Source organism: Schistocerca americana, chromosome 1 (genome assembly GCF_021461395.2).
Source record: "Schistocerca americana isolate TAMUIC-IGC-003095 chromosome 1, iqSchAmer2.1, whole genome shotgun sequence".
Classification (NCBI taxonomy): Eukaryota; Metazoa; Arthropoda; class Insecta; order Orthoptera; family Acrididae; genus Schistocerca; species Schistocerca americana.
In genome coordinates this window covers 1089003221-1089075309 of record NC_060119.1, presented here as the reverse complement: position 1 = coordinate 1089075309, position 72089 = coordinate 1089003221, and the positions used below count along the sequence as shown (strand labels likewise).

At 41.3% G+C, this 72089-nt stretch overlaps 1 protein-coding gene across 1 annotated transcript; it reads left to right on the top strand.

Annotated features, from left to right (window-relative positions):
- The first annotated feature begins 23562 nt into the window (after positions 1 to 23562).
- On the top strand, positions 23563 to 46577 carry LOC124550437. Its single transcript, XM_047125312.1, has 4 exons — positions 23563 to 23692; positions 28986 to 29045; positions 38549 to 38744; positions 46158 to 46577. The coding sequence occupies exons 1-4, from the start codon at positions 23623 to 23625 to the stop codon at positions 46171 to 46173; spliced, it is 342 nt and encodes a 113-aa protein (XP_046981268.1). The 5' UTR covers positions 23563 to 23622; the 3' UTR covers positions 46174 to 46577.
- Positions 46578 to 72089: the final 25512 nt, after the last annotated feature.

The window sequence follows — 72089 nt, the reverse complement described above, 5'->3', positions numbered from 1 at the left end:
CTTGTGGAGTACTACTACACGGTGTCGAATCTGTATCAGACAGGATTGACGGATGACATCTGAAAAGTTCGGAGAAGGGCAACTAGTTTTGTATTATCACGAAATAGGAGGGGGCAGAGGGCCACGAATATGATGCAGGGTCTGGGGTGCAATGATTGAAACAAAGGAATTTTTCGACGAGATTTCAATCACCAATGTTCTCCGTCTGTTGCTAAAATATTTGGTTGGTGCCCACCTACATAGGAAGAAACGATGACTGTAGTAAAATACGAGAAGTCAGAGCACGTACGGAGTAGAACAGTAGAGAGATAGCTTGAAGGTGATTTGATGAACCCTCCGCCAGCCACTTACTTGTAAGTTGATGAGTAGTCGAACAGATGTAGGTGTAGACGTAAGTGTAGGGATAACAATCGTAGCTAATGGCTAGTTTCGATAATGCCAAGCAGATAGGGCACAAAGTGTAGTGATAATCGTGACCGCAAATGTTAAACGTTTTGTGGAACACTAATCAGAACCAAAATAAATTAAGCTAGGTGTTCCTCAGGGTAGCACATTAGAACCGATACTGTTCCTCGTTCAGGGTGTCCGAGGAGAAATGGCAAGTGTTAAAGAATGTGAGAGGTATCATCATTCAAAGCAAAAAAAGTCAAGTAAACATGGGCTCTAAAATGCATACCTTCAGAGCTATGAGCACGTCATCGTCGATACTGTGAGACAAATATCATTTACTGCAACATCTTTGCTTTCCATATTTTGAGAAGTGGTGCTATGACCCAAAACAAGAAATATATACCAGTAAACATGGGCTATAAAATGCATACCTTCATTGCTATCTGCACTGGTTCAAAGAAGAAATGTGGTTCGTGGTATTGAAGATGAACAAGTGCTGATGATGTACTTTTTAGGCCCCAAGTTTACTGGAAACTTTTTCTTGTTTTCGTCTATATTACCACCTCTTAAAATATGGAAAGCAAAGAGCTTGCAGCAGAAGAGTTGGTTTCAGAGGTCTGGAGGTAAAGAAGCGCTCATAGCTCTTTAGGTATGCATTTTAGAGACCATTTTTATTACACTTTCCTGCGTCGAATAATAGTTTCTGTAATATCACTCAATACTGACCATTCCTTATTGGACACCTTGCACAAATCAATAACTCCCCCAATAGTGTTAGTCACAGGAAAAGTGATTTTATCAAATTAAACATAGATGGCACCTCCATGGACTGAGTGCTAAACACAAAATTTGTAGAAATGAATATTGATTCTCAACTGAAGTGGTGTGAACACACTACGGAAGCTTACAAACAGAGTACTACGAGCATGTTAGGCCCTTTCATTCTTGTTATTACTGTGTAATAGCCAATATTCATACTATTGATACGTACACTCAGTTCTTAGGAAAGGAATTCTTTTCTGGGAAGTAAACGCACAAAACATGAGTAGAGTTTCCAAGCTACAGAAAAGACCCATATGAATAATAACGAAAAAATAATTACGTTAATCGTGTGTCTACAAAAAAAAACTGAACATACTAGTAAAGCTAGAAGATACCTCTGCCTCTTCCCAGTAATGATTGAATGTTATAACGTGTTTACACTCAATATGAAATATTGTTGCATTACAAAAATTGCTCCAATGCTGTCCTCAACTGGATTCACTTTTAACTAAACGCTGGTGTGAGAGGGGTGTATAAATTTAGTGCGTACTGAATGTGTAATGCCTACAAACGTTTACACTAAGTGCCGTAACAGCTGTTTTTTTACTGTACTTTATTTATTTATTGCATCTCTATAAGCTCCGTAGTTAAGAAACGCCAAACACGCACTTGAGACTACGAAAAACTGTGTTATGTGCATTTCACTACAAAATATTTTAGACGAAAATCGTTCGTCAGCGCTTGATTTCTAAAATTTTAGGTGCCGGAACGCACCTCCTAACAATACAACGTCTCTAGACTGCCTCCTCCAGCCACAGAAATCACAAATTTCGATTTTTTAAAACTTGCTAAAACGTCAATGAGAAATCGTTTTTCTACAGAGTACTGTTCTCAAATTCAGGTTTTTAAAACGTTATCTTGTATGCAAGACAATAAAACCACAAGATTTAATACAATGCCGCTATCTACCTACCGCAACTTGGGAACGAAACTCATCTTGGCTACACTGTAGATCTCTGATGTTGCTAAAAGTCATAAACAAAAGACAGTCGACAAGAAGATCGATATGTACCGATAAGAAATCCGGAAGGAAACTCATCACAGCTTCGGAACGGAGCTCGACTTACCACACACATACACACACACACACACACACACACACACACACACACACGCAAACACACACACAATACCACGCCAAACACCCCACCCATCCCCATCCCATCACATTGGTCACCAATTGTCCCGTTCACTGCCGCCGGTGCAGTGGAAAATTAATAGGTACACTATGTGATCAAAAGTATCCGGACACCTGGCTGGAAATGACTTACAAGTTCGTGGCGCCCTCCATCGGTAACACTGTTATTCAGTACGGTATTGGCCCACCTTGAGGACAGCTTCCACTCTCGCAGGCATACGTTCAGTCAGGTGTTGGAAGGTTTCTTGGGGAATAGCAGCCCATTCTTCACGGAATGTTGCACTGAGGAGAGGTATCGCTGTCGGTCGGTGAGGCTAGGCACGAAGTCACCTTTCCAAAACATCCCGAAGGTGTTCTATAGGATTCAGGTCAGGACTCTGTACAGGCCAGTCCATTACAGGAATGTTACTGTCTTGTAATCACTCCGCCATAGGGCATGCATTATGAACAGGTGTTCGATCGTGTTGAAAAATGCAGTCGCCATCCCCGAATTGCTCTTCAGCACTGGGAAGCAAGAGGGCGCTTAAGACATCATGTAGGCCTGTGCTGTGATAGTACCACGGTAAACAACAAGAGGTTATGTTCTAGCCCCTTCGATGAGAAACACGACCACACGATAACACCACCGCGGAGAACTACACACGTGATATTCCGGCTTCTAGATCATGTGGGACAGGACTTTACACGTGCTGCCGTGTCAAAGGTGTATCGTGAGTATCTACATTGGGGGATAACCGCTGCCACAAAAGTCAACGACCATGACAGGGGGCCACCATTGACATTCTTGGATTGCAACTGCGGATAGACAGGCCAGTGTGCAGCAGATCACTCGCTCGTTCATTGATGGTCAACAAAATACGGCGAGGAACCATACCAACTGAGATCACTGCCAATCACTCCGCTCACCATATACGATGTTCACTCACAATAATGTGATCACACCCGATTTTGGAAGTCAACATGCAACACTCCCTCACAAAGCGGTCGTTGTAGTAACGCGGAAAAGGAGCGATTTATCTGACTTTCGAAAGGGCATGATCATTGGCTTCCGAGCCAGGGCTGGAAGCGTTTCTGAAATAATTAAGTTTGTAAACTGGTTACTTGCCGCCGTGGTTAAAATATACTCTGTACGGCAAAATGATAGTATCCAAAACCGGTGCCGAGGCAACTGATGCATCACGGGCCACAGATGATGGACGTGAATGACTGATGTGGAGTTGTGTACGGCCGAATGGACATGCAACTGTCAAGCAACAGACCGCCTACGTGAACCAAGGGGCTACCAACAGTGTCTCCTCAACTACCGTCCAGCGATCGCTGGTTCATGCATCCATGCTGACTGCGGTTCATAGGCGACGAAGGATGGAATTTGCGCACCAGTTTCCGGGAAATGGACGTCCACTGAGTGACGACAGGTCGCCTATTCAGATTAAGCACGTTTTATACTCCATCGGATAGAAGGCCGTTGATGTGTAGACACCTCAAATAATCGTCGTAAGGTTGGAGCGCGGAGAATTGAGCGCTACTGCCTGGGGAGTATTTCTCGTGGCATTGCATGGTTGACCTCGTCATTCTGGAAGACACACTGATCAACACAACTATGCATCTATAGTCCACCCTGTCCACCCGTGTATGCAGTTTGTTTTCTCCTCTGCACGATGACAGCTATCAGCAGTACAATGCAACGTGTCACACAGCTCGCCGTGTTTGTGGATGCATCAGCATGAGTTTACCGTACTTTCCTGGACACCAGACTCCCTGGATTTAAGCCCAATCGAGAATCTATGGGACCACATGGATCTGACTCTTCGCGCCATGCAGCCTCAACGTAAAAACCTGGCGCAGTTGGCCACAGCACTGAAGTCATCATTACTCCACATCCCTGCGGGTATCTTCCAGAATCTAAATGACTCTCTCGCAGCGGTCCACGCCGCAAAAGGTGGTTAGTCAGGCTTTCGTCAGATGATGACATTAATGTGACTGATCAGTGTGTCTCAACCACGACGCTACGTCACAGTCTTACGTCGCAGAGTTATATTTACAGCTTTCCGAAACCAGTCGCATCGACAAAGTTCAAACCCATCGTACAATTTACATTAGATGAATATGTGCCAAGCAATATCGTAAGAGATGGAAAAGAGCAACCGTGGTACAAAAACCGAGTTAGAAAACTGCTACGGAAGCAAGGAGAACTTCACAGGAAACATAAACATAACGAAAGCCTTGCAGACAAACAAAAATTATGGGAAGCGATATGTAGTGTGAGAAGGGCTATGCGAGAGGCGTTCAATGAATTCGAAAGTAAAGTTCTAAGAAATTTTGGTCTTATGTCAAAGCGGTAGGTGCATCAAAACAAAATGTCCAGACACTCTCTGACCAAAATGGTACTGAAACAGAGGATGACAGGCTAAAGGCCGGAATGCTAAATGCCTTTTTCCAAATCTGTTTCACAGAGGAAGACTGCACTGTAGTTCCTTCTCTAGATTGTCGCACAGATGACAAAATGGTAGATATCGAAATAGAAGACAGAGGGATAGAAAAGCAATTAAAATCGCTCAAAAGAGGAAAGGCCGCTGGACCCGATGGGATACCAGTTCGATTTTACACAGAGTACACGAAGGAACTTGCCCTCCTCCTTGCAGCGGTGTATCGTAGGTGGTAGAAGAGCGTAGCGTTCCCAAAGATTGGAAAAGGGTACAGGTCATATAAAGGCACATTTGCATGCCGAGCGTGAGTTTCCTCGGAAACGCGAGATATTAATTAAATAAATAATCAGTGACAAATAAATAAAGCCTATGGCACACAACTGCAGCGCTGTGTCGCTGATAAAACAAAAGTACATTTACGTTACTCGTATGTTTGATTAAGAAGGAAGAGCTCTCGTTGAAGTGGTGCAAGAAGCACGTATTTTAGTTTATTGTCTGGCACACCGCCATATTTCATGATATAGAAAATTACTGCGAGTTGCAACCATACTAGGCACTCGATTCTGTAAAGAATTTATATTTATAAAAGTAAGTAGGATTATGAACTGTAGGCTTATTCATTGAATATATCTGATTTAACTAACTGTGTAATTTTTTGTTTATTAGACAATCACCTCTGTACGACGTTTTGGCATGGCTGGCAAATTATTGTAATATTGAGATTTAGTTTATGAGTCCGCACCTACCGCAGCAGTCTTTGGAAACGATTTAATTACGAAGTCCGATTATTTCAGTTTTATTTCACGGTCAAGTACGAGTAACATTGCCTTTACGAAAAAGCCATTGTCAAGCGTCTGATACCGAATAATCAAAACCTGACGACTCATAGGAGAGCCAATCATACAGATAAAAATAATTAATATTTTATTTATTTTATTTTATTTATTTTATATTGGCGACTGCGTGTCGGACTTGTTATTTTGTCATTTGTTACATTGTTCTCTTTGTTTCATGTGAAAAAATCAACCTTCTGGTCCTGGACTTGACTATATGAGAAATAAAAAAATCAGAAGATATTTGCCAATTATAAAATTTTGCGGGAAGACGCAAAGAAGCTTCCAGCAAAATAAGGTAAGACGCAGCATCTTTGCATTAGCAGGCTTGACCAGACGTATAATTCAGTGTATTAGCTTTTCAGTAAAATTCTGTAGTGTTTCTTTTCCGCATAACAGTTTCAGTGATAAATTCCATTCTCAGTATTTTTCCTTAAACAATAACGTATGCAACAATATCAATACACGAGTGTACAATATGGCCGACTTCTGTACGATATCATGTAACATGGCCAGCAGCCATTACCAATAATCTCAAATTCAGTTTATATTTTTAAATTAACAGACAGCCATTGTTGCTACGACCGATTCATACTCAACTGTATTTTATTTTAAAATCAGTGTCAAATATTTTCTTGAAACATATATCACGTGTGGCATGGTAATAACTAGAAAACAATACGCAAAAATGGAACAGCAAAGACGTACTATTCAGACGCAATCCGACTCGGACGAGAGACAAATGTTAGAAAATGACTTTACGACAGCAACCGGTAGTGACGATTCATCAAACATTGACGCGAGTGTTGACGAAAATTTTTGACAATAGGCCTTCCACCACAAAAATTTCAAAGTCTCAATCAGAGCCCATGTTAATGCATGACGTCACGTCTAATGACGCGGCGGGGGCAGAGACCTTGCAAACGGTAAACATTGCCGACATGTTACAAATGCTAATGAAGCAAAACGCCGAAAACATGGCAACCTTACAGATGCAAAATGAACAGTTAAAGACACAAAATGACGGAATCAAATCTGATCTCATAGCACTCAAGACAGCTAATGACACTTTATGTAAGCGTGTGGAACTTATAGACGCCACACTGACCAAACAGATGACTGAACTCAGTACGAAATTTTCCAAGCTTAATACGAGACAAGAAAAGACTACAAATGACGTAGCACTTTTACAGACACAATTAAAAAACCTTAATGTCACGTGTGAAGCTCTTACTGAACAAATTCAAACATATCCTTCAGTACACGACAACCTTGAAAAACGAATTACTGACGTGCAGAATAAATTTGACGATGTTGAACAACACCTGACTGACATCTTACAATCTGATGCCACAGCTCATTTTCAAAATATTAATAAAGAATTTCATGATTGGGTAGAGAACAAAGACAAACATTTTGATAGATGCATACGTGAAAATTTACCAACAATTGTGCACGACTCCGTAGCGGAATACATCACTAATAACAAACAGCTGATTAGTGACGCAGTACAATCCGTCACTGCACCCATGAGACAATTCACCGATCAACCACAGTCTGAATGTAACGAAAATATCAGTCAAAATGTACAGTTCAGAAATCAATATACATTCGAGTATGACACACACATACCGCACACGACAAACGCACAAGAACAAAACACACCACGACTACAACACATACCACGATGTGCAAACACAAACACAAGCTATTATCATGGTAAACCACAGCAACATTATCGTAATTACTCGCCAGCTGAGCATTGCAGTAATTACAGTGGTACAAATCCATATCATAATGCAAAGGAAGAAGAAAGCTTAATGAAACACAGGCAATTTCAGATTTTTATCCCAGAAAAACGTACCATTCATCCGGTGATTTTTCTCAAATCTTTTAGTAACGCATTTCCACGCACTTGGAGTGACCGGAAAAAGATTTCATATATTGTCGGTTACATCCAAGGCGATGCAGCTGTCTGGGCATACAGTCAAGCTGACGTATGTACCACGTACAGTGAGTTTGAGCGTGCTTTTCTGAACAAATTCTGGTCGCAATCCGTCCAGGAGCGACTCAGAAGACAAATCTTAGAACCTGAAACTTTTAACAGTAAAAATGGTAACTTACGCAGATATTTTGAAAAATACTTGAACATGGGACATTTTTTAGACGAACCAGTCGCAACACGTGATATACTCCGAGCGTTGAAGGCCAAAATGCCTTTCAACATTAAGGAAAAACTTCTACATATCCCAGATGACGATTCAGATTATTTTTTAACAGCTTTAGATTCGGTTGACATGTTACTTGAAGATCAGCGCTTCGCGCGGCAAAACAGCAGCCACAATGTTTACACTAGTGGTATGCAAAACATGCAGGCTTGCCAACACAATTCTGGCGCGCCCACAGTTGGATACGCGGTACGACAAAAACAGCAAACTCACATGCCGTCTCAGTACGGAAATCAAAATCAACACGCGTATTCCAATACAAACAATAGTTACAACAGTAATAACATATCATGCGGCAATCCATACAAAAGGCACCGCGGTAATAACTACAACGGTAACAACGGATACAAAGGTAATAACAAAAACACAAACAGAAATAGAAATAATAATAACTACGAGCCAAGACAGCATCAAGGTTGGACTCGTAACGATCAGTACTTTCATTCAAACTCTGCTTTACCACAGCAGCCACCAGGTCAAAATTGGAGCATACCTTACGACCGACAGGTAAGTTATAATGCGCAACAGCAACAACAACCGCAAAAGTTTGGAGATCATAATAGGCAATATCCGAATGTGAATATAATAGAAATGACACCTGATGCACAACCTCAATCTGTGTCAGTACCTAGTACAAATGCTAATCCAACAAACTAGAAACAGTCACTACTTTGCCCCAGGTCGTGGCTGAAGAATCCTTGGGGGGCGGCTTCAATGTTAATCAGTTATTTGACACCACACTTGAACAACAGAATAATGATATGCCGAGTAATTCTAAACAAAAACTACCTGTTTTATTTATAAGATACAACCACAATAACAATATATCAGATGAACTTTTACAAGACAGTACACAATGTCGTTTAAACACAAATGAAATTGTTTTAGCATCCACTACTGGTGTAGTAGGTGGGATTCCAACTACTATTATCCTAGATACAGGTGCAGCTGTGAGCGTTTTATCTTTTAATTTTTATAAAAATATGTGTGAATTGGAACCTGTGCCTGAGTTTCCTGCCCAAAACTGTAAAATAACTACTGCACTAGGTAATAAGTCATGTAGGGTTACGAAGCAAGTTTTTGTAAACGTTAAAATAGGTAATGGAACCGTACAATGGCCATTCCTGGTTGTACAAAACCTTGTGACTAATTGCATATTAGGAATAGATATTATGAGCGAGAAGGACTGCATTATAGACTTCTCCAAAGGTAAATGTATTTTAAATGATAAAAGCAGGGTAATTATTATTGATTTGGACAGGAGAACTCTAAAGCATGACAAACACTGTACTGGGTACAAGGTTCAGTTAGTACTTAACAAAGACATTCAACACATGCAAACACACTCATCTGACGCAGAGCTAATGGACTTGAAAACATTGCTTGATCATAAGATAAGTGAAGCTACAGCTCTCAGTGTACATGAACGTATAAAACTACAGGAAGTGTTATCCAAATATTTACAAGTTTTTACCAAACGATTAGGTGTTATCAACACGTATGTGTACAAGATTGAAGTTAAGCCTCACAAGATCTTCTACCATAAGACATATAACGTACCGTTATCTCAACGACCTGCTGTGTGGAAAGAATTAAAACAAATGTTAGACTGGAAGGTCATTGAACCATCCACCTCACCTTATTGTAGTCCTCTACTTGTTGTCAAAAAATCAAATGGAAGCATTAGGTTAGTGTTAGACGCACGAGCTATTAATGAAATAATTTTACCGGTTCACACAAAACCTGAAAATTTAGAAGAGCAATTACAGAAATTTTTAGATGCAAAATATTTTTCCACAATAGATCTCGCTAATTCGTTTTGGCAGGTGGGTATCACTCCTGATTCTCGGAAATATACTGCATTTATGTTCAGGGGGCGAACCTATCAGTTTTGTGTTCTACCCTTCGGACTGAATGTCAGCTCTGGGGTATTCATTACAGCCCTGGATACCGTGCTTGGCGACGATTTAGTTGAGACAGTCACACACTATGTAGATGATATACTGTTAGCTACACAATCCTGGAATGAACACGTTGACACACTTCAAAGAATTTTAGAAAAATTTGCACAAGCTGGAGTCAAAGCCAATCTTAGAAAATCAAAATTTGGTTGCAGTGAGATAAAGTATTTAGGACATATCATTAATTCACAGGGCATACGTCCGGATCCCAGTAAATTAGATGCTATCAGAAACTTTCCTAGCCCTCGAACTAAAAAGCAGTTAAAATCATTCCTTGGGCTATGTTCATTTTTCAGACGTTTTTTGCCACAACCACTTTTGAACAGTAAACATCTGCTAAATCTACTCAGAAAGAATCAAGTTTGGATCTGGTCGGAACAGTGCCAGAATGACTTTAATACAATTAAACATGCTTTAGTGAATGCTAACATATTGAGCCATCCAGATTTCAATTTAGATTTTTGTATGACTTGTGACGCTTCACGTACTGGCTTGGGCTGTTGCTTATTTCAAGTTGTAAAGAATAAAGAGGAGGAACAGATAAGAATTATTGGGTTTGCGAGTCGCACTCTAACTGAATGTGAGCGTACATACTCCACTACTGAGTTAGAAACACTTTCCATAGTATGGGCATTCAAGAAATTCAATTATTATTTATTTGGAAAACATACGGTAATTTACACCGATCACCAGGCCCTGACATTTTTGTTAACTTGTAAACTTGTACATCCTAGACTATCACGATGGGCAGTTACACTTCAGAACTACTCTTTTGAAATTAAGTACATAAGAGGTAAGGACAACACCATTGCAGACACTTTGTCTAGACTTCCACAAGGTATGAATGATACCAACAGTGACTTAGAAAATATAAATGACTACAGGATTCTCTTAATGCAAGACAAGCAGTATCACCAATATTATATTGATATGTGCAGAAACATGGCTGAATTACAAAAATCTGATCCTCACTGGTATAAAATAATAACATTACTGGTAGAAAAACACAATCATCCTTTGACTAAGTATTACAAGTTACACAATGATGTGCTATTTTACCGCCGACATCCAAATGCTACTAACTGGTGTGTATGCATTCCCAAAGAGTCTGAACGTAATTTAATTTGGCACACACACTTAGTATGGGGTCATTATGGGACGAAAAAGTGTTTGGCAAAGCTCAGTACATACTGTTATTTTAGCAATATGAGAAGAAAAATTTACAGGGAACTAAAAACATGTGTCATATGTCAAAAATCAAAACCTCAGAATTTATCCACAAAAACAGATTTACATTCCATTTTACCTAGTAAACCCCTGGAAATTCTGTGTACTGACATTAGTGGACCGCATCCAGCAAGCTCTGGAGGCGTCAAATATATCTTAGCTTTTTACGATATATTTTCTAAACATGTAAAACTTTATGCTTTAAAATCCGCCACTGCAAGTGCTATAATACGAAGATTCTCAAGTGATTACCTGACGCACGTGGGAAAACCTAAAGCAATTCTATCAGATAATGCAGCATACTATTCTGGGTACAAATGGAGAAATTTCTTGAAGGACAATAACATTAAAAGTATATTTATTTCGAGGTTTAGTCCACAATGTAACGCGACTGAGAGACTTTTCCGAGAATTAAATCGATTCATGAGGACCTATATTTCATCAAAACATACTAATTGGGTGTCTTTTCGAAGACGTACACAATAACTTAAATATTTACGATACGAATTACACACCTAACGAGATCATGTTCAATTGCAAACAGAACGATCAGTGGATAGAACCATTACCTAAGTTGCCAGACAAGGAAATCACACCTGAACAGAAAATAAAAGAAGTATTGACTACGCTGACACATCACGCACAGATACGAAACAAACATCACAGAAACTTAATAAAAGAAAACAAAAATTCGAGGTAGGAATGCTTGTACTACTTCGTACTCATCATAAATCTGTTGCACTCAAACGACGCAACGCTAAGTGGCGTCTGCTATATGAAGGACCTTATATAATTGTTAACATACCGCACCCTGGTGCGTATCTGTTACAACATCGTAGAACTAACAAAATTATTGGGCTATACGCACACCGAGATCTTAGAGCATTTCAGGCTGAATAATGTAAAAGTCATACCCATCAAAATATTGCTAAGCAACTCGAAAAACTCTGTTGCTACAACACAGATAATAAGTAGTATAGAAATTTTCATTTCAGCGTTCCAGTGACGCAGTTGAAGACAGAAGAACTTTTCTTTCAACGCCGCGGCTCCACCGAGAAGACTGAATATTAAAGTAAAATTTATGATTACGTAGCAGTGAATGATATATAAATTTTTCACGGAACATTTGTGACTGTAGGTACCACTGACCTGGTATGACACCTGACGAACTGACAGACGTCATCTGTGAAGCGATCTTTTACTTCGAGAAATAGATTAGACGCACATCTCTCAACACGAAAAGCATCTATCAGTAGTCAAGGCCACACAGACACTATACACACACGCACAAAAACGCGAGGAATCGAACATTTTCTCTCTCTTACTATTTTGAATATTTATTGAGTAGTGAAAACGCCTGGTCTTGCCTACTGATGTAATGAATGTTGTGTCTAACCTATCTTAATTTCAGTTGACATCACAAAAAAAAAAACATCGATAAAATCCCAGCAAAACCGTTAAAGAGGACGTAAATATCTGCAATCCATGTAATCAAATGTGACACAATGTAATAATTTATAGCTATGCAATAATGATGAAAACATGTTTATGTGTAACTGTATTATGTTTATGCTAAGAAAATATGTGACGTGTGTATGTATTATTACTTATTTTTTTAACTGATGTATCATGTAAAAATTTGAACAAAACGAGTGCCAAAAAGACATTGCATAGTGAACCTCTGTTCACGGACATTAACGAACATTTAGGTGAGCTATATTCAGCAAAAAACTGAAAATGTGAAGTGAATAATTCGTGCATCGTCTAGTGACATTACTACAGTACCCAACTTCAAGATGTTAACTGGATTAAATGGACACAAAGTGCCTGTCCAGAAAACAACACGACGGGTGGAAGAGTTTTGGTTGGAACTTCAGGGAATGAAATGTTCTCGAAATGTGACGGACACTCTTACCTGGACTGTCCAAGGATCGACGCCAGCTATGTGCCGTCCGAAGTTCTGCAACCAAGCTTCCACGGAATATCGAAAACGAACTGCATATGGACTAATTACTCGACGGGTCACGTCTGATCTGTAATAAACAATGCTTTTTGTCACAACGAACTGCATCACAACGACTATAATGGAAATAGGAAATGGACACGCTTATGTATTAATCACGTTGTTATACAACGATGTTACTGTGATCAAAAAACTTTACCACGACGATACTAACCTGTAAAAAATTATTGCGCAGCAGATGAATATGAACTGTGATAACGACACCATGTGTATAGGTCAACGCACCTGAAACAACAGAACATTTTTCGTTGAAGCATTTCATTGCAATGCTATGTAACTAAGAACATTCAACAATCTAAAGTTGTATTGTATTATAACAAATATTGTAATTTTAAAACTAAGTTACCTGTCATAGAATGTAGTCTTCATATGTAATCTTGGTGGAATATTTTCTTTGTGCAACGACTAAGAAATGCGCGCGCACACGAACAATATGAACTGCAATACTGTGCCGCGTGATCTAAATTTACGAAATAACGGCAGTGCCGTAGTTACACAGACGCTTCTGCGCATGCGCGCACTCTGTTTTGCCAACATAAGAACTTTTTCGGCGCACGCGCGTCATTCAAATTTTGTATATAATATACAGTATAATGTAAGTCATGTAAATAGTTGTAGATAACTTAGATTTTCTTGTGCCTTTAGGTGAATTGCTCGCCTGCAGGTGTGTCCTTTCGCCTCGCAATTCAGGGGGCAATATAAAGGCACATTTGCATGCCGAGCGTGAGTTTCCTCGGAAACGCGAGATATTAATTAAATAAATAATCAGTGACAAATAAATAAAGCCTATGGCACACAACTGCAGCGCTGTGTCGCTGATAAAACAAAAGTACATTTACGTTACTCGTATGTTTGATTAAGAAGGAAGAGCTCTCGTTGAAGTGGTGCAAGAAGCACGTATTTTAGTTTATTGTCTGGCACACCGCCATATTTCATGATATAGAAAATTACTGCGAGTTGCAACCATACTAGGCACTCGATTCTGTAAAGAATTTATATTTATAAAAGTGAGTAGGATTATGAACTGTAGGCTTATTCATTGAATATATCTGATTTAACTAACTGTGTAATTTTTTGTTTAGTAGACAATCACCTCTGTACGACGTTTTGGCATGGCTGGCAAATTATTGTAATATTGAGATTTAGTTTATGAGTCCGCACCTACCGCAGCAGTCTTTGGAAACGATTTAATTACGAAGTCCGATTATTTCAGTTTTATTTCACGGTCAAGTACGAGTAACATTGCCTTTACGAAAAAGCCATTGTCAAGCGTCTGATACCGAATAATCAAAACCTGACGACTCATAGGAGAGCCAATCATACAGATAAAAATAATTAATATTTTATTTTATTTTATTTTATTTATTTTATAGTCATCCCCGCTTTCAAGAACGGACGTCGAATACATGTGCAGAACTATAGACCTATATCTCTAACGTCGATCAGTTATAGAATTTTGGAACACGTGTTATGTTCGAGTATAATGACTTTTCTGGAGACTAGAAATCTACTCTGTAGGAATCATCATGGGTTTCGAAAAAGACGATCGTGTGAAATCCAGCTCGCGCTATTCGTCCACGAGACTCACAGGGCCATTGACACGGGTTCCCAGGTAGATGCCGTGTTTCTTGACATCCGCAAGGCGTTTGATACAGTTCCCCACAGTCATTTAATGAACAAAGTAAGAGCATATGGACTATCAGACCAATTGTGTGATTGAACTGAAGAGTTCCTAGATAACAGAACGCAACATGTCATTCTCAATGGAGAGAAGACTTTCTAAGTAAGAGTGATTTCAGGTGTGTCGTAAGACCGTTGCTATTCACAATATACATAAATGACCTTGTGGATAACATTGGAAGCTCACTGAGGCTTTTTGTGGATGATGCTGTAGTATATCGAGAGGTTGTAGCAGTGGGAAACTGTACTGAAATGCAGGAGGATCTGCAACGAATTGACGCACGGTGCAGGGAATGGCAATTGAATCTCAATGTAGACAAGTGTAATGTGCTGCGAATACATAGAAAAAAAGATTTTTTATCATTGAGCTACAATATAGCAGGTCAGCAACTGGAAGCAGTTAATTCCATAAATTATCTGGGAGTAGGCATTAGGAGTGATTTAAAATGGAATGATCATATAAAGTTGATCGTTGGGAAAGCAGATGCCAGACTGAGATTCATCGGAAGAATCGTAAGGAAATGCAATCCGAAAACAAAGGAAGTAGGTTACAGAACACTTGTTCGTCCATTGCTTGAATGTTGCTCACCAGTGTGGGACCTGTACCAGATAGGGTTGATAGAAGAGATAGAGAAGATCCAACGGAGAGCAGCGCGCTTCGTTACAGGATCATTTAGTAATCGCGAAAGCGTTACGGAGATGATAGATAAACTCCAGTGGAAGACTCTGCAGGAGAGACGCTCAGTAGCTCTGTATGGGCTTTTGTTGAAGTTTCGAGAACATACCTTCACCGAGGAGTCAAGCAGTATATTGCTCCCTTCTACGTATATCTCGCGAAGAGACCATGAGTATAAAATCAGAGAGATTAGAGCCCACTCAGAGGCATACCGACAATCTTACTTTTCACGAACATTACGAGACTGGAATAGAAGGGAGAATCGATAGAGGTACTCAAAGTACCCTCCGCCACACACCGTCAGGTGGCTTGCGGAGTACGGATGTAGATGTAGATGTAGATCGATAATTAGATACTGGAAAATGTTCAGCCATACGGTATCCTATGTAGCCTGTCTATGGTAGACTGGTCTCTGTGACGATAGTAACTGTACATGTGACCCTAAATCGCGTCTTTTTCGAAAAGATCGAATGGGGTATGATTAGTGCTGTATATCAAAGGTGAGAATTTCGTGAGCATCGTTGTGTTTTATATGTTATCACGTCTGATACAATTCGAAATAAAAGATTTAGGCCAAGGAATCGAGATCCAAAATTTCAAAGACACTAAGAAAGAAAGCCAGACAAGGATTTGGAAACCGACTGGGTAGTTGTTGTTACAGTTGTATCTTACGTCTTACTAATCGGCCTATCCTGCCTGCGATATAAAATATGACCGTGGATCGCGTGTATTTTTTCTAATTGGATAAGGCTATCTTTCCCGAGCAAGTGATGCCGATAAGTAGGAGGAAAGTATACAACCGATCTATCTGATGGAAAGTCTACTAAAAATAAAAAGTAATTAAACCGAACAGGGCTATAATTTTGAAAATGAAAGTTATTGTGTGCATTCACTCACGAACAACAGTGGACAGAGAAGGGGTATCACTGATTGTGAATCCAAAAGTTACAGTAATGAACGAAAAGGAAATAATTAACTGTCGCCAGCCCACTAGGGCAATTTACATCCAAAACCTTGTACAAGATGATGAGAAAGAAAAACATGTATTATTAAACACTGGCGTGGCAACTGAAAGTTGTCACGTGTTTTGACACTAACGTGAGTATGTAATCATACAGAAAACTGAGAATCCACTCTTACGTTATGTTTGGCATTAAATTTTGGAAAGATTAATCGAGTAATGATTTGAAAATATGTAATTAAACTGTATGTTAGTACTGAACTTCGTTATGTAAACAATGACTTTCAGTGACCTCAACATAACGTCATCAAAGAAATTTAGAAAAAAAAGGAAGCACTTTTTACTTTTCCGTTACTTATTTTGCAAATTGGATTTCTTATTATTGTCTGAACAACTGAGCCTTTTTTACTGACTTGAACAGAATTAAACACTAGAATACATACCAAACCAAACAGCCATGTGCTCCAAGCTATATGTAAAATAAATAAAACTTCTGCACTCTTAATTTGTGCATTTATTTAGATTTGTATTTTTTCCAGTGATTGATTCTCAACTTGAAAAATGAAATTGCTTCATTTTAGTCATATACTGAAACCTCTGTTGTACAACAGTTAATTGAAAGTAGACTGAGGCTAAAATTCTTAAAAGTGGAATTATTCATTAATAAACTGGTTGTAACTATTCAAATTCTTTCTTATGACACTCAGCATATAAGGAAAAAGAGGAACAAGGATCCTGCTTGGTAACAATGTCTGTGAGCAATGAGAACGCAATCGCCCTGAGTTGAACCGATAATTATTTAAATAAATTTTATCACTCAGATCACATTCAGTTGTGCTGCTGAGTTAGCCGTTAATACTTTTACCAATGAACAGTCTTACTTCAGTGCTGTGCATTCGACGAAACTCGGAGCCGACGACGAAGCTGTGTTGCTGGAACTGCTGCTGTTGTTGAAGACAGTAGCATATTGTGGAGCCACGGCTAATTATAGGAACGGGCAATCGTAATTAATACAGCCTGTCTGTACTCCTGCTCTAGACATCTGGCCGGTGCGCGTTCTTGATGCCGCCGAAAATAGTACTCTCATCTGCGAGAGCGTTAACACCACACTTCCATACACTACCAGCGCTGGAACCCGTCTCTCTCTGTCTCTCCGCCCGCTCCGCGCAACAACTCCCTACCCGAAGATTTTACAACGCACAAGCACTGCTATTATCGTTGCTAGTCGATACAAATAACAATTCCCTTGGCTTTTTCCCAAAGCTTATAAGTTTCACAGTAAGACACAGATAAATACAATGAAACGTCAACAGACTTCTACCTAAATTTACACATACAGTGAAGCAATGTCCTTACTTATTAAAAGAAAGCATTTAAATTACAAATATTTACATACAATTCAGAAAAAAAATTATATATCGGTAGCAGGTGCCATTCATCCTGCATTTTCGGTGTTACGAGTTTGGCAACAGCGCACAGTTCGGTCGTGACGTAGAGCACGGTGATTGGAGGGGACCAGTTCCAACGCGTTAATTGTCAAGCAAAAAGTAATTTTAATTGGTCTACAATAATGGGCGCAAGAGCAACACCATTACACCATCATCTTACTTAAAGTGCACTACTATGTGCAGCATTGCAACTTGTTTGCCAACAGCACATCTATCATGTACGTTGTGGTTAATATTCTCGGTGGGCAGGAGGGTGTTCTACATCTACGTTCACACTCTGCTAACCAGTGTGAAGTGCATGACAGAGCACGTCCCATTGTATCAGTAATTAGGGCTTTTTCTCACTCCATTGACGTATAGATTATGGGAAGAATGATTGTTTAAATGCTACTATGCGTGCTGTAATTTGATCTTGACCCCTATTGCAGCGAGATGTTATGGGTGGCAGCAAATTTCTAGCCATCGTTCAAAACCAGTTCGTGAAACTGTAGGGGTGCTGGGGGAAGAGGGGCAAGCTGAAGTGGTGGGTAAGAATGTAGGTGTGTTCACAACGGCTCTGCATCCACATCTATACTCTGCAAACCACTGTGACATGCATACGGCTGTATCTGTTATCAGGGCCTCATCCTGTTCCATTCACGTGTGGAGCGCGGAAGTATGTTAACTTAAACGCTTCTGTGGAGGCTGTTAACTATCCCATCTTGTCTTTCCTACGGAAGCTTCCTCACTTTAAGCTTCTTCTTCAAATTTCTTAAGTACGCTTTCATGTAACAGTTTGCGTCTGTCAGCAAACAGTTCGGTTTTTTCAGCATATCCGTGACTGTTTCGCATGGCTCATACATACCTGTGACCATCAGTGCTGCCCTTGTTTTTATATGTGTAATATCCCTTGCTAGCGCTGGAACCCACAAACTTGAACAGTATGGGACACACGAGTGTTTTGTAAGCAATTTCATGCGCAGACTGATTGCATTTTCTCCGTATCCTACCAGAGGACAGAAATCTGCTGCCTGCTTTACCTACGACATAGCGTAAGTGACAGTTTCATTTCACATGTCTAAAAATAGTTGCACCCACATGTTCCCATGACTTGACCGATTCCAAATGTGGCTCGTTAATGCATTGGTCATTTTAATACAGTGCAGTGTAATTTCTGAACATATGAAGCAAGTTACCAATCGTCATCAAGATCTGACTGAATTACTGCACAACTTTTTTCAGACAGCAGTTCATTACACATAACTGCAGCAATTGCAGAAAGTCTAATGTTCTTGTTGAGTAGTCTGCCAAGTCATTTACACAGCCCTACAGCATGAACAGCTAGTGTCCCAACACTCTTGACTGGGGCACAGCTGATGATACTTCTACTCCTTTCGATGACTCTCCGTCAAAGATAACATGCTGCGTCCCCCTTGCCATTCACTTCAAATCCCATATGACCGTGCTTTCAATAACAACCGTAGGCGTGATACTGAATCAAATGGTTTCCGAAAGTCGAGAAATACTGCACCTACTTGACTGTTCTGTTGTATGGCTTTCAGGATATCGTTGAAAAAAGGGGGAGATGGGTTTTACAGAACTGCTGTTTCCGGAATTCCGCTGGTTGGCCTGGGGAGACCATCGTGTACGACCCACCTCATTATGTTTGTGCTCAGAATATGTTCTAAGATTTTACAAAAGATCGATTACAACGAAGTCAACGGTAGTTTTGTAGATTGCATCATTTCTGCCACCCTACTTCTAAACGGGTAAATCTGTGCTTCCTTTCAGGATTTTGTTTGTCCGAAGGATCTTCCGTATGCTAAGAGGGGCTAATCCAACCACAAATTCTATATCTGGTCTGCTAGGGATTTCATCAGTCCCTAGAGCTACGTTCAATTTTAGCGAATTCAGCTGTTTCTCAACGCCATCATCCCTCATCGGCAGACGATACACATTCGCCTACACGGGACATGCACGCTCAGGAAGAATGTTCTATCCTATCTGTGATGGAATGTAACAGACGCGTTCGAGAACCTACACGGTCATAAGTGTGCACCTATGGCTCCCCAGATAGTTTTCAATCCAGCTGAGCGCAGACAAGACCCCATCGAGCAAAATGAGGGCAGCTTGCAGTCAGCTCGGAGTCGTCTCCGTGGGTTGCGGGCTGCGGTTAAGCCGTCGCTTCAAACACCATATGACCGTGCTTTTGGTGTCTGGTAGAGATAATGCAATGGCGCGTATCCTCCGTCATCAAGGTGATGATAGATGTTTCTAATTCAGTAGGTCAGGGGTTAATTTTATTCGTCTGTTCCTTCTGTTCCTGTATAGGAGGCGGGGAACAAGCAAAGCAATTGCTTGAAAAACCGGGAAAAACAGTCTAAAATCCATACGCAAGGAGACCAGCTTGTGAAACAACGTTCGTTAATCCAGCGGTTGATACGGGAATGATCGACATCCCTAATTCGCAATCTAGCACATGTAACCGCTCTTTAGAGAGTGGGTATTAAGAAACGAATATTAGATTAAATTCAGTAATACTAAAAGACCCAAGAGCCAACAAAAAACGGTAGTTGTATTTCGAAATAATAGTTAGTTAAAATTTTACAAAGAGTAGGTATTTGAAATAGAGTAACGCAAAGTAGCACAAAGGGAATCCAAGGAAGACATAACAGAGCTGTGTTTTGTTTTGAATATAATATATAAAACAAGGCATAGCATTGTTAGCCCTCTTGAGTCTTTGTTTTCAATGGTGCATGTTCGCAGTCTTCCGTGGTAGTTGAAAGTTAGGGATTATAAGCCTAATTTAAAATCATTCTGATATCTGGATTAGACATTGGAGTGGCGGATAATAAATTATTTTGAGTTATTTGGACAGAAAATTGTTGGACTTATCATACTAATATGTTTGCAGATCGCTGTCAAGGTGATTCTGCAAATAAACGAGGCGTGAGATATAGTGCCCGTAAAAAGACTAAATTTGTGCTGAACAGACATTGAAAGAACTCGAACCTATGATTAATATCGTGTTGTGAGAATTAAGAAGCCTAGACATTTAAAGCCAGATATTAATGGTAAAGGACAGTTTCATGGGAAATCATATCTTTGGTGATAGGAACGCGATGGAATGTGGTACGGGCTGACTGTTATTATACCGAAAGGATACACACTAGGATCATCTCCTTCTTCATTGATTCCACAGTGCCAACTCTCATTAATTTAAGAAGTGTGTTGGGTCAATAAAACAGAATATATACGAGACTTTCTGCGTGTTTTCCAAATCCCAAAAATGAGAGAGTACATACAAAAAAAGTCTGTGAATATTCAAGGATTATTGAGAAAAGCTGATCCACCTGTTACAAACAGATAATACGATTTAACGAAGGTATATTGGCTACGAAGGTAACTAAATCAAATTATTTGGGAAACAAAAATTAGAAAAAAATAGACTGGAGCCCGATTGCTATGTTATTCCCGAGTATTAAACAAAATCACTGTCTTTGGATCCCGCGTGTTTAAAAGTGTATGAAATGTCGCTGGAACCCGACTGCTATGTTACTCCCGAGTATTAAACAAAATCACTGTCCAGAAAGAGATTTTCACTCTGCAGCGGAGTGTGCGCTGATATGAAACTTCCTGGCAGATTAAAACTGTGTGCCGGACCGAGATTCGAACTCGGGACCTTTGCCTTTCGCGGGCAAGTGCTTTGCCAACTGAGCTACCCAAGCACGACTCACGGTCCGTCCTCACAGTTTTACTTCTGCCAGTACCTCGTCTCCTACCTTCCAAACCTTACAGAAGCTCTCCTGCGAACCTTGCAGAACTAGCACTCCTGAAAGAAAGGATATTGTGGAGACATGGCTTAACCACAGCCTGGGGGATGTTTCCAGGATGAGATTTTCACTCTGCAGTGGAGTGTGCGCAGATCTGAAACTTCCTGGCAGATTAAAACTGTGTGCCGGACCGAGACTCGAACTCGGGACCTTTGCCTTTCGCGGGCAAGTGCTCTGTCAACTGAGCTACCCAAGCACAACTCACGGCCCGTCCTCACAGTTTTACTTCTGCCAGTACCTCGTCTCCTACCTTCCAAACCTTACAGAAGCTCTCCTGCGAACCTTACAGAACTAGCACTCCTGAAAGAAAGGATATTGCGGAGACATGGCTTAGCCACAGCCTGGGGGATGTTCCCAGAATGGGTTTTTCACTCTGCAGTCGTGCTTGGGTACCTCAGTTGGTAGAGCACTTGCCCGCGAAAGGCAAAGGTCCCGAGTTCGAGTCTCGGTCCGGCACACAGTTTTAATCTGCCAAAGTTTCAAAATCACTGTCTTTGGATCCGGCGTGTTTGAAAGTGTATGAAATGTCCGTGGACATAGAAAACGAGATTAATTTTCAACTGATAGTTCACACAAGTAAATTCACAACGTGATTCAGAGATGTGTTATGTCCGACCCACACGGCAGGGAACGGTTCTTAAGGGGGTTAGGACGTCAAACGGGCCGACTTGTAGCAGGAGAGGCACCATAGGACATTTTAATTTCCACTGTCTATACTTTTACAAATAAATTCATAAAACTTTGTCAGCATGGCCAGGAAGGATTCAGTATTCACACTCATAGCAGTGGAAGCTCGAAAACATAACGAAGTAATTTTTTTGCATGTGAAATGTCATCATTTTTTTCACTTACTGATGGCAGCATTTGTTGCTATAGGTACACTTTTCTTCATAAATAAGAGAGATGTTTCGATGAATTTTGCACAGCATACAAACCATACTTAAAGGTGTATAAAACTCTAGAATTTTCCGAATCTATTAAAAACTGCGGTAAAAGTTGAGGTAATTAATTATAAAATTTGTGTTTTTCCTAAACATAAAGTTTAAAATCGTTTTTTCATAAATTAAATAAATTCTAGAGTTTCATACACCTGTAAGTATGGTGTGTATGCTGTGAAAAACTCATCGATAAATCTCTCTAACGTATGAAGGAAAGTGTACCTATAGAAACCAATGCAGCCATTAGTAAGTGAAAAAGTGATGAAATTTCACACGGAAAAAAATTTGTTTTGTTATGTTTTCGAACTTCCACTGCAATGAGTGTGAATCCTGAATCCTTCCTGTTGATGCTGACAAAGTTTTATGAATTTATTTGTAAAACTATAGACTCTGGAAATTAAAATGTCCTGTGATGCCTCTCCTGCTCCAAGTCGGCCCGTTTGACGTCCTACCCCCGTTAAGTAGCCGGGACAGTATATACATAAACTTTTGAGATCAGCTTTGATGCCGGGGGGAAACGGCGAAGCGATATTTGTGCAGTCGTGATGACGGTGGGTGTTCTGGCATACACACTACACATTTAGTGTCGGGAGTAGATCAGCAAGTTCATTCCCAAATCGTGAAAAGTTGGCAGTTCTGGGCTTCAAAACGTACCAACCTGTAGCCACGAAGCCTCACCAGGTACGCAGTAAAGCTTGGGTGACTGGTGCAATACGTCTGACTGTCTCTGTTGTCTTAGATGGCTTCACACCTTACAACGCCCTTATAACCGTCCCCACGCGTTTATTTAGTGAGTAGACAGGTTGCCAAATATTTGGTCAAAGACTCTAAATAAATCTTAATACGTCAGCAAGGCTAGGGCGGCGTCATATCCAGAGAAGAGGCGGTCAAGAACCTCTGCGGTAGCCTTGTTTGCCAATTTGAGTGTGTGCGGGGCTTTACCGGCGCCGGCGCACCCACTGCTTTGGCATCCGTCTGCCTCCTGCTGGTATAAAAGAGGGCACGCACTCAAACACGCGCCACAGTGTCGTCCGGCTCTGCTGCGTTACTCGTACCATAATGGCGGCGTGCCTCACACAGCGGGTGGTACTCCTGGCGGCTATCTGTGCTCTTCTCATCAGTCTCTCAGGTCAGCTGCTCTCATCTGTAGCGTTTAAATACAACTGATTTTCTATTCGCATCATATGAATCTTTTCTCTGCTGCTCTTTTCATATCTTCCTGTGCCCGATATATTGACTGGAAAATTTCTATACGCTCGTCGGTTGAACTTTTTCGTGTGAAAAAAAAAAAAAATCTGATGAATCGATAATATCTTTCAGACTAATACCGCATAAGCAACAGTGTTTATAGTAGCACAGTAGTTTCGTCTGTGACGTCATCGTGCCAGTGTAGGCGCATATGCATAATCGTTACGGATATTAGTTTTGAGTATAGTTCTAAATTGGTGCGGTACGGAAACATTTATAACTCGGACGTTGATTCCGTTGCCGTTGTAAAGACCTTGCGGAGCACTACTATGATAAAAAGCGAGAGAATAAAAATATTCCCCGGATTATAAGTGAAAATCGGTATAAAACTGAAAGTTACGAAGTAATGAAACATGTCATCTCATATGACTCGTACATTAATATGCTCAGATTTACAGAAAACGCAAGTCAGAGGAAAGTTCTCGTCTGACAGAATCCAAAAAGCCAAAAAGGTCCAGTGCCGACCGAATGCGAGAGCTACGGCAGCGTTCGAAAGGAAACGAAAAACGAGCGCAAAGCAGTTTACACGTAGCTGGTATACAGCGGCGAATGACGGTCCAAACTTGTAATTTATCTACTCTGTAGCCATTATACTGTTCTGTGTAAGCATTACACTAAAAGAACTGATAATTAAATTAAGTATTCATGTTAAACACTAATGATTCTATCCCGAAGTTTTCATGAAAAATCTACGACGCGGACTCAAACTGCACACACACATTGCTTTACCCTCTTAGCAATCGTCTGTGTAGAAATATGTAACCACTCTACAGACAGACTGCATTAGTTATTGTCGTATCTACATCAAACTCTGAACATCAATGTACACGGAAAGCCAACAAACACAGACAGTTACTTATAAGTCTTCCAAACATCTGAACTCTCATAAACAAACTGCATTCAGTGCTTTCTTACGGAGAGCAGAAAAATTTCCACTTACATGTTGCAGAATATGAGACAGAAATAGTTTTAATTTTCTCACATATTTATCCTTTGCCAAATCCTTGCTGCGAGTCTATGCGAAAAGTGTATCTACTCCAATCTATTCGGAAGAGCTTAAATGTCTTGCGAACAAAACATTCAGTGCAGACAAATATTTCGCTGTAATTCAAGAGGAGGGCGGAATTTAGGTGCCATCGCGCAGTGAACTCGTAAAAGAGTCGTTGAAAGGTGTGCCACGTTTCGTAAATTCGGAAATAAATCATATCTACACAACTGTTGAAATTGTAGTAACCAGTATTTTGAGCTTGCCGGATGTAGAATTCGGAAAGCGAAAAAAATCACTCAATATGGTGAGGTACAAATGATTTCTCATGTAACAGATACTTTTACTGATTTGTCCACTTTGTACCATAATGCCAGTTACACGATGAAAAGTTTTCAGTTGCTACATAATTATAATGATTTTTTCCGAAATCTTCTTGTTTCTTTACTTGAGATGATTGGTAGTAATGTTTAGTTGATTTACATAATAGGATGATTACGTTGTCCAAATGATTACGTTAAAGGGTGAAATAATAACAGAGTTTCTTAATATTTGACCCTCTGAATGAGCGTGGATTGAAGTATCAAGTCAACGGCGTTGCATATTCTACCGCCAGCTATCGACTTACGCTTACGCTCACAGAAAAAAGTACCAACGAGAAAAAAGGGAATGGTGAACACAATGATACATTTCGTATAGGGACTACAGGGACAATCAATTCACAATTCAATATAAAATCAATATTCATGTGAATAGTTTCGGAAGGAGCAGCTGGAGTCTGGAGGAAGAAATAAACTGTTGAATTTCCAAGGAACCATTTCGTTGTCCTCTTAGAGTGATTCAACAAAACTCTTATACTTTCTGGGAGTGGTAAAAACATTGAACTGCACTCCTTCCATATGCCTTCGCCATTACATTAAATTATTGTTCTTTTTTTTTTCTTTCTTTTACTGTATGATAACTCATGTGTCCCTACGTCGATCGGTTTCTTATGCTGCAACACTGGATCCGGAGATGGCTGTAGAAACCGGTAGTTCTATTAATAAAATCTGTGCTTCCTATCCGATTAAATAAAAGAAGCAATAATGATTAGATCAACCACGGCGCTCCTCTAAAGAGTACTTCCATTTAATTTAATTAGTTAATTGTATTTTTTATTTTTAACCTTTATTTTCTACTCCTGTAGTTATTTTTCGTTGCTGTCCTATACATTCTATGGGTTGGGGGAAACGAAAATCTGCACCTTGTCCAAAGATTATGTTTCTAGTATGGTGATAGTTATGGAATTTATGTCAGGTACACAAACGCAGTCTTGAAACGTCGATGATTCAATAATTTCCTTCAATTGCATTACCTGGCACAAAATAACACTTCAGTAGTAATAGTTGTACAATAAAACACTACAGTAATAATAGTTAATTTTTTTTGTACCACGGGCTAAATGACAGGTGAATGGAATACGTTAATTACTTTTACAATATCAAAGGTTGATAAGTATTTTTTTTTTAATATGATGAAAGTTTTATCACTTCACATGTCAAAGAAACTGGTATAGGCAATCGTATTCAAATACAGTGATATGTAATCAGGCAAAATACGGCGCTGCAGTCGGCAACGCCTATGTAAGACAGGTGTCTGGCGCAGTTTTAGATCGGTTACTGATGCTGGAATGGCAGGTTATCAAGATTTAAGTGAGTTTGAAAGTGGTGTTATAGTCGCCATACGAGCGATGGGACACAACATCTCCGAGGTAGCTATGAAGTTGGGATTTTCCCGAATGACCATCTCACGAGTGTGGCGTGAGCATCAGGAATCTGGTAAAATATCCAATCTCCGACATCTCTGTGGCCGGAAAAAGATTCTGCAAGAACGGAATCAACGACGACTGAAGAGAATCGTTCAACGTGACAGAAATGCAACCCTTTCCCAAATTGCTGCAAATTTCAGTGCTGGACCATCAACAAGTGTCAGCGTGCGAACCATTCAATGAAACATCATCTATAAGGGCTTTCGGAGCCCAAGGCCCACTCGTGTACCCTTGATGACTGCACGGCGCAAAGCCATACGTCTCGAATGGGCCCGTCAAGACCGACATTGGACTATCAGTGACTGGAAACATGTTGCCTGGTCGGACGAGTCTCGTTTCAAATTGTATGGAGCGGATGGACGTGTACGGGTATGGAGCAACCTCATTAATCCATGGACCCATGGACCCAGCCTGTCAGCGGGGGACTGTTAAAGATGGTGGAGGGTGCAGTTAGAGTGATGTAGGGCCCTTGATACGTCTAGATACGACTCAGACAGGTGACAAGTACGTAAGCATCCTGTCTGATCACCCGCATCCATTCATGTCCATTGAGCATTCCGACGGACTTGGGCAATTCCTGCAGGACAATGCGCCACCCCATACGTCCAGAGTTGCTTCAGAGTGGCTCCAGGAACTCTCTTCTGAGTTTAAACACTTGCGCTGGCCACCAAACTCCCCAGACATGAACATTACTGAGCATATCTGGGATGCCTTGCTACGTGCTGTTCAGAAGAGATCTCCAACCCCTCATACTCTTGTGGATTTATGGACAGTCCTGCAGGATTCATGGTATCAGTTCCCTCCAGCACTACTTCAGACGTAAGTCAAGTCCATGCCACGTCCTGTTTCAGCACTTCTGCGTTCTCTCGGAGGCCCTATACCATATGAGCAGGTGTACCAGTTTCTTTGGCTCTTCAGTGTATACGCATTTTTGTATGGACGAATATTTCCTACAATATAAAGCCGGAAATACGACTGAGAGTAGACTTTCTTTGTACTGAAAACTGAAGTAGCAACTACAATATCACAGACCTGCTTCCATAGCCATGCTCAGTAATGCTTGTACGGCTGGTGGCGCTCGATTGGAGGTAAACAGGTTCGAATTTCGGTGCTGGAAAATTTTGCGGCATGGTAAAGAGATGTGATGGCGTGTAGTTCCTAATCAACTGCCTTCGCGTCTATACCTTCCATTAAGTTGCAGACCTCTCCACAGTGTCACATGAAGTAAGTGAATGTGACACTGTGGACGACGATCCATCCTGTGGATGAGTTAGTTAAGCCTGGAGGCTCCCTTAAAGCTATTAGAAAGGAGTAGTGTACGTGCCAGCATCGGATTTCACCCTCCCCCTTCCCTTCGTCCGTAACAAAGCAAACCTAACACTACACTATAAAATTACTCATCACAGACATCCACAAAACACAGACATTGTGCATAACGGGCCAGAGGAAAACATTGGAAAACCACCTCCAGCTCGTAGGACCTTGTCTAGAATGGCAATGCAGGGTTTCTGTACTTGTTGCCCTCTTCGCTGAGTAAGGGACTACTCTGACTTGGGATGATTACAGAATGACTGTCTAGGTCTGGAAAATAAGTCCGTAAGATGATATTGCTAATAAGGAAAGTGTTAATATTTTTTGATGTCAAGTTTAGCTGGAAACCAACTGTGGCTGGCAGAATTAAGAATTAGCAGCTGCGTAACTGTCTTAAATTTAATAGACTAATAATTTTTAATTACTGCTGCTATTAAACCTTACAGAGTATAGGGTCGTGGTGCACAAAACTCTTCTGTTCCCAACGTTTCGTCCTGAACTGCTCTGGACATCTGCAGACTCAACGAAGGAGCGAAACGTGTGCTTCAGAGCAACAGCTCTGAAGATGTCCAGCGGAGTTCTGGACGAAACGTTAGGAACAGAAGATTTTTGTGGACTTCGACCTTATACCCCGAAAAGTTTACCAGCACCAGTGCCATCTGGTCGTGAAAGCCTTCGTTCTGTCAACTTTTAGTTAGTTTCTGTCTTTCACTTGTTTCTGCTGCATTAGATTTGACAAGATAACATCATAGATATGTTTTCACATCAAAAAGTATGTCAGCAAGGTTGTAGTTCAGGACAGAGTAATGGTTCTGCTGAGCTTGAATGAAAGGACGGCATATGGTACCCTTGTAAAGGACCACACTTGTTGTCATCCGAGTTATGTGAACTAGGAATTCACAAACAAATTTACATACAAAAACATTCGAACTATTTAGATAATGTGCCTTTTTATTTGATTAGTAGCATTCATATGTGTAGCCTGTTGTGTCACACAAGAGATGTAATTTACCTTGAAATATATTTGTTTGTTGACAGCGCTTCTGAAATAAAAGTACTTCTCTGTTTCAGCTGCCATAGACTACCATGGACCCTTACTCTCGAAATTAGCTGCTGCCGAGCAACTGGGTGGTAAGTATGAGCAGAATCGCATTTTTCAGTGAATAGGGAAACAATGTTTAACAAACACACTCACACGTATATTAAATAATTGAAATAGTATTTAACATATTTTTAATAGGTCGTATATTTACTGTCTGATTAACGTGATTTGAAATCTATTGCCTTAGTAATACATGTTTGCAGGTTCGAATCCTGCCTCCGGCATGGATGTTTGTGATGTCCTTAGGTTAGTTAGGTTTAACTAGTTCTAAGTTCTAGGGGACTAATGACCTCAGAAGTTGAGTCCCATAGTGCTCAGAGCCAATACATGTTTGCATCATTGAAAATAATTTGTCGAGAGTCTTGCTACTCAGCTTACCATAGCCTTTAAGAGTATACAGCAAGGACTGAAACAATCAGTCGTTGAAGGATGTTGGTAGCCATAAATGTAGGAGTTAATGTAGCATGTAGATCTCTCAGCTTTGTCAATAAATCATTGAGATTGGTTAACAAGCTGAGAGCTGCATGTTCCTACATTCATGTTCATGTAATGAATGGAAATTAACCTCGTGTTAACCTGTTTCTAAAAATTGTACATCTACTGGGTGAATATATGGATAAAATGTTTCAGAAATACAGGAATGCTGCTGATAAGTTTCCTTAACAGTTCTGATTGCAAATATTGCATAAATCGCATCATATCTTAAGATAACTTCACATGAGAGTTAATTACTAGGGAAATATTCTCACAGAAATTATGTATCAACAATCGCTCCATACAGTAGGAGTTATCAAACAAACCGGATTAAATTAGTATTGTATTTTTTTTTAAATAATTTAAACAGTAGTGAAGATTAAATATTTTTTCATTTGTGTGGCCATATTGTCGGTCGTTACTTTGCAGTTCCTGAGGGTATTTTCGTTCTGTTTTTTACATCTTTAATTAGCTCCTTTGAGTGGTACCTCAAAGAGGTTTCGTTATGAATAGAATAGGTCGTATCTATTTGCATAGTTATATTAAGCGCTGGCAATACTGATTTAGAACTGTGATCGTTTCCTAACGCCACTGAATTGTGAGGCCCATTACTAACTTTTTTGTCAGCTAAGAACGAAAGAAGTTTCGGTCAGTGTACAACTTCCTTTGTAGCTACACTCTCACAATGTTTTAACAGACATTCTGTTTCTCCACTTTTGGTCTGTTGCAGTCGTGTTGCAAAATGTAGCTGTTCTTTAGTCACTAAAGCGAATTACGTCGAATAGAACCAGATGTGACAGCTGAACGCCATCTGCGAACAACCTACCTTAGTCACGGGGCAACCTCAAGAAACGTCAACGATTTTCAGTACTTGCCAAAGACACGTGTGGTTCTATAGCAACCGATCTGAATCTGCGTTGAGTCATCGAAAATGAAATTTCCACGTAAGACAATGCTAATATCTTTTGACATGCTAAGCTATAGCGCCCACATTGAAAGAATATTTTCCATGAGCATCAGGACCTCTATTGCTTCTTTCGTTTCGGAGATGTTGGAGGGAGGAATAAAAAAATTGGGGAGATTGCATGTTAATTCTTCTGTTTCACATTTACGTAGAAAACACTACACTGATGTTTGTCAGACATACTCAATAACTGACGTTAGTCAAGAGATTTTTCAATCAAATAAATTTGTCATGTAATATAACTGTAATGATTAGATTGGAACGTAGTTCGTAATTTGTATGATATGGTACTGTGCCTTTCATCTGACTCATGTCGTTTATATAAGGCGTTCATAACTAATTTATTATTTATTACTTTTATGGTTTTTAAATCAGTGAATGAATTACCCTTGTGGTGTGTGGGTAATATTATTGTGCCTTCTATCCGTCTTATTATCCTCCCAAACAATTTTGATATATGAATTTAGTTCCGCCTTAGCAAGTGCATTAATTGACTCACTGTAGGAAACTGTTCATTAATCTATTTCAGTAAACTTGCGTGGGAAATCTAAAAATGAATTACTAATAATTATAAACTCTCTATCATTTGCACGTGAATGACTGAATGCAGGGTTTTATGAAATCCACGGTCAAGAATAAACGGAATGGTGTTCTTTGCGCCACATAGACATTATAACATGTTGAGGTTAATTTGGACATAATACAGTTTTAATTGCTATTTAATCATTAGAAATGTAACTACTATTCTCTTCAACTTCCGACCGTGAAGCGTGTGTACACAAGAGTTGTTGGGTCCAGTGCTGTTCTGCAAGCGTCGTTCTCATGCGCGTGCTAATAGTGCGACTGGCGCAATATGTTTGTTAACGAAATTAACAGCACCAACACCAATTAGACTCTCTCAAATAAAATTTGGCCACACTGAACTGTTTCCATTCGTGTGTGTGTCAGACACACTTGAAATCATCGTCAGACTTAGCCTTTGTAAGCAATAGGCTTGCGAGATGCTTGCCGTTACAGCCAGAGACTCAGCGAGACTTGTTCGCAGAAAATGACGTCACTTGCCTTCCCGCTGATGTATATTAGATTCGCTTGCACAATTCTGAAACGTGTGGCACAACAAAAGCTCTTCCACCGTAGTTCCGAAACCGTGGCTACCGAGCCGTTCCTAACGACTCCCACGCCATATTACCTGAGACTACTAATCATTCTGATGTGTCTGGAAGGTCTGTGCGAATTACATTACGTCATACACTCGGCGTTAAAATTAGTTTCGTTGTTACATTTAAAGATTATTATATTATTTTTCTAAATAAAATACTTCAGATGTCAACGAACACAGTCTTGCCTCAAAATGAAACAACTATTTATCTTCTCCATCTATATGTTCAAAGACGTTTACATTTGGTATCAGTTTGAAGATGCCGGAACATATATTGAACATTCACCAGCAATAAGACAATTTCCTTGATATCTCGAAGTTATTTCCCCCTTCACCGCTGTTATCCTGCAATTGAAAGGCCGAAAGGCTCAGAGAGTAAAAGCTTCCAGTAGCATTGTACCTCCAGTTCATGATGTTTCCACTTGTATTAATAGGCAACGCCAGAAACTTCTAAGAAAATAATATACAAATCTCATACAAATTATACCCTTTCAGTTCAGTACATAGTAGATAGTAGATACTTATTACGAAGTTGTACCATTAGTATGTTAGGCAATTAGGAAACATATTTTTTCAATTATTTTGAACATTCGTTTGTAAGACATTGTGCTGCCTTTCCACTACCATTCCCTCTCTTTCGAAACCAACTTGTCGCGGTACGTGATGCTTTTCGTCCAACTTCAACTGTCTCTTTGGTCAAGATACCAAATCATTTCTCACCTGCCATGCTGAGAGGCCAAACTTGGACATCTGACTGTCTCTTCTAGTCAAGTCCTTGTCTCCTGCCCTGTAACCTTTTCAAGAAGATTAATCTAGCCAACTGAAATAACATCATCTGATTCACCTGTAGCAACGCATTATTAAGTGGAACCATAGTAAACGGGTAAACAACGTCCGGCTCGACAATTGTGTCATTTAGTTTACTGGTTGCGTACGCCGAGTTCTTGATGTGAGAGCACCATGGGCCAACGTCCGGTCGTAGTAGTATTTTCAGGATTGAGAATCGAACACAAGGGCAAACCAATGACACTGACCACCTATTCGATTAACAAGTTGCTGATAACAAGGGCGTTGTTTGCTGATTGGATTCCAACACTTAAGAGAAGACCTAGAGGCCGATCTCATGTAAGGCAGCAGATGCCATGAGGTAGGAAGCTTGCAGGAGCAATATGACTACATTTGGCTGAATCAATGAAGCGTGCTGAAGTCTGGATAAGATCTTCGTTCAGAAGTGGATTTCAAATCTATGATGTTCACTAATATGATATACATTAATACAGGAAATTTTAAGTACAGTTTGTACAAATGTGGTTTCGTGGAAGCCTGACAACTGTGTTTCACTTGTCACTTTGTCAAAATATCACCTAACCTTCTCATAACACTAATTATTCGTTTTCAGAAAGTAGGTCTAGCTAATTCGTAATCACTTGTTTCCGTGGTATTTAGGTTTACTCATGGATGAGCAAACTCACTATAGTCTTCATTTTGTGAAACATACACTTGCCAGTAATTCACAATGTATCACTACTTTACGACCTAAATGTCAGTTCATTATTATTAAAAGACAGTTTTTCGACAATTTTCTTTCTTTGCAGTGGATACTCTAACGCTTTGGATGACCTGAAGTGGTGAAGAATGTGTGTAAACTCCCACTTCTTCTTGAGGTTGTCAGCCGACTTACCTTGCTGGGTAGCTTGCTTCTGAAACCTCCTTTTCTCTTCTTCTCCGAAGTGTATTTGCAAGGAACAGGAATTTCTCAAGACCCTTTCTACTTATAAAAAAATAAGCAGACGCACACAGTTTCTTTTGCTTCACTTAACGATATATATTCAAACATCAAAACTTTTACAAATTTCGTACGAGCTGTCTAAGGCGCTGCAGTCTTGGACTGTGCGGCAGGTCCCGGCGGGGGTTCGAGTCCTCCCTCGGGCATGGGTGTGTGGGTCTTTTCCTTAGGATAATTTAGGTTAAGTAGTGTGTAGGCTTAGGGACTGATGACCTTAGCAGTTAAGTCTCATAAGATTTCAGACATATTTGAACATTTTGAACAAATCTCATTCTCCACATAAACAAACACTATCAAGTAAGTCTCCTCGCGCATCCAAAGGTTAGAAACAAAGGTCTCTTCCACATAAGTGAAAGTTGGCTTAAAAACCAAGTCCACTTTCATACTGAATCGGAATACACGTCTCATCGTCTCCAAGTCCAAGACGAGCATCCACTTCACAATATTTGAACTGTTCTTCCTTTTTTTTCAGTACAATTGTCAAAGTTATAAAACAGTACGGAATAATACAGAAGTTCCTCGAGTCTGCCGTGTTCTTTCATTAAAATTCCATGGTACGACCGGCAAACACTTTTCGGTTCCGTTCGACCGCCGTGTCTACAGTCTTCTTACTACAAACTTCGGACCTGCACACACAGACAGGCGACGCGCAGCAGACAGGCTTTCTCACACTTATATTTAAAATATCGTGTGTTCGAGACGGTCGAAGGCCGAGTAGTTCTAGAATTTACGCAGAAATTCTCGAAACACTACAATACATGATGCATTAATCAGTGACATTTTAGAATTGTTATATAGGACTTCAATAATATGCTAGATGTCATTTACCTACATCATTGTTTTGCAGTTCGCATCGAAGTGGTTGGAAGAAGGTCCAGAGAAACACCTTCAAACTATTTCTCGACCGTTACACTCAGCACTTGGGAAAAATAAACATTTAAATCTATCCACGCGAGCTCAGACCTCTCCTATTTTATTACTATGGTTATTTCTCCCTGTTACGAGTGAGACAGGTTAACCACCGAAACATGCGCTATTGGTCTCTTGAGAACCCCTGTTGCTGTGTCAGGTGGAACGTCAGCACCCATGGAGTGTAAGCGTGTTGTGTGAGATAGTGAAACATCAGCTCACAAACCCGGTTTTTATGGACGGAACACTCAAAGCGCACAAGTATCGCAGCCTCCTAGCAAACGATCTTCCACGGATGCTAGAAGGTGTTGCTTTGCAGATTAGGAGGAACCTGTGCTAAAAATATGATGACTTTCCAGCACATAGGGCACGAAGTACCACAGCATGTGTTCGCGAACTGTTTCAGAACCGTTGGATTGGAAGCAGAGACGTGTACCTTGGACCGCCCGTTCTCCAGATTTGAGACCTGTAGACCATTTTTCTGTGGGGAAAGCCGAAAGACGCTACCTAGACGGACATACCAACTACGCCCGATGACACGCAAGGACGTATTACTGCAGCCTGCTCGAACATCTCCGCTGAAATTCTAGCACTTGAACCGAAGTGGTTGACGTCTATTGTGATATCGTGCCGCATACACAGTACAAGAACGAAGTGCATTTTTCCTACACTCTCATACACGACGAGCATGTCGGTTAGTTATGTGTTGGTAAATCTCATCGTCCATTCACGACCTGCTGCTTAGACTGTCACACACTAACTGACTTGCAAGTCACAGTACACTCAAAGAACAAACAAGCACACTGTGAGCAAATACAATAACATTGTACTTAGTAACTACGTAGGTTGAATGACACAAACAAGTGTCGGTGTGGGAACTTTTCGAAATACGACATCTCACTATCAGCTTTTAACGCGTCCTCTTATATTATTATGTTTTGCTAGTTGTTAGAAAAATCTTTATTCAGTCGGTTGTGGAAATTTTGAAATAAAAGTTATTGTGGAAGTCACGTAGCAAATATTTCGCGTAAAACGCTGTTGCGACACAGGCAAAGATCAATTGTGCAAACTAAGCCACTGAATACTGCAAATAATGTTATTAAAGAATACGGCCGACTGACTACATCAAATAAGAGGGCACGTACATTCGCGAATGAGTGGCAAAAAAAAAAAAAAAAAAAAAAAAAAAAAAAAGAAGCGTTACTACTGTGTAGGAAATATAGTTACGCTTGTACACATTCAGATGTATGCGAACATACGAACGGGATAAAGGCACGTACATTTTGAGTGCAATCATTCTCCGTGGCCTGGATGAAAAGAATTACAGTTAAATGCATTTCTTCATCCTAGAACGTAAATGTGTGGACTTCGAAATTAAATTAAAAGAATGATTGCAGGTTCTGAATGTCGCGGAAAACATATTAAAACTGACGGTAGCGGCCACGAAAGGAAAAAGAAGAACACGTTCACGTACCTCTATTGTTGAGCAGCGTCGCCGTCAAGATCGTCGCCTCCATCTAAATTCTCTGCATAAAATTAAAATAATAGTAATAATTTTCCAGAATTTCGGGAGATGGGCCCATGGTATCACAAAAGACGAAATCGCTCTGCTTCAAAATCGCTTTCATTATTTAAGCCAATTTTATCTGTAATAAATGGCACAACACGTCTTAACGTTAGGACAGGGTAACAGCGAAAGGTAACTTATTCTATAACTAATAATCGAAGAACGTAAAGCTCCTTTTGTTCAGCAAATGCTTTACGCAATAATCTCTGGTAGTTGAACTAGTATCTATATATTCATAAAAAAATTTATATAATTCCTTTACAAGCTCGCACTAGAATCTTGCAGCAAACACCACTGGCCTTCTAATTTAACCTACTTTTAGTCTATTAATGTCAGAAGGCATTGTTCCATATAAAAAGTGTATATGTGCACAAAAACACATTTTCTAAGAATTATTACAATCTCATTATAATAAAACGAGGCCATGATGGCCAAGCCATTCTGTGAAAACCACACATCAACATCCTTTTTCATTTCCGCAATATTTTCTGTGCAAGTATATTACAGAAAATCCACCAATATTTCTGATCATTGAAAGTGTTGATTAAACAGTTAATAAGATGATCCTATGAAAAGGCAAGTTGCTACTCACCATACAGCCGAGGTGCTGAGTCGCAAACAGGCGCAACAAGAAGACTGTCACAAATAAGCTTTCGGCCAGTAAGGCCTTCATCAAAAGTAGACGACAGACACTCACACACAACACGCACACCCACACTCACACACTGACGCAAACGCAGCTAACACAAATATGACTGCAGTCTCTGGCAACTGCAGCATCTCCGCCATACGGTGAATAGCAACTTCCCTTTTCATTATATTGTTGCAGTCCATCTTGGATTTTCTGTTGATTGAGTTAGTTAGATGAATCAACCATAGTGGAAGGCATTATAGTTTCCTTCCAATAAAATTTGGTGAGAGCTACGATACGAGCCAGTATTTCAAGAATTTTTGTGCTATCGTTTCGTTATCGCATAAAGTTGAGGTTGAGTCGCTTGGGAGGAGAAAGATGCCCCACTTGTCGGCAAATAAGATTTTAAAAAAATGATGAACTCTGAGTGCTACTCAACAAACACTGCATCCCTGTGGATTTTCCAGTAGAAAAATGCAAGCGTGTTTTATCGTGTATTGTACAATAAACAGGCGGGTGAGGACCAGTTTGTCCCTACATCTACATCAACATCTACATCTACATACATACTCCGCAATCCACTATACGGTGCGTGGCGGAGGGTACCTCGTACCACAACTAGCATCTTCTCTCCCTGTTCCACTCCCAAACAGAACGAGTCAAAAATGACTGCCTATATGCCTCTGTACGAGCCCTAATCTCTCTTATCTTATCTTTGTGGTCTTTCGGCGAAATGTAAGTTGGCGGCAGTAAAATTGTACCGCAGTCAGCCTCAAATGCTGGTTCTCTAAATTTCCTCAGTAGCGATTCACGAAAAGAACGCCTCCTTTCTTCTAGAGACTCCCACCCGAGTTCCTGAAGCACTTCCGTAACACTCGCGTGATGATCAAACCTGCCAGTAACAAATCTAGCAGCCCGCCTCTGAATTGCCTCTATGTCCTCCCTCAATCCGACCTGAGAGGGATCCCAAACGCTCGAGCAGTACTCAAGAATAGGTCGTATTAGTGTTTTATAAGCGGTCTCTTATACAGATGAACCACATTTTCCTAAAATTCTACCAATGAACCGAAGACGACTATCCGCCTTCCCCACAACTGCCATAACATGCTTGTCCCACTTCATATCGCTCTGCAATGTTACGCCCAAATATTTAATCGACGTGACTGTGTCAAGCGCTACACTACGAATGGAGTATTCAAACATTACGGGATTCTTTTTCCTATTCATCTGCATCAATTTACATTTATCTATATTTGGATTTAACTGCCATTCTTTACACCAATCACGAATCCTGTCAAAGTCATCTTGTATCCTCCTACAGTCACTCAACGACGACACCTTCCCGTACACCACAGCATCATCAGCAAACAGCCGCACATTGCTATCCACCATATCCAAAAGGTCATTTATGTAGATAGAAAACAACAGCGGACCTACCACACTTCCCTGGGGCACTCCAGATGATACCCTCACCTCCGATGAACACTCACCATCGAGAACAACGTACTGGGTTCTATTACTTAAGAAGTCTTCGAACCACTCACATATTTCGGAACCAATCCCATATGTTCGTACCTTAGTTAGGAGTCTGCCGTGGGGCACCGAGTCAAACGCTTTCCGGAAGTCAAGGAATATGGCATCCGTCTGATACCCTCGACTGAGGTTCCAAGGAAATGCGCCACGGTCGTATTTCCGGTCAACTGACATCAGCTTGTTGCTTGTCATTTCCGACAACTGTGTCTCACACACATGGGTCACCATCTTCGTTAGCCATCGTAGCACAGCCTGTGTTGTCTTCCTGGCAAGATGCATTCGCTGTTGTCAACTACCTCGTTCCTCTTGATCCCACTGTGTCCAGGTACCCAGCAGAAAACCGCCTCTTTCTCTTCGCCTTGCAGGACTGCCGCCTTGTACCATCTGGACTGCCTTATCTACTTGAGCTGCCACAGCTGCATGAGCTGCCTCAGCTGCTGGATTTGGGCTGCGTAGCTGGCCGGACACCAGACTGGCCAGAGCTGAAGCTCCGTTGTTTGTGTTCGCAGAAGGGGCGCCCCGAGCTCCTCGGGCGGCCTTTGGCCCACCGTACGGGGGCGGCTTCGGCGGCGGTCGTCACCACCCGGGCTTCGGAGGCGGCTTCCACCAGCCCGGCTGCGTTCTCTGCGGCGGCGGAAGACCCGGCGGCATCTCTGGCTCCTTCAGCAAGTCCAGCAGCAGCTCCTCCAGTGGATCTATCAACTTGTACGTACCAATACATGCCTGGTAGAGGATAACCGTGATTAATATACAGGGTGGTCCATTGATCCTGACCGGGCCAGATATATCACGAAATAAGCGTCAAACGATAAAACTACAAAGAACGAAACTTCTCTAGCTTAAAGGGGGAAACCAGATGGCGCTGTGGTTGCCCCGCTAGATGGCGCTGCCATAGGTCAAACGGATACTAGCTGCGTTTTTAAAATGGGAACCCCCATTTTTTATTACATATTCGTGCAGTACTAAACAAATATGAATGTTTTAGTTGGACCACTTTTTTCGCTTTGTGACAGATGGCGCTGTAATAGTCACAAACATATGGCTCACAATTTTAGACGAACAGGTAGGTTTTTTAAATTAAAATATAGAACGTAGGTACGTTTGAACATTTTATTTCGGTTGTTCCAATGTGATACATGTACCTTTCTGAACTTATCACTTCTGAGAACGCATGCTGTTACAGCGGGATTACCTGTAAATACGACATTAATGCAATAAATGCTCAAAACAATGTCCGTCAACCTCAATGCATTTGGCAATACGTGTAACGACATTCCTCTCAACAGCGAGTAGTTTGCCTTCCGTAATGTTCGCACATGCATTGACAATGCACTGACGCATGTCGACAGGCGTTGTCGGCGGATCACGATGGCAAATATCCTTCAACGTTCCCCGCAGAAAGAAATACGGGGACGTCAGATCCGGTGAACGTGCAGGCCATGGTATGGTGCTTCGACGACCAATCACCCTGTCATGAAATATGCTATTCAATACCGCTTCAACCGCAAGCGAGCTATGTGCTGGACATCCATCATGTTGAAAGTACATCGTCAATCTGTCATACAGTGAAACATCTTGTAGTAACATCGGTAGAACATTACAGCATACATTGCACCATTTAGATTGCCATAGATAAAATGGGGCCAGTTATCCTTCCTCCCATAACGCCGCACCATACATTAACCAACCAAGGTCACTGACGTTCCACTTGTCGCAGCCATCAGGGATTTTCCGCTGCCCAATAGTGCATATTATGCCGGTTTACGTTACCGCTGTTGGTGAATGACGCTTCATCGCTAAATAGAACGCGTGCAAAAAATCTGTCATCGTCCCGTAATTTCTCTTGTGCCCAGTGGAGGAAATTACACTACGTTCAAAGTCGTCGCCATGCAATTCCTGGTGCATAGAAATATGGTACGGGTGCAATCGATGTTGATGTAGCATTCTCAACACCGACATTTATGAGATCCCCAATTCCCGCACAATTTGTCTGCTACTGATGTGCGGATTAGCCGCCACAGCAACCAAAGCACCTACTTGGGCATCAATATTTTTTGCAGGTCGTGGTTGACGTTTCACATGTGGCTGAACACTTCCTGTTTCCTTATATAAAGCAACTATCCGGCGAACGGTCCGGACACCTGGATGATGTCGTCCAGGATACCGAGCAGCATACATAGCACACGCCCGTTGGGCATTTTGATCACAATAGCCATACATCAACACGATATCGACCTTTTCAGCAATTGGAAAACGGTCCATTTTAACACTAGTAATGTATCACGAAGCAAATACCGTCCGCACTGGCGGAATGTTACGTTATACCACGTACTTATACGTTTGTGACTATTACAGCGCCATCTGTCACAAAGCGAAAAAAGTAGTCCAACTAAAACATATTATTTTTACGTACTACACAAATATGTAATAAAAATGGGGGTTCCTATTTTAAAAAACGCAGTTGATATCCGTTTGACCTATGGCAGCGCTATCTAGCGGGTCAACCACAGCGCCCCTTCAAGCTAGACGAGTTTCGTTAATTGTAGTTTTTTCGTTTGATGCTTATTTCGTGAGATATTTGGGCCGGTCACTATCAATGGACCACCCTGTATAACAAATGTTTTTGCGTTTTCGACCTAGCCTTCTTTAAAAATCAATGTACTTTGTCCAACATCTTTTCCATTGATAAGATTTCATCTAATTAACATCCGTATACAGGATGATCGTCATTTACAGTGTAAATTAACACATATGAAGGTAGACGACAGCGCCGGTTGGTTACAATTACAATACAGCAATTCACAGAGGTCCATTGTGGGCTGCAATTATAGTATGAGAGCGAAACTCATTGAATATACTACAACGTTAATACGGAACCGATTTACCCAGGAAAAAAAAGTTCCAATTTTGGCCACCAGGTGCAAATCTGGTGATGTGAATGCAAGGAAGATGAATAAAAATGTTTCCGTATGTAACGGATTAGAAATAGGACGCGGGCAGGAAAGTTAAATTAAGTAGTAAGGAAGGCATAATGTTGATTGTATTACCAACTGCCGCTTACACAATTTGTTGAATACAAGGACCGGAGGGATCGGCTAGAGGCTGCGCAGTGCCAGATTTGCACATAGTGGCCAAAAAAGTAACTATTGTTTTTCAAGGGTAAAACGGTTCCGCATTAAAGTATTATCTTATATACAAAGTTTCGCTGCCTTACGATAATTACAGCCCACACTGGACCTTCGTCAATTTACTTATAAGCATTCGGTAGAACCAGAAACACTGATCTGCAATCAAGGCGTCTGTGACTTAATTTCGAATGTGTGATAACAAGCTACCACTGACAGAACATAAAACACTGTCGAGCACTGAGGACAGTGATTGAGAAAGATCGAGTAAAAGCAGTGGAAGGAATCACTCTTGAGCAGACAAACTAGCACAATGACTGAGCGTAGCGTTCTCGCTTCCAGCACACGGGTTCCCGGGTTCGATTCCTGGCGGGGTCAGGGATTTTCCCTGCCTCGAGATGACTGGGTAGTGTTGTGTCGTCTCCATCATCATCATTCATAGCCATTACCGTTGGAGGAAGGCAATGGCAAACCACCTTCGATAGGACCTTGCCTAGTCGGTGGCGCGGGTCTCCCGCATCGTCCCCTACGCTCCTCGGGGTATGGGACGTCATCATCATCACAATGGTCGAGCAGCTCCTCGTAAGCCACACATAGTCAGTACTAAACGACACTTGTTGTGATGGAAAGGGCGACGCCACTGGGCTATAGATGAGTGGAAACGAGTAAATAGTGTAATTAATCACGCTATACCCAGTGGCTATTCGATGGAAGTGTTTCGGCTTGGAGAGTGCCTGGAGAACGTTACCTGCCATCACATGTAGTGCCAACAATGAAATACGGAGAAAGTCGTGTTAAAATATAGGGGTGTTGTTTATGGTTAGAGTGTGGTCCCCTTATTGTGCTGATAACAACGCTAAATGCTTATGTATTTTACAGCATTTTGTAGCGCTTACAGAAGAACAAGGTTCGTATAAGATAACTGTTTCAGCACGACAATGAACAATATCATAAATCAACATCAGTGAGGCCGTGGTTTGTGGACAATAAAATTTTTGAAATGGACTGGCCTGGTCAGAATCTCGACCTGAATCGAGTGCAACGCCTTTGGTATACGTTAGTACGTTCACTTCGCTTCAGACCACAGCATCCAACATCAGTCCCTTCGTGATTTGTTTTCTTCGGGAAGTTCCTGCACAGACATTCAGGCAACTCATTCAACATGTCCCCAGCAGAGTTCAAGCTGTCATGAGTCCACATCTAATTGGGCTCATATTTGACGTAAACTCACGTACGATGTTCATGAGTCAAAATGGTTCAAATGGCTCTGAGCACTATGGGACTGAACATCTGAGGTCATCAGTCCCCTAGAACTTAGGACTACTTAAACCTAACTAACCTAAGGACATCAAACACATCCATGCCCGAGGCAGGATTCGAACCTTCGACCGTGGCGGTCGCGCGGTTCCAGACTGAAGCGCCTATAGCCGCTCGGCCACAACGGATGGCTGTTCATGAGTCATCAGTCATCATATTAGCAATGTTTTTCACTGAATGTGTATAGTCTGTGGTTAGCGGTATTAGGTGACCATCTCATAGGGGCACTTATTCTTCGAAAACTCGACCGTCGAGAATACCATCGGTTTTTGCGACGGAATTTTCCAGGATCGCTTGAAAAATTCCTCTTGTCCAACCTTGGGGTGTGTGGTACACGCATAATGAGGAACCGGCATATTTTTATGATGATGAAAGACCATGTTTAACGTGCCAAAGTGATCCCAGGAGGATGGCTTGGGCAAGATCTGTTATTTTACCTCCATTACCTACCCCTCCAATCCTCTGGATTATCCTGTTTGGAATCTTCCTAAAAGTGCAGTGTACAGCACTCCCATTGCTATGGTTGACGGAGTGGAGAAACGAATTGCGCAATGCTATCAAGCTTTAAGAAGTGATCTGTTGGTGTTTGAAAGAATTAATAATTCACTGGAGAGGCGACTGGAGTATTGCAGCCAAATGGGTGTTGAACATCTCCTTCAACAAGTATGAGTGTACACTAAAATTTAATAAGTATTGTGCCGAAGTAGTATTGTATTTTTTACTGTCGTAGGCCATGGGAGAAATATGAACGCAATTAGAACGGGACTTAATCGAAAAAGTACACATTGCACTACCTAGGACAATGAAATGGCGAAAAGTCTTTGGTCTTCATTTCACGTGTTCATTGTCACTATTCACCTCCATGAAAAGAGATTCGTAATATTTTTAGCATTTCGAAAAGTTATTTCAGATAAAAGAAGTTAGCAGCGTTGACCTCTATATTAGATCTACTTTGCCTCGTCACGAATCCTCCTATTTCTGAGAATTTCACGTGAATGATTAGACTCCTAGTTTGCAAATACTAAAGTCGAACAGTATTACGTTTCTCAGCACTGAACAGTAAATCTTATGTGGTTTGTGTCCTAGATATTAATTTTGTTGAGTCACTCAAGATATTTGCAGTTCGCTTTGACTAACACTTTACCTGCGAAAAGTACGAGACCAAAAATAACGTGATAAAATCGATGTTACGTATAAACACAGTAATATATTGCCAGCCTCTATAACCTGTATAATCTTAGAGATCTCTAAACTTAAGCCTAAAAGGCTACAGAAAAAGGCATGTCGCAGAATAGTGAGTAGCTCATGAATTTAAATTCGAGCTCGGCTTCGTATCTACCGTTTTAATCGATAGATTTCACTTAGGTCCTGCTATCGCGTTTCGTTAGGTCTTTTCTTTATTACATTGCTCACCTTGAAAATATGCACCATATTTCTAGCTATCTTACCTACAGTCTTCAAACGGCCTAATTTTACACTAGACATAATACGTGACTGAGGTACAAATTATTGTGCCTGCACCGTTACCACTCATGTATATGGTCCCGAGATCGAAATATCAGAGACAGTTGTTGGAACTCGGCCGAGATGTAAGTGGCTCAAATACCTTCCACGGAAGGACTTTCCCAGCAGTGAGTAACTCACGCTCCTTGCACAAAGCGCCACCGGGCAATCCCTAAAGTGAGAGTGAATCTAAGTTGTGAGGTAGCCACGTTTAACCACTGCCGAGCTCAGGCTACTTGGTATTCGTTCTAGAACACTCGTGTAGGCGAGATTAGCCTCTCGGCGTAAGGCAAGCCACAGCTGAAGCCATTACCTGTACTGAGCTTTAAAGTAGCCTCCGTACGCCCATCGTGGTCACACGAGTGGGTGAGTTGTCTACAATTTTATGTACGATGAACGCCATGTGGTCTTCGTCGTGGCCTAGGAAGGCCCTCGGACACTGGTGAAGTCCACAGTGAGCGTGACCCGACACCTCGGACGGACTACCTCAGCGCGCAGTCCATGACACAGGCATATCAAACCTATTATGAAGCCATAATGACTGTTAATCGGCCGCTAATGTTTCCAAAACAGGAAAAGATTTTTCACAGACTGCTACCAGTCACAAAATTATGATGATCTACTAAAATTATTTAATGAAGTTTCGAACCACAAACCTTACCTTCATGCTACAATGGCAGTACAAAAAAAAACATTTAACAAAAATTCCCATACATATTAACGTTGTTCTTTACAGTCTTCGCTTGTGCCATGGTCATCCTGTGGAGAAAAAAAAGATAAGCCTTCAATGTGGGAGTATTCACTTCGTTTGTTGGTCTGCTGTTCACACAAAAAATTAAATAATCATTTATTTAGTCCGTACGAAAGGGATGTCTTCTTGTGGTGCTGTCACTTACCTCCATTGCTATGGTTACTTGTATCTTGTTAATTAATGTTCATACACTTACAAAGGAAACATAAAACATGTCATCATAATTAAATGTAGAGTAGGTGGAGTGGAGTAGAAAGCAGATGGCGTTCAGAACAAAGCTTGTTTCGATTTAACTATTGATGTTTCAGTCATGGTGTCATGTATTAGTTGGAAAGTATTTTGCAAATCATACTGTCACATCTCTGATGTTTGTCATCAAATTATATTACAGTGAGAGAGACTGTGACCACGTGATGTTTTAATCGTTAGATTTCCCTTTTCTTTCTATGCGGAGACTGTAAAAAACTACTTTAATATCTATATGTAATTTTGTAATAATATTTTCTGTATTTATGTTATCCCCCGATGATTAGTTTTGTACCCCGAAATATGTAGCTTCATTAAATAATTATTGTATGTCAACAAAACTTTGTGACTGATAGTGGTCTCTGAAAATCCTTTTGAAACCAAACACCTCAATCGGCAATTCCTTTGCTTAATTAGTAACGCCTATGGTGGTAGAATCCTTACTGTTGCTGCAGCCATACAAACACAGCACTGCCGCCACAGGCACACACGTCGCAGAGACTCTACTGCTACACAACCGGTGGCCCACACACAGTGTCGCCTGCTGTTAATGGCTGAGTAGTTTAGTATAATTTTATTTCAATACCAATATCTGCACTTCAATATTGCAACAGATATCAGTCAATTAGCACTCAAGAAATGGATTAAAAAGTCTCAACAGCAATAAAACATTTATTTACAATAGGTACCGGTGTCGGTCAGAATGTGATCATCTTCAGATCATTTACATCATGATGGTAAGCGGTGGCAGGGAACGGAGCAGGTGTTATGACTTCACGAACATACACTCGAGCAGCTTACGTTCGTGGAGTCGTAACACCTGCTCCGTTCCCTGCCACCGCTTACCATCATGATGTAAATGATCTGAAGATGGTCACATTCTGACCGACACCGGTACCTATTGTAAATAAATGTTTTATTGCTGTTTAGACTTTTTAATCGATTTTTAAAAGTTCGTTTAGCCAGACCGCTGTCCCCCAGGAGAAATACTCTGAAAAATAACGAGCACTCCATCTCACCTTTCACCACTCTTAACGCCATCTTTATTTTTACTACTTTCGTACAATGACATTATGTCAGTTGTACAGCATGTAAACCATGTTCCTTGTTTATTTAATCTCTCGTTATACACAGTTATTGTTACAAAACTAACGACAATTTTATCTTCTCTTACAGTGGTCGAAAGAAGTAAAGTAACAGCCGCGACTTCGAGAAACGCAACGCCCAACTTTTAGCAGGTCATTTCATTTCATTGAAACGCACTCTCTAAATAAAGACAGTTCTCACTGTGAAAAATACTTCTATTACATACAGAAAAACAAAACACTTTATTCCTTGTTCACTTTGTAGCTGGAGACTGGAGGCACAAAGAAATGTAGCTGGGTCTATCATCAGTGAGCTATTTGTCGACAGGCTCCACAATGGAGTGAGCTTCACTGTATCGACTATTTTAGTTCGTTGATTAAAACGATATTTGTAATACATAATAAATCAAGACATCTTACACCTTGTCATCAAAGAAATTACGTAATTGAAATACATAAAATACACCTATATTTTTGAGACACATTTCTCACAGGTTTCGGCACTGTGAAGTTTAAGAAGAATCACTCTATAGAATGTTCTCATTGTCAACATTCCTCTTACGTAACATCCACAAGATGGATTTATTTAGGAAATCCAAAGAAAAAAATCAAACTCGATATGGTATGTTGTAAAGTTATTGATTTATTGCTATGAGAGGTGTTAGGCAGCGAATAAGAAACAAACACTCCCACTTGATCTAGTAAGAAGAGAAAATGAAAAATATATATTTCCTACGATGTATGAAAGTTAACAGCAAGGATTATTTTCCCTTATGAGAGTACTAATTTCAGAATTCAGACCAGCCGCACAACGTAGTACTGCAGACACAATATAAACTGTCGGAGTAATCACCAGATCAGGCTACAGTCTGGAGCGAGCTGTAGGAAAGTACCTTTGCAGGTTTCCCAAGAATTCTGAAAAATTACTGTCGTGGCTGATTTATTGAAGCAAACGTACGTCAGATAGTTAAGTTAGTTAGTTTCGTGTTCCATGTGTAACCTCCCCCTCACTTATCGACCTTAATGACAGTGAAAAATTAAACCGCGTGTACCTAATGGAAATTTGGGAAAATCAATCGTCACCGAAGTTAATCTGTCGGTAAAGAGGGAGGAAAGGGTTACATCTAAATGAAAGGGAAAATGCAAATGAAACTGGTGGAAATTAATTTTGAAAAGGGGTAAAGTTAATAAAGAAAGTAAATGTACGGCCGTTACGTCAACAATTAACTAGCAGTAATTAGATATTTGAGATTTGGGGGAAATTACGGTCACCAGTCCTAAGGACAATTACTATAGTAACTGAAAAAGAAAGGTTATTACACATATAATTAGCACTAGAAGTGTGGCAACTGAAGGTTGACTCGTGTCGTGTGAAAACTGAAAGTTTGTCAGAAGTAATAAATGTCGCTACACTCTGACTTAATTTAGCAAAAGAATTAATAAAACCGGAAAATTGAAAGTTAATTTAGTGACTGAGATTAATAGTGAACTTTGTTTCTGAAGCATATCGAAATGCAGTAAAATACAGTTTGTCTTGGGCTACCTCAACAATCATTTCAAAAGCTACTTGAATCTACGCAATTTAGAAATAAGAGATTTATCTTTGAACTTGAATTAAATGATTCTGAACAATTAACAATAGTAAAATTTAGTACGTACCAAGCTGAGCTGGAGTCACAGGTAAGCTAAAATATGCAAGCAAAACTCGCACTCTTAATTTGTGCTTGTGTAATCCAAATATTGTAGCCAGCTATGAATACCTTAACTGAACTTTGAAATTAAAGTAGTGAAATCCAATGCTTTTACTTTAATGCGGGCGTTTGAATTTCAACGACACTCGAGTTCATTCCGGAAAAGGAAGGGACCCTGCTTGGTAATGCAATTGGGACAATAAGCAACAAATGTTCATGCTAAGTTGCTGTAGTTATAGTTACGAAAATGGAACAGTTTGAAAAGCTGAGGTCTGCCATACAGTTCTAAGACTTTACGTGCTTCCAGTCTTCCTTGTTGGTTGATTGAATGTTTGAAGCCGTCGATCGACGAGGTGGCGACAGTCACTCATTGTCGGCCGTCGCTGTTGCAGAAGCTGGATGTTGGCGCGCCTTCTTCTCGACACGGTCACCAGGCGAAACGGGCTCTTGATGTGCGCCAGCTAATGCTTCCCGTTCGCGACACCGTGTCAGAAACTATCATAGCAAGTCGAGCGCAATTACATGCTGCCCAACCCCGAAAGCGCGGCAACTCGCGGGAGCGTCACACAACACACCTGCTCCACTGCACCACCCCAGCCAGACTCCCTCTGCTCTGCCCGCGCTCCACGCGGCAGAGTTAACACTACCAAAGATCCTAAACACTTTGGTTCTCCACATGACCTATCGATGTAATCCTTCGATAGCATAGTTTTCCCTAGGCCAGACCCAGCGTAAAAAAACAAATAATATTTACAAAACAAACCAATTATACATCGACATAAATGCATAAATATATACAAACAGTAAAACAATTACAATATACAAAGACACAGATATGTTATATCTTCACGTAACAAAATAAGGAAAAAAATTTGCAGTGCAATAGATGGAAATAGGAGGATATGCATTTCCGGCGTTACACATGGATCATTAGCATGATAAATCGCAGTGATGTGGAACGAGTCATTTTACATTAAAATCGCAAATTATTTTGTAAGTACGGCTATATCCTGAACACTTGTAAACTTTATTACTATTTTTTGCTATTATTAAATATACAAATGTGCGGTAGTAATTGCTACCCGCCGCCTTTTACGCAATACATTAATAGAAATTCTTCTACGGACTAAAAGGAGTGGCCAATTTTACTTTGGTTTCTGTCAGACGTTTTACGTCACTGGACAAGTGATCAAAAATTTTAGTTGCAGAACTGTGCACCCCTCTCTGCGCTAAAGACCATAAGTGTGGAGACGTGTACAGTGGATTATTTACAACAAAATTCGAGACGGAATGGAACCGTAGTCAGAATGCCCAACAACTTAAACAAATGTCTACAAGATGATGGTGGGTGAGGACCACACATTATTCTTACAGTACGTTTTCTGTCTTAAAGATGAGTTACCCCAGAACATTATTTCATATAAAATTATTGAATAAAAATATGCAAAATATGTCAACGTACTGATTTGTCTCTCGCCAAGATTGTTCTAAGTTCTAGGGGACCTCAGCTGTTAAGTCCTATAGTGCTCAGAGCCATTTGAATTTTGTTTCCATCTATTGACGAAGTTACCGATTTCTGCCTTAATGTATACTTTCTTTGATTTTTTAATATCATTCCTTAGCAATTTTGATAGTTTTTGTAGTGTGCAACAATTACAGAAACTTTACTTGTTCCTGCCAATAGACAGAATTCACTTTTCCTTTGTATAGTTCCTATAGTGATCCAAGGCTGTTTAATGTCTGTCTGCCTAGCTTATGCAGAAAACCGTTATCAAATAATTAGGGAAATGATTAAGTTTTATGTCATTTTTTATTTCATTATAAATATAATGCCAGGTAAACTATTCATAAAAGCATTTGTTCTTGAGTCATTAATTATTCTCACTGATTTCCACTGAGAAGTATCTATACTACCTCATTTATCCTGACTAAATGTGCATCTTGATGAGAGACAGGTTTTGTTACTGGCTATACAGTTACTTACTTGCTCTGAGCTCCGTCAGAGCTAACTTTATCGGTTAGGGTATTACTGTCTTTATTCACCTGTGTTGGAACGTTGATTACTGAGCTTAGATTGTAGGATCCAAATAAGGTTCCCAGATCACTTTCCCTGTCACAAACCTTCAGAAAATATATATTGAAATCACCACAGACTTTTAACTGCTTGCTACTTTCTGAGAGAAAACGTGCAAAGGAGTCCAAATTTCTCATAAGCAATTCAAAACTCTGCAGTAGTGATACATACAGTTAAATTAAAAGTGAACTATTTTTGGTATTAATTCACAAGCACACACTTCTGTCTGCTGAACACTACAAAATCTACTTCTCCCCATGTTTCCTAACGTATATTTTATCTTAATATATGTAACGACTCCACCTTATCCCATATTAGTTCTATGTGAGTGAGATGCTAAAGCGTAATCTTTTATATTTAACACCTTTGACTGCCTAATTATGTGGTGCTCGGTTAGGCAGGGCATTTCTCTGAATTTTCCAAATAAGAAGATCTTCTACCTTATTACTCAGTCCTCTAATACTCCGATGAAATAAGCTGATCTTCCTTTTCTGTGCATTCTTAATAATTATGTTTGTGTTACTTCAACTTCCTACATAACAGGAAGCCTGAATACTCATTATAACCTAAAAAAAGCTATCTTCCTAATTCCACAGGGATCTTGCATTGTCTGAAGGTAGCTTCCCATACGTTTTCTGAAGAAGCGCAGCCAATCTGTGTTTCACTCCCTTATATCGGTGTAGGCCGTATCTAGTGTATCACCATCTCAGGATTGTAGCACACAGAGCGGTTCTAAGTGCTTGATTCTGGAACCACGCGACCGCTGCGGTCGCAGGTTCAAATCCTGCCTCAGGCATGGATGTGTGTGGTGTCCTTAGGTTGGTTAGGTTTCAGTAGTTCTAAGTTCTAGGGGACTAATGACCTCAGATGTTAAGTCCCATAGTGCTCAGAGCCATTTAAACCATTTTTTTAGGATTTTAGTCAATAGAATCCAGCTCAACACTGTGTTCACACAGCTCATATCTGTATTAACCAAGAACCCAGGGCTGGTCTGATGCTACAGGACTTCCACGAAACTCACTCTTGTGTGTTTATTTGCTACTCCTATTTCAACCAATGAAACGCTATAATGCTACACTATGTGATCCAAAGTATCCGGACACCCCCAAAACATAGGTTATTTTTATATTATGTGAATTGTGCTGCCACCTACTGCCAGGTACTCCATATCAGCTACCTCAGTAGTTATTAGACATCGTGAGAGAGCAGAATGGGGCGCTCCGCAGAACTCACGGACTTCGAACGTTGTCAGGTGAGTGGATGTTACTTGTGTCATGCACTCCTAGTGATCCCTAGGTCCACTGTTTCCGCTCTGATAGTGTAATGGAAAGGTTAAGGGACACGTACAGCATAAAAACGTACAGGGCGATCTCGGCTGTTGACTGACAGAGATCGCCGACAGTTGAAGATGGTCACAATGTATAATAGGCAGCCATCTATCCAGACCATTACATAGGAATTCCAAACAGCATCAGGATGCACTGGAAGTACTGTGACAGTGTGGTGTGCGTACTGTAAGACCTTCGGTACACACACCATCAGATTATTTGACTTGTCGCTCTAACAAAGTAGGCGAATGTCAGCAATATGTCATGTCTCGTGGTCTTATCGTGGCGTGTTTATCTTCTGCCGTTAGGTCAGACGATAGAAATGCCACTTGCACGCTTAGAGTAGCAGATTGACGGTGACCAACTTTAAACAGAATTTGATTAATTTTCACACACATTTATTAAAATAATAAAAAGCATAGACATCACATAACTTGATTGTGGATGTTGTTTACAAATGACAATCTGAAGTTCCTTTGGTCTTGGTACGTTAATCTTATTCTCACATATCTCTGATACTTGAAAAAGTGTCTATACATTTATCTTCATGGCTATGTACAGGAATATGGTAATCTTATTAGGCGCAGACTGAAACTTGACTATAAACTGGTACAGACAAATGCAGACTAATGCAGGCTGACTAATCGGAGGTCTGTACACTCGTTATAATACCTCGCGCGTTCATGTATCACTGCGTGAGTGTGGTCCGTGAGGAGAAAAGGTTCTACGTTAGCAGCAATCTCATTGGCTGCGTTACATATTAATACGCGGATCGGCGGAAGCAGAATTTGGTGCATCTCTAAGGCAGCGCCATCTCGTAGTGCGGAGACGGACGAGCGCTGCGCCTGCGCTGTTGTGCTTAGTGGGGCGCGCTCTAGTGCGAAAGTTGTGTACGCACTGACTACGTGGAACTATGTACACAACAGACAGTTAGGCGAGAGGTGAGAAAACTTGGATTTCATGGTCGAGCGGCTGCTCATAAGCCACACATCACGCTGATAAATGGCAAACGACGCCTCGCTTAGTGTAAGGAGCGTAAACATTGGATGATGGAACAGTGGAAATACTCTGTGCGGAGTGACGAATCACGGTACACAATGTGTCGAACCGATGGCAGGGTGTGGGTATGACGAATTCCCGGCTAACATCATCTGCCAGCGTGTGTAGTGACAACAGTAAAATTTGGAAGCCGTTGTGTTATGGTGTGGTCGTGTTTTTCATGGAAGGGGCTTGCATCCCTTGTTGCTTTGCGTAGCACTATCATAACACAGGTCTACATTGATGTTTTAGGCACCTTGTTTCCCACTGTTGAAGAGAAATTATGAGATGGCGATTGCATCTTTCAACACGATCAAGCAAGCAACGGCCTGTGGCGGAGTGGTTACACGACAATAACATCCATGTAATGGACTAGCCTGCACAGAGTCTTGTCCTGAATCCTATAGAACACCTTTGGGATGTTTTGGAACGCCGACTTCGTGCCTGGCCTCACCGACTGACATGTATACCTCTCTTCAGTGCAGCATTCCGTGAAGAATGGGCTGCCATTCCCCAAGAAACCTTCCAGCACCTGATTGAACGTATTTCTGCAAGAGTGGAAGCTCTAATCAAGGCTAATCTGGGCCAGCACCATATTGAATTCCAGCATTATAGATGGAGGGCGCTACGAACTTGTAAGTCATTTTCAGCCAGGCGTCCGGATACTTTTGATCACATAGAGTATAACCTCTGTTTTTAGCCAGTCTGTTCCCTGCTCTGTCTATTGAACTGAATGCTCAATTCTTGTTTTTAAGCGGAAATCGTTAACTTTTCACGTTACAACATAGATCTGAATCGCCGGCGAGGAATTAAAGATTTGTGCCCTTCCGTCTGCTGTGATGATCTGAACCTCTTTGTTACAATCCTTACACTAACTGCCTATGTCCTCTGTCACTTGGCGAAGGCTAGCATGTGATTTCACAATGCTTGTGACCTGATTCCCTATTCCTTATTTGTCATGTACCATCTGGCCTACACCCCTCGCACGGATACTGCCTCGCAGCTGGACTATTTCTTCCTACTTTGTTTTGGTACCTTCCTGCACTTAGTTTCTTTGATAAAGGTCTACTGCAGCCTAATGTGACCAATAGCTGGATGAAGGTCCTTTCCTTCTGCTTCAAGTAACAAGTCAAACTTAACGGAATACTGTAAATTCAGACGTAGATGAAGCTACAGAACTGTTCCCCCTTCGCCCGTTACGTGTCATATTTCGTGCAATTTAATTCAACCTGAAACGTAAAATCTTTGGCTCCTGGTCGGCTATTGCCCTTTTTTTTAAAGCAATTCAGGTTTATGTTAAAACGTAAATAGTTTACGATTTCCACTTAAAAAAACTGTGGATTCAGTTAACTGTTAACTAACTTATTAACAACGGAATGTAACTTTTAATCACTAACTATTACGTAATATAATCCAATGTTTACTGTCGGAATGGCCGGCCGGAGTGGCCGAGCGGTTGTAGGCGCTACAGTCCGGAACCGCGCGACCGCTACGGTCGCAGGTTCGAATCCTGCCTCGGGCATGGATGTGTGTGATGTCCATAGGTTAGTTAGGCTTAAGTAATTCTAAGTTCTAGGGGACTGGTGACCTCAGAAGTTAAGTCCCATAGTGCTCAGAGCCATTTTTTACTGTCGGAAGGAAACGGCGTACTACGCACAATGCGATTTTACGTAGTAATTAAAAAAAATTCTGAGATCACGAAACCTTCAAATGCCCGGGTGAAAGAGTTGTAAGGGCACGAACTAACGTATTAAATGTGCTTCACTTCATCACTTTACTCTATAAAATTTGACTATTTTTTTTTACTAGTAGCCGGCCGTGGTGGCCGAGCGATTCTAGGCGCTACAGTCTGGACCCGCGCGACATCTACGGTCGCAGGTTCGAATCCTGCCTCGGGCGTGGGTGTGTGTGATGTCCTTAGGTTAGCTAGGTTTAAGTAGTTCTAAGTTATAGTGGACTGATGACCTCAGAAGTTAAGTCCCATAGTGCTCAGAGTCATTTGAACCATTTTACTAGTAATACACACAAAGCTTCAGCCAGACCACAATACCTAAAGCCAGTGGAGCTCGGCTCCCCATGAGAAATTACTAACATAAAATATCTTGACTGAAAACAATTTGACACGTAGTTTTTTAATTATCTGAATTAACAGTAAATAATGATTTTGTACATCTATATTTCTGTAACTAATAATCATTTACGATGAGTTTTGTTTTTTGATTAACGAGAAACTCAAACAGTTTTATTTCAAACCTTTTCATCATAGGTGTTCAGTATGCACCCCCCCCCCCCCCCCCCCCCCCCCCGCCCATCCTTGAGATGCATGGAGTATGGCAATGCGGTATTCAATTTGTTCCCACATTGCAGCATGATGAGCATGTCTTGAGTTACAGCTTCCACAGCTGCTGTTATGTTATGCCTCAGTTCATTTATTGTTGTTGGTAAAGGAGGGAAATAAACAGAGTATTTTAAAAATCCTCACAGGAAATAATCACATACAGTCAGGTCCGGAGACCTTGAGGGCCAGTAACGTGAGGGTGAATCATTTGGGCCAGTGCGACCGACCCATAGTTCAGTAATCCTTTGATTTAAAAATTCCCGCACTTCCAGATGCCAGTGTGGCGATGCCCCATCGTATTGATTAATGAAGTCTGTCAAATCAGTCTCCACCTGTGGGAAAAAGTACTTCTCAAAGATATCGAGGTATGTGCTTCCTGTAATGGTGTTCTTGGCAAAGAAAAATGGACTATAAACCTTTTCCCGTGAAACTCCATGAAACATATTAAATTTTGGAGAGTCCCTCTCACATTGTACAACTTCATGTGGCTGTTCCGTATCACGGTTAACCTTTCAATTTAAATGGAATGTTACCTCGTCACTTAACATTAAGCGTGGAAGAAAATTGTCATCCTCCATTTTGCCAAGAACGAAATTACAGATCTCCACACGTTGTTTTCTTTCACCTTCACGAAGAGCCTGCAGTAGCTGAATTTTGTATGGTTTCATGAGTAAACGTCGACGCAACACGCGCCAGACGGACATCGGGGGCTTGTTGAGCTGTCGAGCTGCACGGCGAACGGATTTTGGCGGACTTCTTGAGAAAGTGTGGCGGAAGCGTTCGATGTCTGTGTCAGACAATCGGGGACGGCCGACGATTTGCCTTTACACACACAACTTGTTTCTCGGAATTGTTCATGCCATCGTCTAATGCTCTGTGCTGTAGAAGGATCCACTCCATACCTAGAATGAAAGTTAAGCTCAACAGTTATTACTTGCACGCACCGTGCAAAACATAGAACATAAAACGCTTTCTGTTGTCCCGACACATTTTTTCCTAGTACTGAAGTGGGCGCACACTGCTGCTACCTATCGGGAACCATGTAAAACTACAGAATTGGCTTTTTCCAATAGTACGTTTGTTCACTCACGTATCTCTAATAACATTGTTGTTGTTGTGGTCTTCAGTCCTGAGACTGGTTTGATGCAGCTCTCCACGCTACTCTATCCTGTGCAAGCTTCTTCATCTCCCAGTACCTACTGCAGCCTACATCCCTCTGAATCTGCTTAGTGTATTCATCTCTTGGTCTCCCTCTACGATTTTTACCCTCCACGCTGCCCTCCAATACTAAATTGGTGATCCCTTGATGCCTCAGAACATGTCCTACCAACCGATCCCTTCTTCTAGTCAAGTTGTGCCACATACTCCTCTTCTCCCCAATCCTATTCAGTACCTCCTCATAAGTTATGTGATCTACCCATCTAATCTTCAGCATTCTTCTGTAGTACCACATTTCGAAAGCTTCTATTCTCTTCTTGTACAAACTAGTTATCGTCCACGTTTCACCTCCATACATGGCTACACTCCATACGTATACTTTCAGAAAAGACTTCCTGACATTTAAATCTATACTCGATGTTAACAAATTTATCTTCTTCAGAAACGCTTTCCTTGACATTGTCAGTCTACATTTTATATCCCCCCTACTTCGACCATCATCAGTTATTTTGCTCCCCAAATAGCAAAACTCCTTTACCAATTTAAGTGTCCCATTTCCTAATCTAATCCCCGCAGCATCACCCCACGTAATTTGAATACATTCCATTATCCTCGTTTTACTTTTGTTGATGTTCATCTTATATCCTCCTTTAAAGACACTGTCCATGCCGTTCAGCTGCTCTTGCAAGTCCTTTGCTGTCTCTGACAGAATTACAATGTCATGGGCGAACCTCAAAGTTTTTATTTCTTCTCCATAGATTTTAATACCTACTCCGAATTTTTCTTTTGTTTCCTTCACTGCTTGCTCAATATACAGATTGAACAACATCGGGGAGAGGCTACAACCCTGTCTCACTCCCTTCCTAACCACTGCTTCCCTTTCATGTACCTCGACTCTTATAACTGCCATCTGGTTTCTGTACAAATTGTAAATAGCCTTTCGCTCCCTGTATTTTACCCCTGCCGCCTTCAGAATTTGAAAGAGAGTATTCCAGTCAACATTGTCAAAAGCTTTCTCTAAGTCTACAAATGCTAGAAACGTAGGTTTGCCTTTTCTTAATCTAGCTTCTAAAATAAGTCGTAGAGTCAGTATTGCCTCACGTGTTCCCATATTTCTACGGAATCCAAACTGATCTTCCCCAAGGTCAGCTTCTACCAGTTCTTCCATTCGTCTGTAAAGAATTCGCGTTAGTATTTTGCAGCCGTGACTTATTAAACTGATAGTTCGGTAATTTTCACATCTGTCAACACCTGCTTTCTTTGGGATTGGAATTATTATATTCTTCTTGAAGTCTGAGGGTATTTCGCCTGTCTCATACATCTTCCTCATAAGATGGTAGAGTTTTGTCTGGACTGGCTCTCCCAAGGCTGTCAGTAGTTCTAATGGAATGTTGTCTACTCCCGGGGCCTTGTTTCGACGTAGGTCTTTCAGTGCTCTATCAAACTCTTCACGCGTTATCATATCTCCCATTTCATCTTCATCTACATCCACATTATAATTTTTTTTTAATGCCGGTGATTCCTTTTGGATACACCCTATATTTTCATCGGCATCTCCACGCAAAAAAAGGATGGGAGAACCGTTTCTGAGGGGAGGATGAGAGAAGAAGCAACGTTGGAGTGAAACGTCGAGAGTATGTCTGAGCGTTAGCTTACACTGATCCACCTGACAATTTGGAACTGGAGAGGCATGTTCAGTAACTTAGCTGGAGTAACATTTCGTCCAAAAGTCCAAGACCATGGTTAAATTCTCAGCCCAGCATACAGTTTTGAAATGTTAGGTGTATCAGAAACGACATCGCTTGCTCGTTCGAGATCTGCAGGCTGAATCAGATTCTTATTTCCAAACTCAGTGGTTACGGTGCTGTCGAAACTATGTATAGAGATTGAAACTGCTTGTGTTGCTTCCAGGTCGTACAATCACGCTGTCTTCCGCATCAGCTGAATAGCAAGTATCTGCTGTCTTGGAGGAAAAACTGCAAGCAAATTACAGTTGGCAGTTCCACATTCTAGCCATGTGAAGGCGTTTCATGACGACTCACGTGGGCAGTGAAGGAAGAGATGGCTAAAACAGGAGTAGCTAGTGGCCTTGGTAGTTTACCTGGAGATTATTTTGTGAATGTGACGTAAACCACTGACGTGTTTTCAAAATGGCTCTGAGCACTATGGGACTCAACTGCTGTGGTCATAAGTCCCGTAGAACTTAGAACTACTTAAACCTAACTAACCTAAGGACAGCACACAACACCCAGCCATCACGAGGCAGAGAAAATCCCTGACCCCGCCGGGAATCGAACCCGGGAACCCGGGCGTCGGAAGCGAGAACGCTACCGCACGACCACGAGATGCGGGCACTGACGTGTTTTAATGAAATATGACTACAAGCTACATTTTCTGCTACAGGTAACCTAGAAGTCTGGAACAAAAAATACAGGGAAGTGGCGCAAAGTGTTGCTCAGTTTCTAGAAAAAAATGGAGATCCATCCTTATCAAAAACGAGAAATGTGAAATTATACTCATCAGATTGTAACAGATAACAGCTACAGGGTGGTTATAATTAAACTTTAGTTATTTGAGAAGACCACCATGAAAACGAGTCATCGTAGCAGAGGGAAATTTTGTGGAAACATTTGCAAGGAAGAAGAAAAATAACGAATAAATCATTTGCACGTGAGAGGCTTACATTTGTTAATTACGTATACCTAGAAATTTCTCAACTGCGGCCGTAGAATCTCAGGTGTGATGTTGGCTACATCCCTAGCTACGCTCATCTTCAGCTTCCAACATGTGTGGCATGGAAACGGTAACTTCTTCATAACTTCTTGTGCAGTTGGCCGTCAGTCTCTCCTTGGAGCAGCACACAAATCGCCAGTTAATTCGAACATCCGAATCACGTTCTTGAACCCCGGTGCGGGAAGAGGATCTCTTCGTGTTCCTTTAATGTGTCGATACTTGTGAAGAGCAGCAGTACTATTGATGTTCGGGAATACAGTAAGATCCCATTCCACCCGTCTGATCTGACTGATGACGTGATACTACGGATAAAGGCGGACGTTCAAATTCGTTATAAGACAACCACAGATTATATTAAATAACAGGCCGCTTGCGACCTTCAAGACGGCAATCACAAGAGAGACCATTACGCTAAAAAACAAGTTTGAAAAATCTGTCACCAAATGAAGTTACATGACTGGACAACCGTGGGAATTGGGGGGGGGGGGGGGGGGGGGGGTGTCCCCGAGACAGGAAGACGTTCGAAGCAATTGATCGGCGTCTTAGAGAGCACAGTGTGTGCAGGCACTATCAGCAGCTGATTGGCCTCCACGGGTACACTTCTGCGAATGGTTCATCCAACAATGTGTCATTCTTCATTTCAGTGCAAATGTTCTCTTTACGGATGAGGCTTCATTCCAACGTGATGAAACTGTAAATTTTTACAATCAACATGTGTGGGCTGACGAGAATCCGCACGCAATTATGCAATCACGTCATCAACACAGATTTTCTGTGAACGTTTGGGCAGGCATTGTTGGTGATGTCTTGATTGGGCCCCATGTTCTTCCACCTACGCTCAATGGAGCACGTTATCATGATTTCATACGGGATACTCTACCTGTGCTGCTAGAACATGTGACTTTACAAGTACGACACAATATGTGGTTCATGCACGATGGAGCTCCTGCACATTTCAGTCGAAGTGTTCGTACGCTTCTCAACAACAGATTCGGTGACCGATTGGTAGAGGCGGACAAATTCCATGGCCTTCACGCTCTCCTGACCTCAGCCCTCTTGACTTTCATTTATGGGGACATTTGAAAGCTCTTGTCTACGCAACCCCGGGTACCAAATGTAGAGACTCTTCGTGCTCGTATTGTGGACGGCTGTGATACAATACGCCATTCTCCAGGGCTGCATCAGCGCATCAGGGATTCCATGCGACGGAGGGTGGATGCATGTATCCTCGCTAACGGAGGACATTTTGAACATTTCCTGTAACAAAGTTTTTGAAGTCACGCTGCTACGTTCTGTTGCTGTGTGTTTCCATTCCATGATTAATGTGATTTGAAGAGAAGTAATAAAATGAGCTCTAACATGGAAAGTAAGCGTTTCCGGACACATGTCCACATAACATATTTTCTTTCTTTGTGTGTGAGGAGTGTTTCCTGAAAGTTTAGCCGTACCTTTTTGTAACACCCTGTATGAATTCGTCCAGAATAAACCAAATATAAAAATACAACAGTCGCATAATTGAAATTGAGTGTTTCCCTTTAGCTCAAACGAAATCGAGGATACCATTCATACCGCAAGAAAGCCAATACCATTATTACAAACGAAATCAGAAACATAAACATCCACGACAAGAGTACGTCCCCGCTAGCTTCAAAATTGAAACTTCGGAAGACGCCGAGCATACGCAACTACACATAACACAGTTACGTCTCGAATCAAAGCCAACAAGTGGAATCAGTTCTTATAATAGGGCCGTGTAGCTCAAAGGAAGACAAATGTACAAAAGGAAGGCAAATGCACAAAAACTACGAAAGTGGAATCGCAACACGCACTAGGGCTATGCAGCTCAAACGAAGACAGCAATGTCCCGCCCCCCCTTCCCTCCCCACAAAAGACCCATGTAATCGAAATATATATATATATAATAGGGTTCGAACTTAAATAGTGGTAACTATTTATTCACAACCGATAAGTTACACGTTTGCATTTGTTACTGTCCTTCAAAGTAGTCACCGGTGTTGTGTAGAACCCGTTGCCAGAGATGTGGAAGGCGTAGTATACCGTTAGCAGAGCCTGTTCTGTTGATGGTGCGAATGTAGCGGTCTACTGCCCGTCGAATCTCTGGAACAGTTCCGAAGCGAATGCCACGAAGCCAAAACTGAAACGCCAATCCAACGAATGGCGTCATTATGGGTCACCGCAATAGTCGAAAGTGCGTCAGGGCCCCGGTATGGTGAACGTTATGGTGATTCTCGTGTACGACTGTGATTGTGTTATCCTAACGCATTCGTTTCTCCTTGGCAGATTGTCAGTGCACAGTATTCCTGTTCGTTTCTGGAACATCACCTGCGACCAGCTTTGCAAAAGAAGCAGCGACATTTTCTGCGCAACCCGCCCATCATTTTGCACGACAATGCGTGGGCGCATACAGCGCAAGGTGTGGCTGTTCTGTTCGGTCGATGGGACCATACTCCCCGGACCTAAGTCCTTGTCACTGTGATTTGATTCCGAAGATGAAGGAACCACTTCGTGGCATTGGCTTCAGAACTCTTACAGGGATTCGATAGGCACTTAACCGCTCCATTCGCAACATCAAGGGAACAGGCTCTGCTAACAGTATACTACGCCTTGCTCATCGCTTGCAGCGGGTTCTACACAACGCTGGTGACTACTTTGAAGGACAGTAACAGGTTAAAACATATAACTCTCGTGTATCGGTTGTGAAAAAATAGTTGTCATAATCTATTTAAGTTCCAACCCTCGTATATATAAATTCTTCCGGAATAAAACGAAACAATTTCACGAAATTCCAACTGGAATCAAATATTTCGCTTGACTATATAGCTAAACGAATACAGGGAGACAATACAAACCTCCACAAAGCAAAGAAAAATAATTGAATTGGTATCACATAGATTTCTTCCAAAATAAAGGAAACGAAAATAGTAATAATAAGAAAGCCTCAGAAGAGTGATCGCAACTTACGCTGAATGGAGGACAGCGATAACACATATCCTGCTCACCTCTCCCCCCCCCCCCCCAAAACACACACACACACACACACACACACACACATACACACACACACACCACGAAAAACAAACGAAAACAAATCGCACAATTACAATCTAATGCTTCGATTGACGTTTATAGGCGAGCGGTTCTAGGCGCTACAGTCTGGAACCGCGCGACCGCTACGGTCGCAGGTTCGAATCCTGCCACGGGCATGGATGTGTGTGATGTCCTTAGGTTAGTTGGTTTAAGTAGTTCTAAGTTCTAGGGGACTGATGACCTCAGCTGTTAAGTCCCATAGTGCTCAGAGCCATTTTAGACGTTTATAGGACAAACGAAACCAGGAATACCATCCACACCCCCAGAAAACAACGAATTAATCAAAAAAAAACACGCAAATTCCTTCTGAATAAACCAAAAGGATACATATACTGGAATGGCAGTACACGGAGTACAAACGAAGATTAACATGTTAGTAAAAGAAACTAACCAATAAATACCGAGGGCTCAATCTCATTTAACTAAATCATTAACACAAACCACAACACAAAAAGACGGATACACTGCTAGAGTAAGCCACGACCAACAACGAAACTATACCTAAAAGAACACGTATCTCCAACGTCTCAACGATGTCCCATTAAGGAAAAAAATTGTTGAAGGAAAACTAAATTATCAATAGCATTTCTACTCATTTCAGTCACGACAATATGTACGATGTGCTTAGGTTTCTGGCTAAATTCACCTTGAAAAAACTTTTCACATTACAAAAACAGCCAAACAATTGCAGCTTTATATTTACAGGTATTAATCTTTCACTCGCAGCAATTTAACTTGTGCTCTAATGTTTCTACCTAACGTTAACCTCAGAAATCAAGCCAAACTGAGAAAGAAAAAGCTATATATTCGTGAGAAAAAAATACTATCTCTATTAGTTTCTCTATCGGTAATTTAAGCTATGCTCTGATGTTCCACCAAAGTCACATCCTCGTACATCACCACATATGTGGAATAAGCACCATAGCTAACAAACATCGTAGGTTACACTAGACTAAGACAGACACAGACAACATGTCATTTGTTTCACCACTGCGAAATACCGAAAACCAGTCGTGTGTTTTAAATCTTCTGCATCAGGTTAATATAACAGAAAATGTCAGTTTCACTATAGCCTTTGCAGTAGCACAACATATATAGCCTACACGCATCGGCTATTCTAAGACAGATATTTAAAGCGTTACAGTCAATTGAAAAGCTTATTAGTTGTCAACCACTAAGAAACAAAACTAGAATCTTATCACTGTCTATGAGAGAGTAATTTTAAATATTTAATCTGTTCCAGTGCTTCAAAATCTGGAAAGAACTACAATTAAAGTTTCACGTCTCGACAAAAGTAAAGGTCACTAGACCATGAACGAAGCTGGCTTTGGCGAAAATGGGAATGGAAATTGTAATGAAAGACTACAGCACGTGCCTCAAGCGATTGAAGAAAACGAGGCAAACACTAAATCGCGTAGCCAGATAGGACACAACCACGATCCTTCGGAATAAGAATTCCAGTGCATAACCATTTTCACATCCAGTTAGGTAAGCTGTTTCTTTCATCTACCATCCGACATGCTCATGGTATCAACTCTGATACTCACAGACTGGCGGTAAACGTACGAATTACCTCAGGCTTCTCTCACTTGCAACTGCATTCTGCGCGGGACTCGCTGAAAACAAGTCTGCGCTGTCGTGTCAAAAACCTGTTTAACGCCGCTGGACTTTTTTCCCACTGACAAGCCACAACACTCTTCGCGTCACCTCAGTTAAGGTGGTTTGTAATCTGAATCCGTTACACGGCAACAGCCGTCAACAAAGGACGGAAGAACAAGTGAGCGACGGTCATAGATAGCAAATTTTTCAGGAGATGGCTTAGGTTTATCTGCAAATGATAAATCCTCAGTACCGATCAGACCACGCACACCTTTCCAGCTGGCCTTCGGAATTTATACTTATTATAAAAACGTATGTACGTACATATCTGTGTGTGTGTGTGTGTGTGTGTGTGTGTGTGTGTGTGTATTCGACATCTTCTTCTAAACCACTCTAGCGATTTCAACCAAACTTTGTCCACATATACCTTACTGACAGGCAACAATCGCTGTGGGGATAAGAATCATCTACCTATCAAGGAGTGGGGGGTGGGGGTTGAAAAAGAACCATAGACAGCGACGCGTGAATTCCCAGGCTTTATTCATACAGTATTGAGAATGGGAGCGCTTAGCCATTTACAACAAACTTTCAACATAATTGCAAACCCTTACGAAATATCTTCTCGCTGACAACCCTTACAAAATGATGAAAAAATGGTAATCGATGATTACTTTTCCGCTGTTCAAGCATTAAAAATAGTGCATGTGGCATGACGTTATAATTTATTACTTCTCTAATACGAACTGTATTTTACAGGTAGTATGAACGTATACCATTGAATATAACTGCAGAATGGTATCACTGTGCGATACATATCTCAGGAGATATGACGTCATAAAGAGTGAGATGTGCGAAAAATGGGCTCACCGTGCAGGACGTTTAAATTTATTGCTTCGTTTCTACTAACTCCATTCGCAATACATTTTGCAGACAGTATCCACATATGCCACTGAAAGAAATGAGCCGACAGCTGTGACCGCGCGGTTCTAAGCGCTTCAGTCCGGAACCGCGCTGCTGCTACGGTCGCAGGTTCGAATCCTGCCTCGGGGGTAGATGCATGTGATGCCCTTAGGTTAGTTAGGTTTAAGTAGTTCTAAGTCTAGGGGACTGATGACCTCAGATGTTAAGTCCCATAGTGCTTAGAGCCGTTTGAACCATTTTGAAAGAAATGATATCATGTAAGACACAAATTTCAAGAAACATGACTTCATAAACAGTGAAAGGTGCGGAAAAACCACCGCATCGTGTATGACTTTTAAATTTGCTGCTCTGTTAGTACTAAATCCATTCGCAGCGAATTTTGCAGACAGTATCCACATAATGAGATTTTCACTCTGCAGCGGAGTGTGCGCTGATATGAAACTTCCTGGCAGATTAAAACTGTGTGAAGGACCGAAACTCGAACTCGGGACCTTTGCCTTTCGCGGGCAAAGGTCCCGAGTTCGAGTCTCGGTCCGGCACACAGTTTTATAACCTGCCAGGAAGTTTCAGTATCCACATATGGTGCTGAAAGTACCTGCAAAATTACATCATTGTACGACACATAGGTCAGGAGATATGACGTCATAAACATTAAGCACAAGGCCAGACGACGCTAGGTACGGGCGTGGACAGGCAGGTATAAGTAAATACCTGGGAACGCCGGGTTTCTCCGCTAATTTAAAGTAAAAGAAACGAACTGCTTATGAATCGCGTTGCTCTGTAAAACATTGTAGGTTTTTCCAGGTCTATTATCCAACCATAAAAGGTTAACTAATTTTATGCATCTGCTATAGCGACGCGTTTCACGAAGGTTTTGACGGGTCTGTAACGAATTTAATGAAGTATCATTTACCAAGCAAAAGACAGTTTTACATTCCTTCTCAAAACTAGTGTAACATGTTCTACGTGGAATTATAATATACTGCAGCAGGTGTTGACAAATGTGAAAATTACCGAACTATCAGTTTAATAAGTCACGGCTGCGAAATACTAACGCAGATTCTTTGCAGACGAATGGAAAAACTAGTAGAAGCCGACCTCGTGGAAGATCAGTTTGGATTCCGTAGAAATGTTGTAACACGTGAGGCAATACTGACCCTACGACTTACCTTCGAAGCTAGATTAAGAAAAGGCAAACCTACGTTTCTAGCATTTGTAGACTTAGAGAAAGCTTTTGACAATGTTGACTGGAATACGCTCTTTCAAATTCTGAAGGTGGCAGGAGTAAAATACAGGGAGCGAAAGGCTATTTACAATTTGTATAGAAACCAGATGGCAGTTATAAGAGTCGAGGTACATGAAAGGGAAGCAGTGGTTGGGAAGGGAGTGAGACAGGGTTGTGCCTCTCCCCGATGTTGTTCAATCTGTATATTGAGCAAACAGTGAAGGAAACAAAAGAAAAATTCGGAGTAGGTATTAAAATCCATGGAGAAGAAATAAAAACTTTGAGGTTCGCCGATGACATTGTAATTCTGTTAGGGACTGCAATGGACTTGGAAGAGCAGTTGAATGGAATGGATAGTGTCTTGAAAGGAGGATATAAGATGAACATCAACAAAAGCAAATCGGGGATAATGGAATGTGGTCGAATAAAGTCGGGTGATGCTGTGGGAATTAGATTAGGAAATGAGACACTTAAAGTAGTAAAGGAATTTTGCAATTTGGGGAGCAAAATAAATGATAGTGATCGAAGTAGAGAGGATATAAAATGTAGACTGGCAATGGCAAGGAAAGCGTTTCTGAAGAAGAGAAATTTATTATCATCGAGCATAGTTTTAAGTGCCAGGAAGTCTTTTCTAAAAGTATTTGTATGGAGTGTAGTCGTGTATGGAAGTGGAACATGGACGATAAATAGTTTGGACAAGAAGAGAATAGAAGCTTTAGAAATGTGGTGCTACAGAAGAATGCTGAAGATTAGATGGGTAGATCACATAACTAATGAGAAGGTATTGAATAGGATTAGGGAGAAGAGAGTTTGTGGCACAACTTGACTAGAAGAAGGGATCGGTTGGTAGGACATGTGTTGAGGCATCTAGGGATCACCAATTTAGTATTGGAGGGCAGCGTGGAGGATAAAAATCGTAGAGGGAGACCAAGAGATGAATACACTAAGTAGATTCAGAAGGATGTAGGTTGCAGTAGGTACTGGGTGATGAGGAAGCTCGCATAGGATAGAGTAGCAATGAGAGCTGTATCAAACCAGTCTCAGGACTGAAGACCACAACAACAAGAACACGAAAATAATCATGACTACATACCGCAACAGTATCGGTACTCATGTAATAACTCAGAATCTGAGGGGCAATTACATTCACAATGCTTTCTGAAATTGATATGCTAAAGAAACTGGAATTTTGTAAGTAGTCTGTGGATCGAGTACTTCAGTATCACCAGCCAAAGCAAGAAGTTGTAGTAAAAAAAATTGTCTGGCTGAAATCTCATATCAGTATTGAATACTGTTATTAAATATGATGTAATAGCAGACAAACTAGCAGAAGACGCAGTTATTAGAGGAAGGTGCTTTAGTTTAGCAGGCGTTCCCACTTATCAGCAGCAGCCCGTTCTCAGATGCCACAGAATTGTATACTGCCAGTCTTCTTCCAATAGATCTCCCCTTTCCATGGCTTTAGCTATAGTTTCCCTCCAACCGGCTCTCGGCAGCTTGTCGCTGGCAGAAACCAATGCAGCAAACACTGCGGCCATCTATGTTCTTCTATCCATCGGGCGTGTCCACATCACTTCAGTGCTCGAGCATTGGTCCTGACTGTGACCTTTTTCCACAGCATCCATCTGCATTTTTACACATTCATTCATCAGTCGCTACAGTCATGGACTGTGCAGCTGGTCCCAGCGGAGGTTCGAGTACTCCCTCGGGCATGGGTGTGAGTGTTTATCCTTAGGATAAATTAGGTTAAGTAGTGTGTAAGCTTAGGGACTGATGACCTTAGCAGTTAAGTCCCATAAGATTTCATACACATTTGAACATCTGAACATTCCTTAGTCGATCCAAGCGGGTCGCTCTCAAGCTCTCCCGTAGCCTTTCCATTTCGCCAACTTCAGTTTCCCCCCTTTGTCTCTCGTTCAATGCCCAACACATCTGTCATGTATCAGAATGCTTTGATGCATACCACTAGTTTCTTTCCTGGTCTGGAAATACGCCAACTCGAGAAAATACCATTTAATAATCTAACAGCTACTTTCGCTTGACTTATCCCATGGTATGTGTACCCTTCACTGTGAAAAATCACATCGATTAGTGATTCCAAGTCTTTTAACTCCTCCACATTTCTTACCCTGCCGAAATAGAAATCCATACCCTCACCTTTACCACTTCCATCAACAAGATATTCTGTTTTATTCTCATCGTCACCATCGTTTTTATCCAGAGTCTTCTTGATCGACTGCAAACAGTAATGAATGTAAATGTTAATGCTGTAGTGCCATGCCAAAACTTACTCACTGTCCATTACAATAACCAGAACAATTTCCTAATAAAACTAAATAAGTTTGATGATACAGAACATCGCCGTCTTAATTATTAATTTGTTTTAAAACTTCCCGATATCTCACCACCAACCTTCACAACTGCCTCGCATTGGAGGTTCATCCTCTTCACCAACACTATTGATTCACCAACCACTCCAACATTTTCCACCGCTGTCCACAGTAACCACCGCGGCAACGAATCATAGGCCTTTACTAAATTAACAAACGCAGCTTTCCCCAGCAGCAAAGCGCGATTGTTCGTGAGATACGACACGTACAACATTTTACAATCTGTTCTCTACTACACTACTGAACAAAGTACTCACCAAGACCATTGGTTTTATTCCCCAGCAAGTAGATATCTGCTGCTCCCTTTCATACAGAGGGCAGTGATAAACACTGAGCTGACGAAAGTCGTGGGATGCCTGCTAATATCATGCTGGACATCCTTTTTCTCGGCGTAGTGCAGTAAATCAACGTGGCATGGGCTCAACAAATCGTTGGATGTCCCCTGCAGCAGCACTGAGCCATGATGCCTCTACAGTCGTCCACAATTGAGAAAGTGTTACCGGTGTAGGATGTTGTACAGGAACTGATCCGTCCATTGTGTCCCATAAATGTTCGATGGGATTCATGTCGGGCGATCTCGGTGGCTAAATCATTCACTCAAATTGTCCATAATATTCTTCAGACCAATCGCCGACATTGCTCCCCTGTGACATGACATCTTTGTTTGGGACATGGATTCCATGAATGGCTGTAAATACAACCATTAACAGTCATTGATGTGTTCAGTTGGACCAGAGGATTCAATCCATTCCCTGTAAGCACAGCCCACGCCAGAATGGAGCCACCACAGTGGCTTGTTTCAACTTCGGTTCGTGGCTTCATGGGATCTGCTCCACACTCGAACCCTACGATCACTTCTTCTGCGCCACACTCGAACCCTACCACCAGCCCTTAAAGACTGAAATCGAGCCTCATCTCATCAGGCCACTGGTTTCTAGTCGTGTGGGATCCAACCGATATGGTCACTAGTCCAAGAGAGGGCGGCAGGCGATGTCGTGCTGTTAGCAAAGGCACTCGGGTCGGTCGTCTTCTGTCACAGCCCGTTAATGCCAAATGCCACCGCACTGTACTAACGTATGTGTTCGTCGTACCTCTAACGTGGATTTCTGCTGTTATTTCAAGCAACGTTGCTTGTCGCTTCACACTGACAACTCTACCCACACTCGAACCCTACCATCAGCTCTTATCAACTAAAATCTGGTCTCATCTAATCAGGTTGTGGGTTTCCTGTCGTATTGGATCCAACCGACGTGGTCATGAGGTCAGGAGAGGCGCTGCAGGCAATGTCCTGCTGTTAGCAAAGGCACAGCCCATTAACGCCAAACTTCGCCGCACTGTTCTAACGGAAGAGTTCGTCGTACGTCTAATAGGGATTTCCGCGGTTATTTCACGCAGTGTTGCTTGTCTTTTAGCACTGACAACTGTACCCAAACACCACTGCTCTCGGTAGTTAGTGTAGGCCGTCCGTTGTCCGTGATGCCTGAAACTTGGTGTTCCCCGCACACTCTTGACACTGTGGATCTCAGACTATTCATTTCCTTGATTACTCACGACATGGAATGTCCCACTCTCCTAGATTATCACCACCTGTATATGTGTATATCGCTATTCCACGACTTTTGTCTTATCAGTTGTTTCATTTCTGGCTATGTTTGTTGACGTGAAAAACGCCGAGTTGCACCGTGGTTCGTAATCCACGTTTAACCTTACGTTCCTTGTAATTGGCTGTGTCAGACAGTTCAGAGTTCGGCGGAAGGCAACGATATGCACCGCCGACAGAACCATGCCTAGTATAGCACTGTGGTGTTCATAACACTCTCGGGATTGATGACTGCTTATTAAATGAGCGCGAGTTACTTCACGTGGGGGACTTGCGACCCAAACTAGCCATCGGCGAAGGCCCAGGTCGTCGTGAATAGAGTCCGAATCTTATCCAGTTCAAAATGTGTAGAGAACACAAAGGCGTTGATGCGAAACTAGCACGGGATTACATGTAATCTACATAGAGTCAGAAAGTGCCTGTGTGTGTGTGTGTGTGTGTGTGTGTGTGTGTGTGTGTTTACCTTTGATTCTCTTCCCCTCATAGAGGGATAGTCTGCTTCAACTATGACTTGTTACAGAGTCAGTATCTTCTCAGTGAAATACCATGCATGGTGGTAGTATGGTTATGTCTTAATTCACAGTACCTTAAAGGGACCTTCCAGTCCCAACATTTGCCTTACATTCCCGTTAACGCCCTCGAAAACCGTGATTTCCATCGAGGTATGGGAATAAATTTTAATTTAATCCTCGGTAAATGTGTATTGTATATGAACATGTAGGCTAACTGCATTTATTAATGTGCATTATAAGCCTACATGGTATCGGGTGAGACAAATCTGCAGTACACACGTTCATATCTAAGGCGGTGCAACGTCGTCTCTTAACGGGAGAAAGATGGCTGAAAAATTTATTAACATTAATATTTACGACATGGTCGTCAGGTGTGTCAAAATTCCAAGAAAGCATGACATTATATACGTCAAGACCAACGCTTTTAGTAGAACGTTATCACAGAGATACAAATGTCATCCTGTTTAACGTATAAGTAGTTCAAATGGCTCTGATCACTATGGGACTTAACTTCTGAGGTCATCAGTCCCCTAGAACTTAGAACTACTTAAACCTAACTAACCTAAGGACATCACACACATCCATGTCCGAGGCAGGATTCGAACCCGCGACCGTAGCGGTCGCGCGGTTCCAGTCTGCAGAGCCTAAAACCGCTCGGCCACTTCGGCCGGGGTATACGTAGTAACAAATTGCACAAACATCTGAAAACTGTAGGAGCGGTTTTAGGTCTACGGGAAGAAACGACTTCCAACACTGCTAGCAGTTATAAAGAGGACATACAACATCTACATATCTTACCTTAATCAACCAAGCCTACACGACAAGTTAATGCCCCAGAGATTTTGTCATTACCTTTTTGTACTTGCTTAAATTCTTGTTCTCTCATGTCAATCAACGTTGTCTCGCCCTTAAGCTAATATTTCTCTTTTTATAAACTTTAATTAAAATGTACCCGTCGTCTAGGGATAACGTTTTTGATTAGTAATCAAAACGTTCTCGGTCCTGGGTTCAGAACCGGCCACCACTTAAATATTGCTTAATAATCAGCACTGGCGGCCGAAGACTTCCGGCATAACAAATCATCCTCATTCTGCCAACGGCCTCGCCAAGGTGGGCGGAGGAGCAGAGAGAGGTTCAGGACACTTCCTTGTCCTTGGGGTGGGAAACTGTCCCTAAAGGCGGAGGAATCAGCAATGATCAACGGCATGAGGATGCAGAAGGTATCGGAAACACTGCATTAAAGTCATACTACGTGTAGCCACAGGACATGTGGCCTGTAATTGAGAAAAGGTCATGATGATCTCTCTATTGACAAAAGATTTCGTAACAATGCCCCATTCGGATCTCCGACAGGGGACTGCCAAGGGAGAGGTGACCATGAGAAAAAGACTGTATAAACAACGAAAAGATAACGTTCTTCGAATCGAGGCGATGAATGTCAGAAGCTTGAACGTGATAGAGAAGCTAGAAAACCTGAAAAGGGAAATGCAGAGGCTTCTGGATATGGTAGGGGTAAGTGAAGAGAAATGAAAAGAAGAAAGGAATTCTGATCAGATGAGTATAGGGTAACATCAACAGCAGCAGAAAATGGTATAACGGGAGTAGGATTCGTTAAGAATAGGAAGGTAGGACAGAGAGTGTGTTGCTGTGAACAGTTCAGTGACAGAGTTGTTCCTATCAGAATCGGCAGCAAACTAACACCGGCAACGATAGTCCAGTTGCACCTGCCGAAGACACAAGCTGATGATGAAGAGGTAGGGAAAGTGTATGAGGATATTGAAAGCTAATACAGTGCGTAAAGGAACATAAAATGTATCAGTCGTGGGGGACGGGACTCCAATTGTAGGTGAAGGAGTAGAAGAAACGGTTACAGGAGAATATGGGCTTGCGACAAGGAATGAGAGAGTAGAAAGACTAATGATACGATACACTGATGACATTACTATCTTGAGCGAAAGTGAAGAAGAAATACATGCTAAATGAAATGAAGAGTTTAATGAAAACAAAATATGGATTGAGAGTAAATCTAAGAAAGATGAAAGTAATGAGAAATAGCAGAAATGAGAACTGCGAGAAACTTAACATCAGGTTTGATGGTAAAGAAGCAGATGAAGTTACGGAATAAGCAAAATAACCAATGGATGCTGGAGCAAGGAGCGCTTCGAAAGCAGACTAGCACTGGCAAAAAATGCATTGCTGGCCAAAAGAAGTCTACTAACATCAAACATAGGCCGTAATTTGAGGAAGAAATTTCTGAGACTTTACGTTTGGAGTACAGCATTGTATGGTAGTGAAACATGGGCTGTGG

Bases quoted from the DNA above. Each gene is read 5' to 3' on its own strand.
- LOC124550437 (XM_047125312.1), top strand. From the start codon at position 23,623: ATGGCGGCGTGCCTCACACAGCGGGTGGTACTCCTGGCGGCTATCTGT. The intron at 23,693-28,985 runs GTCAGCTGCTCT...TCTCTGTTTCAG, and splicing joins TCTTCTCATCAGTCTCTCAG to CTGCCATAGACTACCATGGA. The intron at 29,046-38,548 runs GTAAGTATGAGC...TTGTGTTCGCAG, and splicing joins TGCTGCCGAGCAACTGGGTG to AAGGGGCGCCCCGAGCTCCT.